General features: G+C 47.7%; 2 protein-coding genes across 3 annotated transcripts in view; one reads left to right on the forward strand and one right to left on the reverse strand.

The window, feature by feature from the left end:
* Positions 1-12,521: 12,521 nt before the first annotated feature.
* On the forward strand, positions 12,522-53,265 carry Slc6a2 (solute carrier family 6 member 2). The gene is made up of 15 exons (XM_050144431.1): positions 12,522-12,655; positions 13,122-13,437; positions 22,549-22,680; positions 24,687-24,924; positions 33,812-33,950; positions 40,600-40,734; positions 41,811-41,914; positions 43,049-43,173; positions 44,720-44,832; positions 45,972-46,100; positions 46,526-46,625; positions 47,568-47,668; positions 48,096-48,263; positions 48,949-49,020; positions 49,550-53,265. Exons 2-15 carry the CDS (start codon positions 13,164-13,166, stop codon positions 49,571-49,573), a joined length of 1,854 nt encoding a protein of 617 aa, XP_050000388.1. The 5' UTR covers positions 12,522-12,655; positions 13,122-13,163; the 3' UTR covers positions 49,574-53,265.
* Positions 53,266-66,593: 13,328 nt separating this feature from the next.
* LOC126502580 (carboxylesterase 1C-like) overlaps positions 66,594-70,849 on the reverse strand; it is a 54,237-nt gene continuing 49,981 nt past the window's right edge. Inside the window, exons 12-15 of one of the 2 annotated variants that reach the window (XM_050143719.1) lie at positions 70,763-70,849; positions 68,924-69,055; positions 67,659-67,731; positions 66,594-67,377 (exon numbers count right to left, since the gene is read on the reverse strand). The exon at positions 70,763-70,849 is cut by the window's right edge and continues 61 nt beyond it. In XM_050143719.1, coding sequence (XP_049999676.1) covers positions 67,200-67,377; positions 67,659-67,731; positions 68,924-69,055; positions 70,763-70,849 — 470 coding nt within the window. In that variant the 3' untranslated portion in view covers positions 66,594-67,199. The remainder of the gene's footprint in view (positions 67,378-67,658; positions 67,732-68,923; positions 69,056-70,762) is intronic. The other variant, XM_050143720.1, reaches the window with a different exon arrangement.

A 70,849-nucleotide genomic window follows, 5' to 3' on the forward strand; every position in this document is an offset into this window, starting at 1 on the left:
TTTTAATTGATTTTATTGAGCTCTACATTTTTCTCTGCTCCCTTCCCTTTCTCTCCCCTCCCCTTCAACCCTCTTCAATGGTCCCCATGTTCCTAATTTACTCAGGAGATCTTGTCTTTTTCTACTTTCCAGGTAGATTAGCTCTATGTATGCCTCTCTTAGGGTCCTTATTGTTGTTTAGGTTCTCTAGGATTGTAAATTGTAGGCTGTTTTTTTTCTTTATGTCTAAAAGCCACTTAAGAGTGAGTACATATGATATTTGCCTTTCTGGGTCTGGGTTACCTCACTCAATATGATGTTTTCTAGATCAATCCATTTGTCTGCAAATGTCAAGACGTCATTATTTTTTTCTGCTGTGTAGTACTCCATTGTGTAAATGTACCACACTTTCCTTATCCAGTCTTCAGTCGAGGGGCATTTAGGTTGCTTCCATGTTCTGGCAAAGACAAACAATGCTGCTATGAACATAGTTAAGCACAAGCCCTTGTGGTAGGATGGAGCATCCTTTGAATATAACCCAAAAGTGGTGTTGCTGGGTCTTGAGGAAGGTTGTTTCCTAATTTTTTGAGAAATTGCCCTACTGACTTCTAAAGGTGCTGTACCAGTTTGCACTCCCACCAGCAATGCAGGAGTGTTCCCTTTATCCCACATCCTAAGAGAGGATTTTTTCCTGTGCTCGGCCTGAGGCCAGTTAGTCCTGTGGAGGACGGCATGTTACCAGAAGACTGTGGCCACTATGACTGGAACTTGCTTATATGTAGGCAGATAAGGAAGACCACAGGAACTGTGGGCTCTCAGGTGGTTTTCTCATTTTCCACTTTTTATTCCAGCACATTCAAGTTAAGCATCTCTATAAACAGCCCCACAGGCACACTCGGAGGGATGTCTCCTAACTGACTTTGAGTCCTGTCAAGCTGGCAACCTAGAGCAGTCATTACAGACGGGATAGAGCCGAGAGGAAACCTCTTGGATCTGGAGATGTTCTAGGTGGTTTTGGTCACGAGAGAGTGATACTTACAAGTCTTAGCTGTGGACCTCAAGACTCCAGAGCAGTAAAATTTTGCAGCAAGCCAGATACTTGGGGAACCATCACATTTTCCATTATAGGCTGTTCACTGAATTGCCTACATGTGTGTGGGGGGGGGAGTATACAGAGGCCAAGAGAGGGGAGGATGGCCAGCAAGTGAGAACGCTCAGTTCACAGATGTGTGGGCCTGTTCCTATCTGGGAGATTTCCGATACCAGCACCTGCCACTGCATAAACTGCTTCAGGAGAGTCGCCTTCAGGTAACAGACTTAGAGACAGAGCTGGGGTATTACATGTGGGGCCTGAGGAAAGAGCAACTCCCAGACAGCTCCTAGAACTGGTCTTGTCCAGGAGTGTGGATCAGGGGATGCTTGTGGCAGGAAGGAGGGGACAGAAGAGCCGATATCAGTGGCCCTTCTGATTGCTGTGGCCAGATATCAACAACAACTTAAGAGAGGATTTCTTTCCACACGTGCCTTGTGGACAGTTAGTCCTGTGGGGGAAGGCATGGTCTTCTGAGTCACCGGCAGGGGCTGGTCAGAGGTTGGCCCTTACACAGCTGTCACATGGCAAATGATGGCATGGGATGGAAGAAGCTTGCACTGGGGAGGTGAGATAACAGCAAATGGCCTTCCCCAGCCCTGAGAGCATCCCCATGGGTAGACACAAGTCACAGAAACATAAACTGGCAGCCACCAGGGGGAGGCTGTGAGGACCCTACCACAGCTTTGGGAAAAAGTTGAGGGGGGGGGGGGTGCCTGGCCGGGCCTCAGGTCCTCTGACATCCAGACCAGTTTCCCTTCCTGCTGCTACCAAGTGGACTCTCAGAAGCCGCCAGGAGGGGGTTCAGCCCATCATGGAAAAGTCAATTCCCTGGGGCTCTAACTTATAACTTTGTTTGCAGATAGGGAGCCTTTTCCGCCTCGCTCCTCATCCTGAGCCTTTCTGCCTGTAACAATCACATTATTTAATTTAGACGAGTGAAGTTACCTTAGATCAATTATACTTATTTTTCCTGTGTAATTTCCAAAGCTTAATATCTACATTCAGGCCCAGCCTGGGGGACAGCTTGTCTAGCAGAGTCCTAAACGATTTCAGCCTTTAATTCAATTGTACTTCTACCATGGCCTGAGCAGCGAGCATAATTCTTTTATCCCTAAGATGTCTCATTAGCAATAATCTAATAGCTCACATTAAAATATAGGTCACTGAGGTGGGCTGCTGACCAAAGACTTGTCATAACTTTGAAGGCCGGACAGCCGGACCGGGTCCCCCCAACACAGTCACATCCCAGCTTCGGGCTTAATGTTGAAACAACTGATTCAACAAAACAGTTTATTTTCTGGAGTTCAAGGTTGAGAAGTGACTTTGGCAGGGAAACGGGTTGATGCCTATGATTCTGGGTGGGATGAAGTAAAGGACAATATTTCTTGCCAAGATAACATAATAGGAAAGTTCTTTGGCCTCAGCTATTGGCTGGAACCTCATTCCAGTCGCGACAGGAGCATACATGATGACCGGGGCCACAACTGTTGTGTTCCCTGGCCTCAGTTTGCATACTCATAAAAGGGAATGGTGGTGTGGGGTCAGGTGTCACGCTACCTAGATGCTGGTATTCCGTGTTCCGCTTGTCCTGGAGTGCTCTTGGCCCAATCAATTCACGTTCCTTAATCACATCCATTTGTTTAAAAAAGGGAAATTCACATATCAACTTGGCAAAATCTCAAGAACATTTGCAGGAGGATTCATGCGGAGTGATAGCCTTTACATAAACTTACAACCACGTGAAGTGATGCTTTCTATTGTTTAGACAGGCCAAAGGGATCCCTGCCACCAGAGGTCAAGGTAGAGGTTACCTTTGGGCAGAAGGGAGGGGATGCTGATTGGAAGTGTTCACAGGGTAACTTTTGTAAGGACTGTTTGTTTCTTTTTAATATCCCTCGTGTAGTTAGATGGGTATATTTATTAGTAAAAAAGTTAATTTACAAGTAGTTCAGTTTCCTTTGAGTGTAAAGTCACACACACACACACATATATAATATAGAATTTTAAGGTTACCCACGTATTTTAGGAATATATATATGCATATGTATAGCTAATGATATATGCGAAGTATATTATGTACATCCATGTATGATATATGCTGCACAAATATAGATACATTGCTTGTACTTAATATATGGTAAACCTGCGCAAACATTTATAGGCAGTAGTCTCAGTGCCAGGCCACAGAGGACCCACCTGCAGCAGCTGTGTCCTGGGAGGCTACCTATCCATTTCCAAAGACAGCCCTAGGGTCATACCCTAAGACCCCAGGTCCTTCACACCTTCTTCTCCCTGCTTTTCCCATAGAAATGTGTGTTCTAATATGATGGTGGGGCTGAGGGTTAGAACGGATGCTAACCCCCTCGCCCCTCCGAGGCTGTGGGACTTGCTAGATTCCTCCTAGGGAAGTGTGCACTTTGGATGATCTCTCAGTACAGCCAAAGATGGCCTATGAAGAGACACTCTGCTTCCCTGAGAAATCGGCCTGATCTGGACCCTCCTTCACCTGCCGCCGTCAAGACTCTACTTGAACCCATAGAGTCTTCTTCAGGGTTTCTGCTCTTCACAGCTAGACCACCTGGTGCAATGAGTGGCTGATGAGTATCACATGGGGATAGGGCTGGGATGCAGCGGGATGGAGATCTCATTTCAAGGGTTAGGGGACAAAAATCTGAAGTCTTCGAGCTATGACTCTCCTGTGCCAACCTACTGTGGATATACAGCCTGGGGGACAGTGAAGTATGTGTGGGTCTTTTCCTCAGCTCCCTGGGAGGAGCAGGATGCAGCAGAGGGAAATGGGGAGGAGAGGATGCCTTCTTGGCTAGTGAGGGATACCCAGGGAGGAAGAGAAGCAGAGAAAAATGATAGTATTTAGGGTGGGTTCTAACGACAGAGGCAGAGGTGGGCCTAAGGGTCTGGGAAGATCTTGAGAATCTGGAAAAAGGAAGAGAGATAGACTAGACTAGGCTGACAGGTAGATGTTACTGGAGTTCAGAAATGTGTCAGCCTCAAGGTTACTAGCTAAAAGGATGTGTAGGCTGAGGAGAATAGAGACTTGGACAGGGAGGGCCTTGGAGGAGGATAGGGAACAAACAGCATGTTGCTGGACCCCTAGGATGGGACAGTGGTAAAGAGTATAGACCCTGGGCTCAAGTCCCACTCAGTCCCACTCCAACCCTGCAACTCAAGACAAGGCATTGGTCACTTTCAGCCCCACTATTTAATGTGTGAAATGGATTTAATACCAATAGTGAACTTTACGTGAAGCAGACTTAGTACAGTGCCTAGAATCACTTTGTCCAGTGAATAAAGAACCACCACACGGCTTTCTAGTACCCATTGTGTGCTTAGCATTCGCTAAGCATTTAAGCCTCATGGCTACTCAGTGAGCTAGATTCCGTTATACACTTGTTTCAGAAGTGAGAAACTGAGTCAGTCAGCAGTCCCAGATGGCACAGCTGGAAAGTTGGGGCCTGGGATTAATTATTATGTTCCTAATAGGAAGGTTGAGAGCTCCTGTGCTGGCTTGTTATGTCAAGAAAGGCAAGAGGTCGGGGCTTCTTGTGTTTACCATAACCACGCCACAACCTTGTAGATTCCTGGCCTCAGCTGCAGGCTCGCTCAATCCCATAGTCTAGAACATAGCCCAGGAGTCTGCTAGAATGGCAAGTAGCCGAGAAGTGCAAACAGGCAGGCATGGAGAGCCTTGAAACCATAAATCCTCCTGGTATCACAGAGCCTAAAACTCCCATGGTAGGTGCCATCATACCCTGTTTCCAGGAGGGAAAATCGAGATTTGGAAACCGAAGGTCACCCAACAAGCAAGCAGTGATATGAGATTTTGAAGTCAGTTTTTAGCTCTAACTCCAAAAGAGTCATGACTGTAACAACAGCCCACAGTTTCTATCTCATCCTGGTCATGATGGTTGAAGTGACATAGGCCTAACTTTAAAATTTCTGGGGAAAAAAAATCTTTGCTCCAATAGATTTAGAGGAAGTATTGATATATATGGCTGTTGTTTTAAGTGCTTTGTTTTTATTTGCTCATTAATCCTCTCAACAGTTCCATGAGGTAAATCACCATAATTGTTGCCGCTGCCGCCACCACCAACCCCACCATCACCACCACCACAACCATCACCACCATCACTACCACCATCACCACCACCACCATCAACAGCAACAGTGGTGGCGGCGGCAGCGTCCTACAGACTTTAAAGATGAGGAAACTGAGATATGGGCAAAGAAAGGAACTCAGCCACTGGGATAGTATTAAAACTGAGGCCACACCATTCCTAGGCACCCCCATTCAGTTTCTCCCGCAAAGAGAGATGGTGGACCTGTCCTCTATTTTTAGATGAGCCATTCAAACACTCTGGCAAGGTCCAAACTGACTTCAGATTCAGTGCCATCACTGTTGACCTGCAATGACTCCCCCTGCCCCCAAGGCACTTCTAATGAAGAAGGATGAAGGATTTTTTTTCTCTGGATAGGAATATAAAGTAATGCTTATTAAGTCAGCAAGGGATTTCATGCTTACAGACAGATAAATAGATCAATATAACAGAAAAGAAAGTTTGGAAGAAGCCCAACTATAGATGGAAACTGTTTAAGATAGAGAAGAATTCTTTGCTAATCAAAGCAAAGAAGTAACTACTTGATGGTTTTTTTTATAAAAAACAAACAAACAAATAAACAACAACAACAACAAAACGAAGTGGAATTCTTACCACACACAAATGAACTCCTACAGAGTGTGTGAAAGACATAACCATGGAGGACCCAAACTGTTAAACTTTAAAATATAGTGAGGAAAAATGTCAGCAAGGGAAGAACTTCTCAAATTACACAAAGACCACATAAACAGTAAGAAAAGACGGATGCATTTAATTATAGTAAAACCAATACTCGCTATCAGATCATGAGTGGAGCAGGAGTCTTACACAATCAAATAGAGATGCTTGCATATAACACCACAGATGAGCAGTCAGCGTGCTTCACGAACTCCTGTGCATTAAGAACAGACAAGCCAAAGGACAGTTGGGTAAATGTGCCATCATTCCCCAGAAGAAAATGAAATGCAAAGGACCCACAGGCATGGGAGAAGGCATGCGGTAGATTGAACAGTCAGAGACGCGAACACTAACCACGATAAAGTACTGTCTCACACTCTGAAGAGTGAACAGCCCACATGGCAGCAAGGTGGCTGAGGCTCTGACGATGAGGAGGGAGGAACTGAGGCAGAGAGAGGGAGATGCAGGTTGCTCCATCACCTGGAAAAAACAGTGTGTCATTACGTCATACAGGCAAGCGTAACCTAGAAAGCAACAATGCATTTCCAAGAACGCTCCCTGGAGAAATTCTTGTAAATGTGAATGAGAGACATTTCAATGCATTGATGTGGATTGTTTGAAATTGGCGCGCACACACACACTCCTCCCAACACCCCCCATGTATACACAAACCCTGGGAACAAGCCTAAATTCCAAATTCGTTCTTTTACACTGAATGAATAATTAAATTGTGGTCATCTATTTAACAGATTAAGTATATACAGCAATGAAAATTAGGAAACTATGAAAAATGCCATCATTCTGGATAAATCTAAAAATGTATTATTATGAACTATAATGAAACCAAACAATGCATATATTGGAAATAAATTCCTAGGTGGTAATACCATGAAGAAAAAGGCAGAGACAGTTTTTTCTACATTCAGGACAGTGGTTGCTATGTGTGCTAGGGAAACATGGGCTTGAGGGACATGGGCTGGGGGACATGGGCTTGGAGGACATGGGCCTGTGGGACGTGGGCTTGCATTTGCTACTTAATTGGGAGGACTGGATGCAGTCTTGCATATTCATATAATAATTATTATAAACTGTCAACTAGTCACAACATTTTTGTGCTTTTTCACACCCGACGAGTTTCACACTCAATCAAGAGCGGTGCACGTATGCTGTTTCCGAGAAGCGAGTCCACGACACTGCAGACGGCTATCTATGGAATACCTTTCTGCTTCAACTTGCGTGATGATTTCTGAGCTTCCATTTGCTTTGATGGTCCCAGATGGATAAAGCTCCAGGACCAAGTTGACCATAACTCCTCTGCCCTGGACAGAATGAGGAGCCAGGTATGGGCCCTCTGTCTTCTAACCCTCATGGCCATGGTAAGGCCATCCAAGGATGTGAATGGACAGGCATAGAAGGAAACCTGTTTCTTCCAGGACATTGCGCTGTGTGCTCTGGATATACCTTTTCCATTCTCTTTCCTGGCTCTTCTCTTGCCCTATGTGTTGTTTTTCTTCTTCTCATGGCCCATCTCATCTCATCAATGGCTGTGGCCACAGCTGTAGAGCCCAATCAAGCCCCCATACCTTTCTGCTCTACTTCCTGCCATTCTGGTTCTCCTCACTTATGGAACCTCTGTCCCTTACTGATGTAGGGGCTGTAGGCCTTCCCCAGATGAGTACAAGCAAGTTTCATTGGTTAGGGAAAAACTTTAGATGTTGTCCCAAATAAGACAGGAGCCATCGGAGGAAGAGAGTGCGGATAACGAGGCATGAACATATTGCCAGAATGTCTTCCCGGAAGTTCTAGAAGATTCAGGTCGCAGAGAACTGGGAGAAGCAGGGAGGTCACTTGGAGACTGTCACAGACATCCTGACAGGAGATGATATGACTTGGGACTGGGAAGTCACCTCCGAGGTGCAGAGATGTCACATGATCTAGAGTTCACAGGCGCTGTGCAGGGTTAGAGACGAGAGCAAGAAGAGCTAAGGCTGACTCCAAGCTCAGTGGTTCAGGAGCCTGAAAGAGGGAGCCCTTGTAACTTGAGCTGAGGGCAACTGTGGAGGAGCAGCTTATGTGTTAAGTCAGGGAGGCGGCATCAGGGCATCTGATTTGCTCATGACCAGTTCCACACTTCTGGTTTTCTAGGTAGAGCTGCATAGACTATAGTTGAACCCAGAGTGTTGGAACCCAGAGCAGAGGCCCAGGTGGAGGGTATAAATGTGGAGGTCAACAGGGGTCAGTTGCTCTCTGATGGCAATAACTATAGGGGGTCTGCTGAGCTTAGTAACCAACAGAGCAGACATCAAGGACTGAGACATAACTTTCTAGATAAGAAGTTTCAGAAACCTCAAGGGGTTTTTAGTGGGAAGTACCCTGGTGGAGATGGATTTCAGCTCCTGTGGGTTTTGTATTGAGGGGACATGTTATGCTATTTATATTTAGAACAGGACTTAGACCAATGACCAATAACCTTGGGCAGACCAGCTTCAGTGAAAGAGATTTAATATCCTAATGGGAGAAAGGAGAGAGGGGAGAGATGGGGGAGGAAGGGAAAGGGAAAGAAGTGTGTGGGGGGGGAGAGGTAGAGGCAAAGAAGCAGGAAGAGAGGGAGGGAGCAAGGAGAGAAAACAGACAGGTAGACTTCCCTTTCTCTTTTGCCTTAATTATCCCTATGGTGCCTTGGAGGTAAAGACTGCGAGAGAGCCCTCAGGACTCAGCTTCTTGGATTCTAGATACACTCCAGCCCAACCTCTGTTTGTCAAGGCCTGGTGTCTGCAGGGAGATGACCAAAGATGGACTAACAGCACCAGCTATCGCTTTGCTTCCCATGGCCTGTGTCACCAAGTGCCATGGTAAGTGGAAGTGACGCCTCCCCTGAGACCATGCTAGCTCTGATAATACTCCAGCCTCCTGCCCACCACTTGCCCTCAGGCCAACTGGTGGGGCAGGATGCAGAGAGCACGAGAGAAGCCACATGGCCCCAATGGCCCTTAGAACCATAAGCAGGGAGTCTGGGCCGGAGATGAGGGAGACGCCTTCTCCTTCAGGCCAGCTGTGTCCCCCAGATGTCTTGGAAGCCACAGGGGGAACTCTGAGAACTCGCCAATTAGCCTTCTGATAATGTCTGTGTAGTTAGGGGAATGCTTCTCCCCACCCTGGCGACAGACACTACCAGGGTCCTGCCCATCCTCCTCGTCATTCACTCTGTTCTCAGTGCAGACCCCGCCCCGATGCTCTCTGTTGCCAGGACCTGGGGCTCTGCTGAGACCCTTCTTTGGCAGCAGACACAGGCTTGTCTTAGGCTAGACAGGAAGCACTGGAGGAGTCAATACTTGGGAGCAGTTTTCATGGGTAAACCTCCTAGCTCTCTTCTTGCCGGGACAGCTCCAAGGCATGTACTGTGCCTCTGAAGTCCCAGCAGGATGACACCAGCAGTCCCTGCCTTGAGCTACTCTTTAACCCACCTTCTCCTGGTCTTACATCCTTTCCTGTCTTGCTTGCTCAATTCTCTAAAGCGTTCCCAGAAGTTCCCTCCCTCACTTATTCTGACCTTTGTTTCAAATTCGGCTTCTGGATGACTCCAACATAAATTAATCCCAAAGCAAGGAACAAGATAGTTCTCTTCTACTTCTGTTGGTATGAGTTTTTGCAGTGCTAGCTGGCTATGTAGTAGGTTATGTTAGATACTGTTCTCAGACTGGTTAGGGAAGTTACACAAATAACTAGACCAGACAAATGCTCAAAAGCCCTATAAAAAGGAGATCTGACTTTCGTGAACACTGCTTGTCAGGGAAAGTATTGATTGGGGTTGGTCTTAGAGGTTTTGGAGGCTGAACAGGAATTCCTCCAATAGACAAAAGGATGGAAAGAGCATATTAAAAATTCTGCGGGACATAAAACTATAATACTTGTTCTTGAGTATCACCTATGTTGCTAGAGAAGAAAATATATTTTGAAGATTTATTTTATTTTTACTGTTTGTATATGAGTGTTTTGCTTGCATGTATGTCTGAACATCATATACACACCCAGTATCTGTGGAGGCTGGAAGGCAGTTGCAGATAGTTGTGAACTGTCTTGTGGGTGCTGGGAACTGAATCTTGGTCCCCTCCAGGAGCTGCAAGTACTTATAACCACTGAGCAACCTCCCCTGGTCCAGCAAGCATGTCTTGAAAGAGGGAGAAAGGCTTAGGGAAAAAGAGGAGAGGATTAATGGCAGAAAGTATGGTTAAATGGACAAGTGGAATTTTGTTTGCACCACTGATGCTGTTTATCTTGGAGAGACAGGAGTATCTTTGGAAATTGTGAGTTATCTTTTTCCGATTGTCCAAGTATCAAATACTCACTGTAGAAAACTGGGCAGATAGATACCAAGTGGCGTAAAGGAGAAAATGAGATTAATTTAAATCTATGGCTCATTCAGTCATTCTGGTACGTCTCCATGGGATTTCAGGTGAGGTGTTGGGCTTGAGTTTCAGGAATTTATCTGGCAGCTGGGTATGATTATGTGATTAGAAAGACAGGGGCTTAAGGTGAGCAACAGGGAGTGATGAGAATCCCCTGGGCTTCAGGAGGATTGGCAGGGCTTCATTGTCAGGCAGAGAGGAGAGTATCAGGGCTTGATGACCAGCTTGATGGAGCAGAGGGGAGCATGACAGGCCAGCTAGAGGGATTCAGATGTCGTCATCCATCGTAAGTGAAGAGACCAGAAATGAGGACCGTGAGACCTGGGTTTCCCTTCCAGCTCTGATACCTCTGACATGTGGGACCTCAGACTGGTCTCTTGAACCTCGGAGTATGTGTGTTCTTTCTCACTGGCTTGTCACGGATGACCCTTTGATGACAGGGAACCTGTACTCTCCAGTTCTCATCCTGAAGCCTCAGGTCCACCCTTTGCCTAATCTCCTGCTTCCTGTCTTCAGTCCCCAAGGGATCAAAGTGAACCTACCACCCTCTGGGCAGCTCTTCTCTCCTCTCTGCATCCTCTCCACAGGATACCTGCATTGCTGGCCCTGTGTGTGAAAATTATCTGAACAGTCCCATGTATCGGCAGTACATTTACTCTCTCATTCACTCATGGTATGTGCCAGGCGGTGTTAGTGAGTTACAGGTGCCAGAGGTACGGGTAGGGCAGACGATGCCTCTGGTCTTCTGGAGCTCAACTGCCATTCAAAAAGAGATGAAATTAATTTTTTAGTTAGGTCAGTGATCTGGTGGACAATGGAGGGGGGGGCGAATTTTTAGATGCAAGAGTTTAAGAAGGAGTTTCTGCACTCAGACCTGAATAACTCAGATGGAAGCAAGAGCAATTGCAAAGACCCTGGGGTAGCTTTAAGCCTGGAATGTTGGAAGCATGGAAGGATAGGTGTGACTAAGCTTATCTAAATTTCTTCCTGTGTTGTTTAAGTGTCGTCCCTACATTCCTGCCTGCTGCCCTTACTGATTTGGCGTCACCAAATTCCTTCTCTCCAATGGCCACAGCCAGTCCCAGACGGCAGTAGACTCTTTACACATTGGACTGGGAACTCCTGGGTATCAGTGACTGTCTCCATGGCTCTCCTAGCTGGGTGTCTTTAGACGCAGGCAGAAGTTGGATAAATAACTCTGCGGTCCAAGTATTTCACGCTTAAACGCGACGGAAGATGCTGTTGAAATCGCAGCCCTGCTCTTTTCATCCATCCCCTTCCTTTGCTTTACCCACACCAGCCCATACCACACCAGTCTTCTCCCTCATCATATGTGTTTATTCATTGTGTTTCCTGTTTTCCTCTTGCTTCTGGGACTGAACAAACAGCTCTTTGAAGGTGTTGCCCACTTGTGGGAGACTAAAAAGGCTAACTTGGGCACTTAGGAGGAGGCATTTATAGGGATGAGTATCAGGGCTCAGCCTTACAGAATTGGGTCGTAGACTCCAAGGAGAACAGGGTCACAACCTCCAAAGCCTGTTAGCCTGCTGGTCACAAAGAGAGTCAAGAGTAAAATTCTGGGCCATGACCTTTCAACAAGCTGAGCTGGCCAAAAAAAAAAAAAAAAAAAAAAAAAAAAAAAAAAAAAAGAAAAAAACCAAAAAAAAAAAAAAAAAAGACAAAAAAAAAAAAAAAAAAAAAAAAAAAAAAAAAAAAACTGCCCAAGGGCCGCGCCCTGCCCAGCCTGTCAGCCACCGGTCGCAGCGCTCAGTTGGAGCACCGAGTTCCAATTTTGCTGGTAGAGAAAACTCTCACCAAGTAGATTAAGTGGTCTGAGTGAATGACAGCGCTGATGTCGCTAGGGTGGTGGCTGCTCTCCCTATTCTTTCCAGCCCCCCTTTGAAGACATAGATTCCACTTCTGGGAGTTTGTTGCCCTCTTCCTTTGCTCACAGGCCAGAGCCAGGTGTCTTTGGGAACCGCGTGCGCTACTCCTGCTGAAGAGAGACACGGAGAGTGTGAGCCAGGTTCTCACGAGTCCTCTAGAGTCCGGCTCCCGCCACCCCGGAGCCCGTGGGAGCTGCGCCCCCGCCTCTGCCAGTCCGGGCCACGCTGTCAGTCTGCATTAGTGCTAACAGGCTCCAGACCGAGCGGGCTGGGCGCGGGGCTAATGCAATAGGCGCGTTACCTGGGGCACAGTCTACATTACCAGGTCGGCCTCCTCCGGGCGCGGCCAGAGCCAGCCAGCCCGTGTCCTGCCGGCTGCCCCGCGCCCGCAGCGCTCCCGGGGCCCCGCCTGAGTGCCACGCGGCGGAGCTCAGCCTGGGCTGGCGCCTGCGATCCCCGTGCCGCCCACCACGTGAGTGCGCCCTGCGCGCGAGACCGGTAAGTGTGGGGCCGGCTCCGAAGCACCTCGCGAACGGCTGCACCCACTAGTGTCCCGAAGGCTCCCAGGGCTGTTGGGTTCCGCCTCCCCGAAGCAGGACGGGACCACGAGTAGACACCGGCCCTGCCTGCAGGGCCCGCAAGAAACTTGCCATTTAGGGATGTGGGGTCGGGTGGGGGGGGGGGCGGGTAGAGGCGGAGAATGACCCAGGTAGAGTCGACAGGGTCTTTAGCCCGACCCACAGGGCGGCCCGAGGAGGTTCCCACCTATGAGTTCTGTCCCAGTCGGACGCGCGTCACAACCTCTGTCTCCAAATTTTTCCAACACATGTGCTCCCTTTTCTAGAGGAAGCCGGAGTCCGATCAGCTCACGGATCCCGACGTTCTGGGTTCCCCTGGGTGGTCTCGGTTGGAGCAAAGAGACTGCAAGCCCTGGTGACCACTTTTTTCCCTTTTATACAAGCAGAACTTTGGTGTGCCTCCGAAGTCCCTCTCTACAGCCGCACCCATGCTTCTGGCGCGAATGAACCCGCAGGTGCAGCCAGAGCTCGGCGGGGCGGACCCGCTGCCTGAGCAGCCCCTACGGCCCTGCAAAACCGCGGATCTGCTGGTGGTGAAGGAGCGCAACGGCGTCCAGTGCCTCCTGGCGTCCCAGGACGGTGACGCGCAGCCCCGGGAGACTTGGGGCAAGAAGATCGATTTCCTACTGTCTGTGGTCGGCTTCGCAGTGGACCTGGCCAACGTGTGGCGCTTCCCCTATCTCTGCTACAAAAATGGTGGTGGTGAGCGCAGGGTTGACTGAGGCTTTGGAGTTGGGAGGCTGCTTGCTCTTGTAGCAGAGGGAGGGGAGCAGGGATACCCATGGAGAAGAGACGCACGAACAAATTTAGTGTTTGGGAAAGAACTCTTTAGGGCGCCAGAAAATAGGATCAGAATACTTTCCATTAGGGGAATTGATTAGGCAGGATCTTGGAGAGTGGTAGGCACAGAGGCTCAAGGATAGATTCGGGGCACCTGGTCGGGTGAGGAACACGAGTCAAAGCTGGCCCCCGCAGGTAAAGGGGTATAGATCTTGAAAGGAATCCCCAAGAGTTTGGGATGTTCCAGCCAGACACAAGATGGCAATACCTGTAGCACTCTTAGCTTTGGGGCTCGAACACTAGGCCGGGTAAAATTAGAGCCCTTGGATCTCCGGAGGGCGACAGAGGTAAGTGCACATAGCTTTTGTGAACTTAGGCCACTAGATGCCAATGACTGAGCTGGGCCTTGAGACAGGAGGCCTGGGAGCCTGGAGTGTCCTCTTCAGTTTTACAGGCTCTGACTACATTATGGAGTGGGCTACAGGTGAACCTGGAGAAGACACTCAGCAGCCGAGCTCTTTTGCCCTCTTTTTGATGAGCTGTCATTTTCCCATCAGCCCTGGAATGAGAGCACAGAGGTCACATACAGTCCCGTGGAAGCAGCCTTGAGCTCCTTCCTGAAGGGCTTGGAGCCTAAGATGCCCAAGCCACCCTGGTCCCCATCATCTTTACTGAGATGGAAGTTCAGGAGTGCCCTGCACAGAACCCAGGGACTCTAGCTTCTAGAAGAAGACATTGGGCCATCCCTGGTACTACAAGATAAGGCCACACCTTGCCTTGTAGGAGTTCCGACTTGGAATTTAAGGGAAGTCAGTTGGAGGCAGGCTGACAATTTACAGGGTTTGGGAGGAGTGTGTGACTCCCAGAGTCCAAGATGCACAACTTTGTGTTTCTGTGTGCTCTCTGGACACTTGCTTTGGGATAAGAAATACCCAGTATTTGTAAAAAAAAAAAAAAAAAAAAAAAAAAAAAAAGGGTGTGGTCACCAAAACGAGCACGTGGCTCTGAGTTGATCCTGTTGCATATAGAAGCATCAACTCTCACTGAGAAAGCGAATCAAAGCTAGAACCAATTTGGAGAGCAGCCCCGTGTTCCCTTCCTGACATGGGTCTGTCATCATTAGATACTCCAGATAAGGAAGCTGGGACAAAAGTCCCAAATGTCAGGAGATGCTTCCTGGTCCCTGGTGGCCCTTGCTACTCTTCTGGCTCAGTACTCTGATCCATAGTTGCTGGGCAGAGAGGGAAAGCTAAGGAAGAGAAATACAACCTGAAGGTGAAACTTTTCCACACTTCGTGGCTGACGACCTACCAGGGACTCTCAGCAGATTTGAGCATTTGAGCATTCTGGCCCTTTGGGGGCCAATGGTAGCAACAACATAAAAAGGTAGATTTTCTATATTTGTAGCAAAGAGAGAGATGACGAATAAATGACAAATTGGAAGCCCTTAGGACAGTTGCATGTCCTTAGTGACTGTCTGAGATGGCCTGTCCCTAGACACCAGATGCCCTGTCATTAATCAACGATATTTCTCTGGATTAGCTCAGTGTAAGGCATAATGCTAGTCCCTGCAGGGGTCACCCGGATGTGTAAGTCACCACTCTGCCTGCTGGGAGCATTGATTTCCAGAAGTCGTCATTGACATGCTGTGATCCATCCTTTCTATTGCTATATGCCATTGAAACTAAATGGCAACACAGATGGCCAGCTTGCCACATGTGCCGAATAGATAAATATTCCAGGGCTCTTGCTGACGCTGTGTCCACATGGCCACTGCCATGTTGCAGGGAGGGAGTGAGAGCGAGAGCAAGAGAGAGAGAGAGAGCATGCACCTGCTGTGCTGCTGTGTGCTGGATTCCTGGGACAAAGTATAGCAAATTTATCAGATACAAAGTTTTCATTGAAACTGACTAAATTTTCCTTTCTCCGGTATCCTGGTTCTGGAGTGGCCAAGCCTGAGTTGTTCTATAATTTGTCTTTTGTGGCCCTGTTTCCAAAGTGGACTGGAGAAAGCTGAGGGAACAGGCTTAGTTCAGAATCTCCAATAAGGTTCAAATCCTAGGAATGTGGTTGAAGGTTCCTACACACTTGTAATTGAACAAATATATTAATAAAATAACTCCAGCTCTCAGAGACTCATTGCCAGTTTCACAAACCATGGCAGAAACATGGCAGGAACTAACACAGTGATGTGTTAGAGATGATGATGATGGTGTGTGTGTGTGTGTGTGTGTGTGTGTGGTGCAGCCTAGACATTAGGAGTCTTGGCTGTGAAGTTATAGACTCCAGTTTCTAACACATATGACTTTGGGCAACTCTCTAGGCCTTTGTTTCCTTACCTGTCCAATAATGTTGCTCAGCTAAGAGGAGGGCCAAGGACCAAATGCCCCCGTGCGTGTGGAGAGTTAGCACGGCATAGGCCTTAGTGTGCCTGCTACTCTATCGTTATCGCTAGGATCCTATAGGAAAGGGATGGGAGAATGACTGGTGCTGTAGAGGTTTCAGGAGGAGCTGTTGAGCAGTGACTCAGGGCAAGTGAGTTCTGCTTGGAACTCAGCTTCGCTGGCCAGGGAGGGCTTAGCAAAACAGTATTTTAGCATCTACCTGGGACAGGCTTCGCAGAAGAGGAACTTAGGCTGGCTGGAGGGCAAGCCAGGAGAGATAAGGGTAAGATGCAGTTGAGGCTGGGCTGCGGAAGCCCTTGCTAGACTGACTGAGCGGGAAGAGCTACACCAGTGAATTTCCACGGCTGGTGATGAGGTTGGCAATTGGTCTGGGGATGGTATAGCCCTTCATCTGGGAGAACAGCCGTCTGATTTTTAGTATGCCAATCTCTGTTCCAGGGGATGCTCAGCTGCCCCTGCAGGTCTTAATCTCCCCTGAGACCTTATACTGTTTTTTTTTTTGCGAGTCCATTCTCCTTCAGTAATTCTGAATTCAGCTCCAGAAAAGTCGAGGAGACGGGTATTTCTTGAATCCCAGAAGAAGCCAAAGACCCGAGTTTGAATTCCAACCCTGCCACTCACTGTAACCTCAAGCATCAAAATTACTGCTATAAAGTGATCCAGTCTTAGATGATCCCCACAGTTCCCTGCTCCCCCAATAACCCTGACTACAGCTGGACACAAGCCAGGCTTCATCACCCTGCCCTTTAGCAGCCTGGCCCTGGGTCTTTGTGTTCTTCAGGGCCAGTGTTAACATAGAACTCTCCAAGTCTGAGTGTTTATCCTGGCCCAGACGGGAGAATGTTTTGAACTGATGAAAGTGCCAATAGTTTATGCCCTTGGCTAATATTTTATGAATGAATTACTGTCAAAATCAGCCTGCCTGAACACCTTCCTGAAGACCAGCTGCTGGGATGACAGGCTGTAAGTTCCAGAGGGTTCCCTTGGAACCCGAGACTGGGTCTGTGCTGGCCTCTGGGAAGGAACAAATACGTAGGTAACTGAGTACTTCTTCCTGGAGGTGGTGCCTTGTGGATTGCCTTCTGTGTATGACGCTCTGCATTGGATCCTGTGGCGACTGTGGATTTTTAAGTTTGAGCATACCTAGCTCTGAATCAGAGCCTGATATATGCTAGAGAAGTGGCGTTGGACAAGCCATATGGTGTCTCTAACCCTCAGTTTTCTTGTGCAGAAAATAAAGGGTTTAATTTTTAGCCCTTTCTATAGGGCCAGATAACATCAGACAATATAAAGTACCTGGGATAATGTCACATACTATGGGCTGAGTAGAAATGCTACCATTTTGATGTGTTTGATGATGCTGGTTATGTGATGAACATAGGTGTAAGATGAGTTCCTGATTCTGAAACAAGCAGACTTTATTCTGGAAAAAAATTCATGGAGGAGATAAGGCCAAAGAGAGCTCCTTAAGCCTGGGTCCATAGCATAGCACCTTTAGGAGACAAAAGTTGAGCTTTGCCCGTGTCCAGACAGTCTATAGTGTGCCACTCTGGATGCGTGAGATGCTAGGATTCTGAGTTCCCGGTATATTTCCCTCACCACCCAAGTGCCTGGGATCCGCAACAACACTTTTAAGGGTAGCGCTTATATAGACATCAGGAGTTTCTCAGCTTGATACTTTCATGTCTAGCTAGGACACAGCAACATCCACATATGGACCTTGTTTGGCTGACATTTATTATTTAGTTCAGATGTACAAGGAGCTAAGCAGCATGGTGCTCGAGCTATGGAGTAAGTACCATAGCTATTGGCACCCTGTCTCCCAACTGAAGGTACTGCTCTGGGCTGGTTATCAGCTAGTGGCCCAGTACTGTGAGCTAGCCAGAAGGAGCTGAAGGGCTGTTCCCAAGCAAGAGGGGCCTAATGGAGAAAAATGGCATATCTTGCCCTGCAGTCTCAAGTCCTATTGCCTACATGAGGATTAAATTCTAGGACCAGTGGAGAAGGCCCAGGGCTTCCATTAGTGGCATCCACCATCTGAGTCACCGCAGAGACCTGTTTCTCAAACAGAAACTCATTGGTTAATACCAACCCCTAGTGCAGAAATGTGTGGAAGAAAATTCCTGTCTCTAGGGAGTTGTAGTCCGCTGTAGATATTCTAAAAGTTCATGATATACTATATTTCAAATGCGGAAGGTGAGGTCGTACTCAGTTCTTTGTGAGTCACAGTTCTTGTAGCGACATCACTCTGAGCATCCCAAACACTTTCAGGTTTATTTCTCTTGAAGAGACTAGAACGGGGGAGATGGGAACCAGATTCCACAAGGACAAGTCAAGTTCGGGCGTGACAGTGCAAGGAGAGGGGCTGCAGAAGGAGACGTAGCCCCCAAACTCCCTTTCCCAAATTCTACTTCCGCCGACCTCTGAGAGGGGAAGACCCATTCTGCCAGAGTCACCAGTCTTGTCAGAAGCTGTCCCTGGGTATCAAGGCTCAGGCGAAAGGTCTTCTTAAGCCAAAATGAAAGTGAGTGAGGGACTGTCCCTCCGCCCAGCCACGCCCCAGATACCTGGCTCTGGGTTTTCCTAGGCAAATGACCCCAAAGGACCTGTTAAACAACGTGCAAGGCCTTGTTGCTTGTAGGGGCCCGGGAACAGAACTCAGACACAGGACAGAAGAACCCACCGGTATATGCCAGGGGCCCCTTATGTGGCCGATGGAGCGGAGGATGAAGAGAGCTCAAGGCCTTGGCCAGCAGAGTTCAGTCTAGGAGCTCTAAGAGCTGAGAATTCCAAACTGGAGTTTTTCACAGAACTATTGCAGAGGTTTCTTGTCGAAGAAGAAAGGAGGTGTGTTTTAATTAACGGTGTGGCTAGAGTTGTTATTTTGAACTATGTCTACAAGAGGACTGCGGCCCAGTTCTGTAAGAGTTTGGGTAGCTTGTTGAAGTTAGATATCACCCCCTGGGATGTTACAGGGGCCAAGGCTGGCTATTTTAGGTATTGATCTAGGTATTGCTGGGAGCCTCAGGCAGTGAAAGCCCATAGCTGAGCTGCAGGCCCAGGAAGCTGCTCCGTGCATTTTCACCCCTTGAACACAGCAGAGTTGGGCCAGAATGCTGAAGGAAGCCCATCCTCGGGAGACTGGTCTAGATTTCTGGCTGTAGGATCCAGTGACCACACCCCTCCACCTCATTCTAGTCCCTCAGCCTTGGGCCATCATATTCCTCTAGGTGCCCCTCTATCCTACCCCTAGTCACCTTTCCTCAGACCCCCCCTCCCCTTCCCATGTGGGTGTCTAGTGATCTTAGTGGCTGCTGGCTTCTCCTCCTGATGACCCAGCATTTACATGGAAAATTCCAGACCCTCCTGTGCCAACAGAGCTCCTCTATAATGGTGGGCTATCTGGCAGTTTACACTGGCCCTGAGAGACAAATGCTTCTTCATTTTTACTAAATCTATCCAAAGACCTTTGGCTAGAGTCTCTTTCTCAAGGGATACTTCTCCTTGCAAGGTGATGTGAACATGTGTGTGTGTTTGTGTGCACACACACACAAAGGTCTACTCCTAGCATTGCATAAATATGTATGGGTGTGTGTTGGTGAGAAGTCATATGTTTTGGGGGGGGACTTCCTAGAAGTTGAGCCCTCAGGGAGGTACATACAACTATGGTTTTTCCAGGTCTCTTTGCATGAGCCCTGCACTTTTACAACAAGGGCATTCCAGCGCTGTGACAGGATTTTGGATTTTCAAGGACTGTGTGAAGCTTGCAGCAATGCATGGGCACACGAGAGACATAGGGACACAAGGACAGACAGTGATGGCCTTTGCAGAACTGTGCATTCATAAGCAGCTTTAAACTCCACGATGCTGCCACAGGGCTGCTTATGGAATGATGTCCTTGGCCCACCACAGCTACCTTGACCTCTTCCTAACTCTTCAGCCACACTGCCATCTTTCTTTTTCTAACAGAGTTCACGCCAGTGTGCTACTTAATGTCCTCTTTTAGCAGAGACGGTGGACCATTGGGTGTTTCCCATTTTTCATTTATACTCTTCATATAACCATTAAGGCTTTTTAAATTAAAATATAATTGCATCATACACACCTCTTTCTCACCCCACACACTTCCCATGCCCCCTGGGTCAGCATTCTCGAGTCTGCTGGCATTTGCAGTCCATGAAACTTCTGAGTCACTCACTGTGGAGAGCTGGGGCTCGTGCAGACCCATGGATGTCTGTGCTTCCTTACTCTGTTGTGACCGTCCATCAGCAGCAGGGGAGATGGGCTTCACACTAAGTGAGTTGCTGGGTTGGAGGTACCATATGGAAGTTCAGAGTTAAAGCACTGCCTAAAATAGACCTGTGATGGGTTGGCTGGGTCCTTTACCTTGGCCAGGTAGAAGAGAACACGGACTCTCTGATGGCGAATCTTAGAACTAACATCCAAGCACTGACACCTGGCTCTTCCCTTCCCCCTCTCCACTTTGGGTGCTAACTTCAGTCTTCAGGTATACTCAACTGTTTAGGAACTAACCTCCTACTCCAATCCTAGCTCCAGGGTGCCCCTGGGATGTCGCAAGTGACAGCGGAGTGGGACCCAGGCACACTAAGCTTTGAACCTAGGTTGTAAATGTTCACTAGCATGGACAAGCAACTTGATTTTTCTAAGCCTCAGTGTCCTTGCCTGTAAAGCAGGAGTAGTGTTGATTATCTCTGGGGTGGTTCTAAATGAATATTGTGTCCAGCCTGTGTGGCCTGGCACACACGGGGACCCCATTAAAAGACACATGTTATTTTTACTAACCCATGGCCTCCCCCACATCAGCACCATTCTTATCAACACTACCCCGTGTCAGCTCTGTGAGCAAATGCCAGAAGGGCCCTTCTTGTGAAAGATGAGGTCAGGCAGGAGTTCAGTGGAAGAAAGAAGATCTCGACACTGCGCATTTCAAGGGATTCCATCCCGGAGCAGACTTTGGAATACTGGAATAGCTTGGCGTGTCCCAGATCCGCAAACACTCCCCCTTCCCATGCCTTATTCAGATTCATACCCCTTATTTGCCCTAGAACATTTTAGAATCTTCAGGGTATGTTGGCAACAAGCCTAGAACTCAGAAGCCAGGCACAACCGGACCCAAATTCTATATCTTACCAGATACATAAGCCTGGGCAGCTCACTTGATTTGGCTCTAAGTCCCAGTCCCCTCCTCTGGAGAGAAGTCATAGCACTTGTTTCTCCCAGAGGGTTCTGGGTAGCATCTGCACTGGGATACTGAGTGCTTGCATGATGTGCGTGATGCAGATATGCAGCAGTTGTTGCTATTCTCCACCCTGGACCTGGCTCTTGCGGCAAACGACCCAGATCTTGTAACAACAGGACCAGTACTTAGTGCTTTATCCTTAAAAGCCCTAGGCTTTCCACGTGGGAGGCAGACACTGAGTCGCGGGGTGAGCTTGACCGTGGCTACCATGTACCTGCTTCTGCTCCAGCTCTTTTGTAGTGAAGAGCTTTGGCTTGCACCCTTAAAATGGAGCTAGCAATGATCTTAGCTCGGTAGAAAGTCCATAACGCTATAATGAGGTTGCATGGAAAGCACCCGTCCCACACTAGGAGCTTGGCCAGAGTGAGCTGCTGAGCTCTGTGTTAAAATCATCAGTACTGTCGTCATCTTTATGCACCCCCAACTTGGCTCATTTTCCTGGTGTGGATGGGTCAGAGATTGCCACGGTTAGAGCATCTTGGTCAGACATCTGGGGGGAGTTTGGTTTTGCACTGACAGTGTCGGGAAAGGAGAGACTGTTTTGGTTTAATCTTGCTGACATGTCATACATACATACATACATGCATGCATGCATACGTACATGCCCTGTGGCCTAGGACCTCCTTCAGGGTCTACTCTGCCTCAGTGGATGGGCTTCTTATGGCCTCTTTGTAGCAGCTTTTCCTTTAGCAGCCTACAGCAGGATGAGCCCCATGGACAGGAAGGAAGTCTAAGGAGAATCCTTCTGTCTCTTATCAGCAGTGCCATCAGGAAGCTCGGACTTCTCCCTCTGCCTAGCAATGTCCCCCAGGGGTCACAGTAACCCTGGTGACATCATTTTCTCATGGGTTGCTGTGGCACTCAAGGGGAATACAATAAAATCAGGTTTGGGGAAGCCCGGTGAGACCGCCAACGATATCAGTCATGCCATCTCTCCTTGCCTGGTCTCATTCATTTTGCTTGTGGAAGGAAAGGCTGGCCTCACCAGGGAGGGTCCAGAGTGTGGCTTCATGAAGGGAAAGGTTCTGCGAGTTTGGTAGAGGCTGTGTCTTGAGCAGCTTCGTGGCAGGCGCCATGCACCGAGGGCTCTGAGAAGCTGTGGAAACACAGTTCTTCAGCTTCGGTTCACTTGGCTTTTATTTGTGCGACTGCAGACTGCATTTCTGTGGTTATGAACACTATGACTGTCTTGCCTGCTGATGTACGCATTTCAAGTATTCTTTGTAAATCTATCGACAGAAGACATCCCCAGGAAAGCGCCAGGTGAAGCAGGTGAACAAGATCCTTATGGGCTATTGCAGAGGCTTGACTGTAGCCCTTTAAGGGGCAGCTGTCCTGCAGGTCTAATCCTGTGTTCATGGTTTTCAGGTGCCTTCCTGATCCCATACACGCTGTTCCTCATCATAGCTGGGATGCCGTTGTTTTACATGGAGCTGGCTCTGGGGCAGTACAACCGGGAAGGGGCAGCCACGGTGTGGAAGATCTGTCCTTTCTTCAAAGGTAGGAGTGATCTGAGGGAAGCCAAATATTTTCTCCAAAGTCTTACTTGGTGTCTTCTGAAGAATCTGCTCCCAAGGTGAGACTTCATGTCTCACATGGGGCTCACGGGCATGGACAAAGTCAAGATTGTCTGCTATTCCAATTTACACAAAGAAACTAGGTTACATCAAGTGTAGCCTTAAACTTGGACTCCAGGCTGTGCCCCACTAGTTGAGTGAAGGACTAGAGAGTATTTTTATAGATGGGAAATATGAGGATAGCAGGGATCTCAGCACACAGACCTCTGCTCTCATTTCTTGCTCACGTGGCAGGCATGAAAAGTTGAACACAGATGCCATCAAGCTCCATCAGAAAGCTGCCTTGGAAAGTTAATACAACAGCCATGGCAGCTGTAAGATGAACTTGTACTTCAATTTAGAACAGGTGTGTGGGAAGTAACCATGACAACTGCCATTCTCCATCCCCTAGACCTGAGAGAAGGGTGTGGAGGAAGTCTAGTATTTCTCAAACACTTAGAAAGATGGTGACAGTGAGGACAAATGTGTCTTCCTAAGTGGCAAGAGTCTCTCCTGCACCTTGTATATGCTCAGTTCACGGTAAGGACAGGCTGACATAAAAGTCTTACGAGATATGCGGATTAGCATATTCCCTGTTTAGTCACCTGAAATCCAACTCAAAATGGCTTTATTTTTGTATTCTTTTTTATGTTTTTACAAATTTTGACTAATTTATAAAGTTAGCATACAAAGTGATGGGCTTCATTATGGAATTTTCATATATATGAATGTGAGTCAAATCAAACCAGCGAATGCTTCCTCTGGGTTCTTTAAAGAAGCTATGCGTGTATAAGGGATATATATCTACACACACACACACACACACACACACATCATCCCCCTTTCTCTCCCCCCCCCCATTAGACTTTGATTTATTGGCTTATGTTAAAATCTAGGGTCTGGTCAGGTGCAACTTGATCCTGGTGCTCAAACAATACTGTCTGGAATCTTTTTTCTCTTGCATTAGCATCATTCCTAACTCTATCTTATCAATTGCTAACAAAGATTGCCATTAACTGCTACAAGGTTAAATTATGCCAGCTTTAACAGTTGGAAACAACAAACACGAGCAGACAAGAAGCCCTTATGTACTCATGATGTCACTAAGGACCCAGAGGACTTGAGTCACACGACTGCCTGCTGACCAATCAGTATAGCTACCGGGAAGCTACGGCCAGGCCTGTATCATGAGGCCTTGGCTATATCAAAGAAGCTGGGATTACGCTCTATCAAATCTCACCACTAAGAATTACTGAGGATCAGAGGGTGTGGTGGCTCTCACACCTTTAACTCAAGCCCTTTGGAGGTAGAGGCAGGTGGATCTCTATGAGTTTGAGGCCAGCCTGGTCTGCAAAGTGAATTCCAAGACAGCAGGGGCTATTAAAGAGAGAAATCCTGTCTCCAGAAAAAAAAGAACAGCCACAGCTGTAACCCTCCGGAGCTTCCTAATCATTCTGTCAGCTTGCTGGTGTAGGACACAGTTGATTGGGGCTAAGACCCTGTGGGCAGGCACACTGTGCTGAGAACCAATCAGGGAGTGCTTGGCTGGAGCTTCACCAGGAAGCAGGTCCTGGGGAAGGATTAAGTATAAGGAGTTACCAGGGAAGGTGAGGTGGTCTTAGAAGCATCAGCTGGAGAAGGGAAGCTTAGTCTATCACTGGCCAGTTCCACGGCAGGTAGGGAGAGAGGTGTGAGATACAGCCTTGTGTTGTCCTGTTTGAGTGACAAGGGAGCTTCCATCCAACACCTGATGTAACATTAAGGCCCTGACACATCTATTTCTCTGATTAGTGGACCAAGAAAGCTACAGTGGCAAAAGATTATGGGTGAGGCTGTGATCCAGTAAAAGAAGGTGCAGGAGTGTGCAGTGGCTGGAGCCCACTTCCAGGAGTGAGGGAGGAGCTATGGGACCGGATGGACCAAAAGTCTGACCTCTTTGTCCCTACATAGGAGTAGGCTACGCTGTGATCCTCATTGCCCTCTATGTTGGCTTTTACTACAACGTCATCATTGCCTGGTCACTCTACTACCTCTTTGCGTCCTTCACCTTGAACCTGCCCTGGACCAACTGTGGCCATGCCTGGAACAGCCCCAACTGCACTGACCCGAAACTCCTTAATGCCTCGGTGCTGGGAGACCATACCAAATACTCCAAATACAAGTTCACGCCGGCTGCAGAGTTTTATGAGTAAGTCATGGGTGCCTCTCCTCACCTCTCCTCCAGGTCTGGGCAGGAGCTGAGCCAGGCACTCAGGAAAACCACAGACCAGCCAGGGGCATGGTAATCAACATTTGAAGGGTGCAGGCTTGATGCCAAGTTAAGAACAGAGGAGACAGGAGTATATAGGGCACCCAGTGGAGCCTCTACTATAGGACAGGAAAGAGGAGGCTGGGAGCCAGAGAGCCAGCATGCGGATAGGAAGCATGTAAAACGCACTTTGGGGAGAATAATTGCCCTTAAGAACTAAAGCTAAGCATGTGGGAGAATGGGAGCTTGTGGGAAGGACGGCTGCTCGGAGAACGTGGCTGTGGAAACCGACGATATCAGCCAAGAGAACACCCAGAAAGAAGTTAATTGGTAGATGATGGCTCCGTAGCTGGAATCTACATCTGTCTGGTCCTGAAGCTGTCCTTCCATATACCCCGTGCTGGGAGCTCCCACATGGAGGAAGCAAACCAGTTGTATGCAGCTTGGAGACAGTGTATTTACAGTGTGTATGTGCGTGTGTGTGTGTGTGTGTGTGTGTGTGTGCGCGCGTGCGTGTGTGGTATGGGCTGGTGGAGTGAACAGAACATTGTTAAAAATAAATACAACATTTCAGTTGGAGTAATTTCAGAAGTAGAAAAGTTGTAAAAAAAAAATAGTACATGGGGCCTTTCCACCCCAGCTTCTAATGTTGACATCTTGGGTAGCCGCTTTGGACTAAGGAAATCAGAAAATTAATGTTCACATTATTAGCTAGTCTACTGAAGACCTCATGTGAATTTCACACTCCTCCACTGATATGTTATAATATTTAGCTGTCACATTTGCTTAGTCCCCTCCAATATGGTTGAGTTCTTTGAGCTTTCCCTGGGTTTTTACGACCTTGACACTTCTAGAGAGTATTGGCCGTGCGTCTATGAAATATTTGTCAGGATGGATTTGTTTGTTGTTGCTCACATTCTGATTGAGAGTCTACACCTTCGTCAAGGGCACCAAAGAGGTACAGTGGCGCTTTTCTCAGTGAGCCTTGTCTGGAGAGCATGATGCCAATCTATCTTGTCACCTGTGATGTCAACCTTGAGTGTGGCAAAGGTGGAAGTTGCCAGCTCCTTCCTGGATCGAGATATTTTTTACTTTGGTAACTTTTGCCTTTCAAAGAGGCACTTTAAGGGTATGCAAGGATATTGTTCCTCATCCTTTACTCTACAGTGCCTATTATTAATTTTTGCAGGTAAGGATTTCTGTCGTAGCATTTAATTGTCCCTTGCTATTCATCATTCCTTCTAGAATAACCGAGTAGAGTTCTCCTGTCAATACCAGCTTTCCCCTTCATGTATTTAACCCAATTTACATACAAAGTCCGAATGGGATCCCAAATATTTATTTTATCTGTGGTTGACTCCTGAGCCATCACTATTCACTCTGTTGGCCTCTTGGTCTCGGCTCTGTTTTCCTAGGTCTTGGTGAAGGGCGTGGCTGCTTTGCTTGCAGTCACCTGATTTAAAGTGTTTGCATGTTTCTGTCCTCAGAGGACAGCCTCAAGTGATCCTTTCTACACAGGTGAGCCTCATTTGAGCGATGCCCTATATACACTAGTGGTTGAGCACAAAGTCCAGACCGCATCGCGGAACATGACGGATAAACCCCACTGCACTCCACCCTCAAGGCTCATGTGATCCATTGCCGAAGCTCCGCACTTAGCTAAATGGAAACACAGATGATATATTCTGAGGCTTTGGGGTCACTTGTGTAGATTTATCTCCCAGGTCATATACAAACCCCCCAACAGATGAGAAGGACAGATACCATCAAGCCCAGCTTGATGAGCCATGAGTTTTCTTGGGGTTATCTAGAGGGAAATGGGGTGAGGGGTTACCTACTGGAGCCGAAATGACTCAAAGACCTCCCCAGTATGAGCGACAGCTCACAAAAGTTGGGAGCCCAGAGCAGCTCAAGAGGTTGGACAGTGTCCTTTTCCAGCGTCTCTGGTCTAAAGCTTTTCCAGGCCTATCAGCTGGCTTCTGCTTCTTCCAAGCTGCTGAGCTGGTCTCAGAGTCTGAAGACTTTCTTCTGAGAGTCTTCTTGGCAGCTCTCAGAGTTTATTGCTTACTCTGGCATTGAGTAGCCTAGTTAATCTGGTCAGTTTTAAGGACTTCCGGCAACTATTCTGAGCTCTTTACCTTTCTGCTTTAACTGGGGAGCTTCCCATGAAGAGGGAACCTGGTTAGTACTATCTTTTCATTATGACCACTGGGATCTAAAATGTTGCTTGATCTATGAATGAGGAAATGAGAACGAATCAGCAAATGCTTCATCCCAGGTCCTCAGTTCCGGAGTAGCATTGGAAGGGAGCTTGTCCTCTGCATGGGCCAAGGATCAAGTTCTTAGTATGGTGAAGTCAAATCCTGGCTACACATTGCAATTACCTGGGGAGTTTTAAAAGTTACTGCTGCCAGGATTTTACCAGCCTAGATACAACCAGGGCACATGGACTTTGGTGATCTTCCCAGAGCTGTCACTGAAAGCTCCTGGATTAGGCACTACAGTTCCCTGTCCTGTGGGGGTCTCATGTCACAGAAAATCTAGGGTCTCCTTCATTCTTCTCTAGAGGAGCATGGGTTCAGACCCCAGAACTGTAGCAGAGTTTGTGGGTGAAAGTTCCGGGCGTTTCTTCACATTTTATGAGTGTGGTTTGGACAGGGAGAGACAGTGCAAGATGGGGGGGGATGGGGCGGTCCTGCTGATCAGGCTTCCCAGCATGCTCCTCTCACTGAGCAAACAGCATTGTCTTTCTTTAGCTCCTGGCGATCATTGTTCTTATAAATTAAAATAATAAATGAAAGCCCCTCATCTTGTCTCCCCCCCCCCCAGCCCATCTACTCCCGCTGAGATGCACAGCGGGAAGAAGAGGAGACCTTTGGTTGCAGAGCTAAGCTTCTTCCAAGCCCAGCAGAGGTAGGGTGTAGGGTGGAAGAACATTCTTGTCTAAGGTTACACAGGGGCTTGGAGAGAGCAGATGGTGGGGAGACTGTCGGAAACCTTCAGCTCATCTGTCCCCTGCTCCCACAAGCCCTCCTAGCTACCCTGAACTGTGTTCTGAGCGTTCTTTCATAACCGAATCCTACCGTATTCTCTCCATCTCTGGAGGTGAAAATGAGTTGCATTGTCAAACAGGATAATTAAGTCCGGCTTTAGGCCTGAGACAGAGCTGGGCTCCACTTTCTGCCCCCAGGACTCTGGTCTCATAGGTCTGGCTCAGGAGTGCAGGGGCCTTTGCTGGTAGATAGCTTCCCAGAGCACAATATTGCCATGGCTGTCTCTGGATTTTGTATAGTACATGTCCCTGTTATTGAGCATTGAGCTGCTTCTGCTTCTAAGACAGCTCAGCTCTGTCTGGAGAGCCAGCAAATGTGACTCCCAGTGCCAGCCCTGTGGAGGTTGGGTAATTCCTTCTTTTCCCCGGGGCACCCTGGCCAAGTCTGTTGCCATCTTGTACTCATTTAGGCTGACAGACTGAACATATCCTTCAAGGGAACAAAAGTGTTGCTCTTCCCAGGCTCTGGGCCCGAAGCCACATAAGTGTCACCGCGGACAGCCACTCAAGTTCTAGCTTTATCTGTAAAAGACACCTTCGGTGACTGTGTCAGGATAGAAAATTTCTACCCATGACACCGCTGGCAAGGAAGGGAATTCTCCCTCCTCGCTAATACTAAAAATCTTCATGCTTAAATGTCAAGAGAGGAATGGAGTCATTTTGGCCCACAGGCTTGGAAAACCTGGATGGTGCCCCCAGTGATGACTCACTTCCATTAAGCTGCCGGAAAAGGAATACAAACCCAAGTTGCTTGTGCCAACCCCATAGCTTAGGAATTTGGCCCTCAGCTCTCTTCTCTATGATCAGCTCTGGAGTCTGGTTCTTCAGATGCATCTGGGGACGCATGTTCCATGGGAACACTTCAGTTGTGTGACTAGACATTAGGGCATTTTCTCAAGCCTCAGACAAGCAGGGGTGATTCCCTACAGTGTGTGCGTGTGTGTGTGTGTGTGTGTGTGTGTGTGCGCGCGTGCGCGCGTGTGCATCTGTGTGCACACTAGTGCATATATATGTGTGATTTTTAAGTCAATTAGCCAAATGACAGTTGATACATTTGGCCCATAGCACTATAAAATGATGCAGCATTAAGTAGCAAGTGAAGCAATACTACTTATCCTCTTATACTTATTCTACTTCTTTTTGGTCATATTCAGCCATTCTTTCCGCTCCATCCTCCCGGCCCCTTTCCCCCTTTCTTCTCTTCCCTTCTCTCCTCTTTCCCTTCCACCTTTCATCATCTCTCTCTCTCTCTGGAAATAATAAAGACTATAAGTCACGGAACCACTTCTGGTCTGAGGATAGCAGGACTCAAACATTGGCCAGGCTGACAAATTGGGGTGGGAAATGTATTCTAGGATGCAGGAACAGAAGGTCCCAAGACCCTCCCCTAGGATCAGGGGAGCATCTCAAGATGTAATTGCCTGGAGCAAAAGGCAGGTGCCGCCGGCAAGGGAGGCATGAACTTGGCAGTGGTACTGAAAGCTCCCTGATACTGAACGGCTTCTACCTCCCGGAGCTAGACTTCACCACTTGACGTGCCTAACTTAGGGTAGGATGGTTCTTTCTGGGGAGTGGGGGTGGGGTAGTCACTGTCCTGTATGTTTGGCAGTGTCCTTGACCTCTGCTCGGTAGACACTAGCACCAGCCCTTCCCCTCCATGTATAGTATACGAGATCCAGACACAGGATGTAGTTGTTTGTGACGAGGTTAGACCCATGTACGCGTGTGTCATCTCCCAGGAGTAGAGAGTGGATTTAGGAGAGCCTGTGTGATGCAGAGAGACCAGGATTGAGGGAACTATGCATATTCAACAGTCTGGAGGGAGAGAATAAGGGGTCTGGTATGGGACAGGTTAGTGAGAACCAGAGTCAGGACTAGGAAGGGCCAGATACAGGGACTGTTGCAGGAGGGTATGAGACATGGTGAGTTGTATGAAGCCAAGACAGGTGACCCGGGGCAGCCAGAGACTGGCTAGTTGGGGGTAATGTCAGTCTTTGTGGGTCTCGGTCACTTACACAGCTTTCCTTCCTCTTTCACAAATGCTTGTGTCCTCATCTGCCACCTCTGCACCTGAATACCTGCTGCCAGCTCACCCTGCATTCCACTGGCTCCTAACAGTCTTGTTAGAAGAGCCTGGTCTGCTCACACCCTGTGGAGCCTTGGGAACACTCCTCAGCTTTCTTTGTAGCCTAGCCCCAGATGCAGGGACGGCTATGGCTGCTCTTTGTGGAACATTTCCTGGGCCCAAGTATGGCTCACATTCTACAGTTGAATCCTCATGAGAGCCATCTGCTAAAGAGGAAAAAAATCTCAGAGAAAGAGAGAGAGATTGAGAAAGAGAGAGAGGGGGGGGGAGAAAGAGAGAGAGAGAGAGAGAGAGAGAGAGAGAGAGAGAGAGAGAGAGAGAGAGAGAGAGAGAGAGAGATTGATTTACCAGAGCCTATTTGCATTGCTCCTATCCCGGGATGGAGCTTCACGAATGCTCTCATTACCAGCGCCTAACACACAGCCTAAATCAAAGCTACAGAGAACTTGGGGCTAGGCATGGGATCAGGTCAAACAAGATCAGGAGAGCCCGGACAACTTCTGTGCCACATTCTTCTACTTCCTTTCATGTTCTTGCAAATACTAGACACCTGGTACGAATGAAAGAATTACTGACTGAATGAACGCAGCACACAGCATTGTGTGGTTTTCTTACCTTCACAGGCCACTCACAGGTGTTAACTCCTCAGGGGCAGGCTGGTGGATCTCTGGACTGGGAGTAGACACTCTCATCGACACCCAATCGGATTTTTTGAGCTGGTCCAGTAAAGGTCGTTCAACTCCCCATTACTGTTACCTGTGTCTTCCTCCAAGCACCCAGGCTTCCAGGAGAGTTACAAGCCCACTTTCCCTTCCTCAAGTACGGAAAGCCAATTGTATTTTGCCAAGAGAGTAGACAGTTTCTGGAAGGTTCAATTGGCCTAGCAGAAGTCTGTCATTTGGATAGGCCTCTGACTCAGTAGGTTCAATCTCCGGCTGCCAATCAAAGGCATTATTGCCCAAGTACCAACTCCCAGAGGTTCTGACTTAATTGGTTAAGAGTGAATAGAGAGCAGCAATCTCTTTATGATATAAAACATCCTTTAAAAGATTTATTTTTGTCTGTTCTAGTGGCTCATGGGAGACCAAAGCAGGAAGGTTGCCATGGGTTCCAGGCCAGCCTGGGCTACATAGTGAAACAGAATATCTAACAGCCACAACAAAGAGAAAGGTTTATCTTGACCTTAGACAATTAATACTAATGTGTGAATTGAGAATCCTGTTCCCAAAGGGAAACGTGCTCAGAGATGGGGCTGCATGCACAGCTGGTGCTTCTGGCTGGTTCTGAATTATATTCAAATTAAAACCCGTATTTCATAATTCTCTTTAAGTGGAGGTGGAAGAAGAGAAAGAAAACTGGGGGGGGGAAAGAAGGATGAGAAAAGATTGGGGGGATGTAGAGGAGGAGGGGCAGGTAAGGCAGATATACATGTATACTTAAATATTAGATACATAGATAAACAGTTACAAATATTAGACAATTAACTGTCTTTCAATCAAAGATGTTTATGTTTTATCAGTGTGTCCTCTGGAATTAGTGTTTTATTCTAAGGAAGGATATAGCGTGTGGACCTGCTGCTGGCTCCTGTCACTTCAGTATTATTTATAACCAGCCTCTCTCTGAAACGGAACACAGATATTTGCAGAATGACACCCAGGGAAGTGAAGACCCTCTGTGGGGACACAGGAGGTTGCAGTACAAAGGATCTGGAGAGCTGGGACTTTACCCTAAGTTGAAGAAGGACTTAAGGAGAAGCAAAACCATGTTAGGGACTCACCTTTTTCTCCCTAGCTCTCCCTGGAGTGGTTCTGGGTTCTCATTTTCTGTTAAGGAGAAGCTAGACTGTTGGGTTTAGCTACAAGAGTTGAGGACGTTTGTCTGTTTTGAACCTAAGCTCCCAGGCCTGGGATGAGCCCTAATGATCCAGGAGTGATTTATCTGCCTCTCTTTCCCAGAAGACCTTTGTGCAGTGAACCTCTGTATCACACCATGAGAGATGTGTCTATTCTGAACAGGTACAGACAGAAGTTTGTGGCTTGCCATTATCTCTGCGGTGATACAGAACAACACATGTACGGAGACTGGGTTGTTAAAGTAATCTAAAGATGATCTAGAATATACAGAGGGACTGTGCAAGAAGTACTATGCAGCATCTGTAGCCATGGAGACGAACCTTTCACACCTTATGGCAATGGCAGACAATCAAACGAGCATTTTCGGTTGACTCCAATCATGAAGTTCTGTGAAACATGGAAAATTTTTATCTAAGGGCATTGAGCATTCCCAGATTTCAGTATCCATACAAGGTCGTGCAATCAATTCCCCAGGGACAGCTATGCAGCCAGCCTGGGTGTCTCAAGTAGACACTCTTCTGGCCAATGAGTCAGCCATGGGAACTACAAGGGTTAAATATTTATGACAAGGGTTACTGGTGACCCCTTCTGGAGGAAGAGACATTGGAGCAGACTATAGCAGCTTCCAGTCCACTATGGCCTTTGAGTATGGCACTCAGAGGCAGGTAGATGGGGGTCCATCCGGGGGGGGCCTCCTGCAGCTCCCTGACTACTCACAACATATGCCCCTCTTTTTTGTGATTTCACACATAAGGCTACTGCCCATGTTGGCTATAACTCCACCAAGGCCGGGACTGTATGTATGGAGCAGCTTCTCAAGTTTATCTAGGGCCCAGATGAGCTAATCTGTAGTCAACCTTTCAAGAGGAAATGCTTGACATAGGTGCGGTCAAAGGCCCCACTAAGGTACTCCCAGTCCTCTTTGCTTGACTTCCTAGGATGTGGAATTGTTGGTGAACCTCTGCACCGTGTGGGACACCCCAGTTCCTGGGACCTGATCTACCATTTTATCCATTTGTCTTAATTGACCATATCACTGAGTGGCTTTGGGTTCTAATTAGCAAGTAGTCATTTTGCTGACTGTTCTGCTTTTCATTCCCTCATTGTACATGGTATGTGAGGGTCTCGGTGGCCTGAGGATGCTTATTCTCTTTGTTTTCAATTGCTTAAAAATGCCCTTTATTGAAGAATAACCTAGCACAGACAAATGCATATCCCAGAGGGCCAGCTCAGTGACTGTCACAAACTGAATGTAGCCGTGTGACCAGCACACAGCCCAGCAAGCAGGGTCCCTAGAAGTGCCCATAGGTCCTTCCCTCGTAAGCAACCCTCACTTCCAACCAGAGTGACTTTTAACCATCTAGATTAATTTTCCATGTTTCACAGAACTTCATATGATTGGAGTCAGACAGAAAATGCTCGTTTGATTGTCTGCCATTGCCATAAGGTGTGAAAGGTTCGTCTCCATGGCTACAGATGCTGCATAGTATTCCACGCTCTGTCCATTCCACCAATGGCGGACTTTTGGTTGTTTTGTGTGTATGAACACTAATTCTACTAATGGTGGTTTTTTATGACTTAGGGGTTGCTGTGTGTGAACACTGTTCTTTCTTTTATCGAGAACTGCTAGTTTAGAAAGGGAACTCTGGAAAACAGGGGCCTTCCCTAATCCCGGGGCCAGTAAGTGGCACTTCAGCAGGCCATCCTGGGTGCAGGCCATAGCTGCCCAGAACTGGCCCATGCAATAGCTCTAGAGTTTGGGGGAGTGGCGGTTCCTGTCGCCATCCCTAGGCACTTGGTCATCCTCCCTGACGCTGTCCTCTTTGCTGCTCACAGGCGCGGTGTCCTTCACCTGCATGAGAGCAGTGGGATCCATGACATCGGCCTGCCCCAGTGGCAGCTGCTGCTCTGTCTGATGGTCGTCATCATCGTCTTGTATTTCAGCCTCTGGAAGGGGGTGAAGACGTCGGGAAAGGTGAAGTCTCTCTCTGCTTCTTTAGCTGGGAGGTTGGCCTTGGAAATATACATGTCTGGTTTTGTGTTCTCCGAGCTGCAACCATGTGGTTGGTGCAAATAGGGGGATCTAGGACCACAAGTTAGGGCGTACCCTCAGCCCTGCCACTATGTGGACAAATCTGCTACCTAAACCTGACTCTGCCAAGCGGCAAGGTAAAGGGGTGTAAGTAGATCAGACCTCCTCGGATTTTCCCTTGGAAGCTTCCATAAGACTGGGGGCTTGGAGCATCACCTAAAGTCTGAGACCAAGGCTAAAGATCTTGGACCTTGAATTCTCATCTAAATCTGTATATAAGCATCGCATCCCACTCAGGAAATTGAGAAATTGCTTTATTATAAAATCGATAAACCCATGTTAAATTTTTTTGGAGAAAAATGTTTTGAAAGGTAATTCGATGTGTATTATGGTTCTAACTGTAGTCGGGCACCCCCAAGTGTCTAGATACTTTGGAGATGAATACAGTTAGCTAGACAGCGAGGACAGCATTCTGAACTTGCATGATGCTGCCTCCTGTGGTCAGCTCTAAGGGATGGAGTGTATTTAGGGAATGGCTCCAGTTGATCCTCAGCTTGGGGAGTAACTTGAAGATAACAACCCTACTGGGACTCCATGTGGTCTAGAACTTGGCTATAATTAAAGACAACAAAGTTGGGAGGTGTCCTTTCTAGTGTTTTATTTATGTAGGGCATTGGAACAAGCCACACCAAAATACAGTGAGCTAAAATAGTAAATATTTTGTCATTTCTCACAGTTCTAGGAGTTGACCAGCTCAGGTAGATGGTTCTTCTTCTCTGTGTAATATTACCTGGGCCATATCTGGAGACCTGACTGGAACATCCTAGTGGCTGGGTCTGGCTAGGAGCTGGAGTCAGAGCTGTCTGTCAGGTCAGAGGGTTCGGGATCATTTCCATGTAGATTTTTTATGTTTCCTGGACATCTCGCATTATGACAACTGACTTTGCAGACCTGCTCCAAGCAGGAGAGACCCCATGCACAGTAGCTCCTCCGGTCTCTGCTTGCATCCTGCTTGCTCTTTGTCCCAGTGACAAAACCAGTCTAGGATCACTATCATCCTGATGCGTGGCACATAGTAGGTCTCTGGTAAATGCTTAGAAATAGGTTGAAGGATGGGTGGGTAAGTTTTGGGGACTTTATTAAGCTTGACTTATTGAGCCTTTATGGGCACCTACTCTGTGCTATCCTAGATGCCAGGAGTAGCAGCACACAGATAGAAGACAGATTATTTCCTTAGTGGCTTTATCAGTTTGTGGTCCTGATGGGCTTGGGGTCAGCAGAGGTGTCCAGCAATTTCAGTCTCTAGCCAAAGGTATCTGTGTTCAGCCTCCTTCAAATAAACACCTCTCATCAATAACTACATTTAGATTATTATTAATTTTATCTTAGAATAATTTCATATTAGGTAGTCCAGTTGTATCTTGATAAAAATGTAAGCTGTAGTTTTTTTTTAAACTGTTATTAAGCCAGCTTATCAGGTAGCTCTATTTGACAGACAGATGTAGCCGCGTGTATGTTTACCTGTACTTTGACGAGGCAGGTAGTGGGTTTCCTACCAGGTGCCATGGTCAAAAAGTCTAAGATGCCACCTTTGTGGACAACGGATGCTTTTCTCAGCCAGGAAAGTCTGCAAAGCCATGGGGAAGGTGATATTTTTGCTGCACCTATAAGGATAGGCATGGGTGGAAGTGAGAAGGAAGGAGACATTTCTCACCAGAAGAAACGGTGTAAGGAAAGTCACCAAGGTGTGGAAGCCCTAGACAAGCCCTGCTTGGGGTTCTCTGTGTGCACTTGGTACCAGGAATTGGCCTCACAGCCCATTCAGACAGCTGCAGAAGATGGCTGTGGGGCCATTAGTATTCTAACATGGCAACCCAAGCTGATTCCTCACAGTCATAAGCTGCCAGGAAGGAGACAGAGGAAGGAATGGCTGAGCATGCTCAGTTCCTTTGGCCAAATGCACTTTCTGAGGTGAGGAGGAATGTTTCCCCAGGAAAGCACCCTATATGTGGAAACCTGAAGAGGGGTGTGAGAGGCTCTGCAGCGTCAGCTGAAGCCAGGGCCCATTTGCCTACGTCCCCCGGAGTGCAGAAGTTGGAGTACACAGAGGCCCCAGGTGGTCTTCCGCGGAGGACATTTCTGGACTTGGCCTCACTCTGGACATTCCAGTGACTGTGGCTTTAATTGTCTTTGTAAACTAACTGACCAAGAGCATTGCTTATGTCTTTCCAGAGCAGCACACTAGCTTTTCTTAGTCCGCCCCGCCGCCTCCGAGGGGCCTGGGATGAGTCAAACGTGCAAGTGCCGAAGGCTTGGAAAGAAACCAACTGCTTGGCTCTTGGGAGAGTAGGAGCCTAGTCCGAACCAGGGGAAGGGGACACCCCAGACCACACACTCAGTGACAGCTGTGTCGGCCCAGAAAGCACCTCAGAATAGAAGGAAGTCAGAGGGAGTCAGAAGCCGGGTTCACCTCCTCCTCTCCTGAGTTCCTGCCCAATCTGTTTGCACACTGCACTGAGTTTGAGACACTTCAGAGGCCTCCCTCTCTTCCAGGGGCATGAGATGGCAGAGATGTCCAGGGCCAGCCAGTCATTACCCACCTCACTGCTGGCCTTTGGGTTGATTGGATGGTGGGAATATACAGACTGTGTCCTAAATTCTAGCAAGAGGTGGTGGAATTGGAAAGAGAGAGAAAGCCTGAAAGATTTAGGGGTTGAGTTTTAGAATATTTAATAGATGAAAAGCTTTTTTTGTTTGCATTTTCATTTAGAGTCAAGTCCTACTTCTAGGCCTCTTCCCACTACTAAGTCAATAGACAGGCGGGTCTGGCTTACCTTCATGTCTTTACTAAGTTATGAATTGAGTGACACAGGACATATGATCCAGGCTTACACCAAACTATGTGTAGCGTGCTGTTTACTTAAGCAACATTAGTGTTATGCCATATCCTATACCTTCTTCTGTATTGAAGATTATCTTCATTGTTAGGAAAATGACCTTGGAACTCAAGTCAAAGACCACAAATCCTAAGTCTGGAAAAGTTAATGAAATTTCACAGAGATACAGTGTGGATATTTACTTTATTATTTCATTCTTATTTGTGAGCACATGTGTGTGGAGTGCACATATGTATTTGGGTGTGTGTGTCTATGTGCAGGCCAGAGGGAAGACTACAGATTGTCATTCCTGTGCACTGTTTGTTGTTGTTGTTGTTGTTACTATGTATTTATTTAAGAGATGGGTTTCTCACTTACCTGCAATTGTCAAGTAGGCTAGGCTAGCTGGCCACAAACTGTAGGGAGTTTCCTCCCAGCAGTGTGGGTCCAGGGACATGCTGAGGTACCATTATTGAAAGTATGCAAGCCTTGCTATGTGTCCAGACATCAGGCCAAGAAGTTCTTGTTCAAGGTGAGGTCCATGGGCTATTAGCATTAATGTCACCCAGAAACTCATCAAAAATGGGAGCTCCTGTCCCACCCACACCAAATTAGCATCTCTTTAGGAAGGACCAGAAATCTTGAGCTTTACTATGGTGCCTCTCTGGGTACTCTTAGACCTGCAGTTGGAGAAGCTCTGTGGGTGTTATTCTCTCCAACACTGAGAATATAAATAACCACCCCACAGGAAGGAAGCTCTGCCATCTGAGGGTCTTCCTTTTATGAGCCACGGTTGTCTTTATTTTTATGATCAGCCATTGGTTTGGAATTTGTTACTGTGGAACTTCCTAAATTATCCACAGACACATTTAAGGGGTAAGAATTTATGTGTAAGCGTGGACAAGGTGGAACATGCCTTTAACCCCAGCATTCAGGGAACAGAGTTTGAAGTCAACCTGATCGATTACAGCAGGTTAGCCAGGGCTACCTAGTGAGACTCTGCCTCAAAACAAACAAAACAAAAAGCAAAAATAGTAGTAGCAGCAGCAGCAACAACAACAACAACAAAAACCCCAAACCAAAAGCTACGCTTTCAGTGACAGAACAAAGAAAAAAGCGTTGCTCATTTTGTTCTTTATCTCATGTTTAAAATGAGGTCTGGGATGGAGATGATAGAGTTCAAAGGGCTCTTCCTTTTTAGGGGTGTGAGGGAGCTGTCCTCCAGCTTTTGAAAAAGGTTCCAGATGGCTGAAAATGCATTCGCCTCCAAAAACTTTAACTCTGAATGTAAGGTCAAGGGGAAAAAGCAGCTCTTCCTTAATGCTTGACGCCCTCATTGTGGGCTCCATCATACCTTGATGCCTTCTTTGGGTAAACCAAATCCATGTGGAGCCTCGCTCATGGCCAGTGCAGGACCACCTCCGCGCCCCATGGGAGACTTCTTGGAGTCAGAACATTGGGTGCTGTTTCCACAGGAGGAGTGTGGTCACACCCAGCCTGTAGGGTAGGACGACAGTGCAGCTGGGCCGCAGCTGTTGACAAGAGTCGTAGGAGACTGTTAGAATCAGGATGGATGACGACTCTTCTTTGTTCCAACTGCCAAGGGTTGAGATCCGTTTGTCCCAGCTGGACAGACTGAGTCATCCGAGACCAATGCGAGGCCACCCAGATGCAGTGGCTTTGTGTTCAAGGGCATGTTTCTCTCCCCGTTTGTTATCAAGTGTGCGCTCTGTATTTATGCATCCACAGCCTCTCAAGGAACACAGAAGCCAAAGCCCATATTTTAAGACATTTATAGAACTGGGGAGCAACTACCTGAATGGTATCAAACAGAGGAACCTTCTCTAGTTCCCTCTGGACCAACCAGATGTGCCCACCAGTGATGGGCCTACTCACTTTGTTTCCTTACCCATTTTTTCTCTCTTGCTTTCATTCTTTCTTTGACTGACTCTGTTGTTCACTAACCCTCTGGCTTGTAACTCACCTGCTCTTGAATCCATCCATCTCTCCACTCAACCATCTGTCCTTTCATTTAACCAAAAAAATAGCTCTATATCCAACCATTCATTCCTTTTTTCCCCCAGACAGGATTTCTCTGTAGCCCTGACTGTCCTGGAACTCGCTCTGTAGACCAGGCTGGCCTCGAACTCACAGAGATCCGCCTGCCTCTGCCTCCCGAGTGCTGGGATTAAAGGCATGCGCCACCACCGCCTGGCTCATTCCATCTTTTACCTCAATCTTTCATCCTTTCATCTATATGACAGTTCATTCATTCACCTACCAAATATTTTAAGAACCCAGACAGACCAGGAATAAGGAAATAAGGGAGATCAATTCCAGTTTCTTAACACAGGTGTGAAAAATGGGTGAGTTTGTCACAATCTTTGCTTTGAGCCCATGTCTTTCTAGGCTGACAAAGAACGTTACCCCCAGTCATGTCTTCAGTCTTCCGTGTTCTCTCTGGAGTCATGTATGGACCATTTAGGGGGCAGAGTGCTTGAACTGTAAGGGGAACCTACCTGGCCCTTAATCTATGTGTTCGTTCACGCTCCAGCAGTGTCTTCCTTGGCTCTGACTACCTAGCCCTGGCTCACTGTTCTGTTTTGGGCCCAACTCTTCTGCCTAGAAAATGCTACAGCCCACAGCCGCATCAAGAATGAAGACATTTAACCCTGGCTACACTTTAACATCAACTGAGAAAAAAATACTAGAGCCAAGGCTGTACCTTAGGTCATTTGAACCAGAACTGCAGTGTATAGCCAAGAGCACGAAGGATCAGAGAAGATGGCAAGCCTCCTAGTCACCTCTTTCTCTGTCCTTCCAAGCTAGGCAGGGATATCTGTTCTAATTCTAAAGGTAATCTCTTTCTTTTGTGTTTCGGCAAAGAGAGTTTGTCTTGTTCTCTATCTGCTCCTACTGAGATGGAGATTTTTTTTCTGTTTTCTGTCCAGTGATATATACCACACACTTGAGAGAATGCACCTAAATATGGATAAAGAAAACAGAAGCTAGGTGTTTTGCACACATTACTCATCCCAGCGCTTGGTAGACTGAGACAGGAGGATCATGAGTTTGAGGGATCGTGGGCTACAAGTGAGCCAGTGTCACATAAAATCAAAGCTATATCTCCGTGGGATAGTGCTTGCTTGATGTATGAAAGGCTCTGGGCTCTATCCTCTATACTGAAGGAAATAAAAGCACATATATGAAAAAGAGAAAGTGTTAAAGAGGAAGGAGAGATAGCAAAGAAGGGGCAGGGAAGTGGAGAGAGAAATGAGGGAGAAAGGCTGGAAATTTTAAATAGCCTACCTATGAAGTTGAGAGCAACAACCAATCCCTGTAGTGTGATGGAAGCATGACCTCCAGGGGAAGGGTGAGTGTGCTCAGTTCTGTACGAAGTATATTAAAGAGGTCGGGAAAGGCAGTTTTTGGAAAAGGCATCAGGGGCTTTGAGAACCTAGCTCTTGCTCTCGATGATTGCCTTTTCTGTCTGAGTCCTATTTCCTAAGTGACTGGCTATGAGTTTTGAGCTTTTTCAGGGAGCCCTGCATCTGTTCATTGTTCTGTCCCCGGGGTCTGACCAAGGGACGGGCCCTGAGATGAAGATGGTGCCTCATACGCTAGAAGGAACCTGAGAAAGGGCATGTTTGGCCTCTGGGAAAAGACCCTGTTCACAGGCAGAGCAAGAGTCTCACAGCCGTTTGTCTGTTGTTCAGGTTGTGTGGATCACAGCTACCCTGCCTTACTTTGTGCTATTTGTGCTCCTGGTCCATGGTGTCACACTGCCTGGTGCCTCCAATGGCATCAATGCCTACCTGCACATAGACTTCTACCGCCTCAAAGAGGCCACGGTGAGTGCCCGGTGGTCACCTGGCATCGGGCTGGGTAGAGGGAGGCTTCTTACGGGCACATGGCGATGGGTGCAGTAACAGGATTAAGAAGGGGTACATTTCAATATGTTTCTTTCTTAGACGAGTGTCCAGCCTACCACTATGCTGTAGAGCAAAGACCAAGAAGCAACCTCTTTCTTGTGTAACTCTGAGAAAGAGGAACCTTGTGAAGCAGAACCGGCTTCCATGTGTTCTGCACTGGTCAAGCTACGCTCATTCACTCAGATATGTAGATACTGAGTCCTTAGTGTCATTTCAGTGAGTGGCTCTGCCTTCCCCCAGTGTAATGGAAAGTTGGGGAAATCCAGAAGAATACAAGGAGAGATGTGGCAGGCAGCATCACACTCAAGTACCTTAGTTTAGGTCCACTGGATATCACATACATACAAAGACATGTATGTATGGATATTATATGTATATACATACATATACACATGCATGTACATACATACAATATACACACATTTCATATAATATACATATGTATATATTATATAAAATAATATATGTATGTGTATATGTGTGTGTGTATGGCTAGCATGGATGCTGGAGAAGCGAGACTGACTAGGGTAAACCATGACACAGAGATTGGAAAAGGGCTCAAATCTTTAGTCCACCAGCTATATATACTTTTGTCACCAGGGAGAGGGCACTGGAAAGTAAACTCCCATTGTCTTCAAAGGCCCTCATTGGTTACCAATGTCTGCAGCTTGACGTGTAGGAGTAATCATATCTCCTCAAGATGTCATCTTCATAACTCCTGAGATGACCAGGACCCTTTGGTCTTGCCCTGATATCCTAGAATTTGTAGTTTATCAACTTTCTTGAAAATCTGGATGTTAAATGGCTTCACCGGGCTCCCCCAGGACGTGATTGCTTTGTTGCCCAAGGCCAAGAGATGCTAGGGAGATTCCCGCCTGTTGTTGTACAGCCCATGTCTGCTTCAGACCTCATTTGCTGGTCTGTGGCGCTCTCTGGGAGGCAGTGCCCTTCTTCGGAAGCAGAGATGGCAATGACTTTGTGTTCACTGGTTTCAGGTATGGATCGATGCCGCGACTCAGATATTTTTTTCCTTGGGGGCTGGATTTGGAGTCTTGATTGCATTTGCCAGTTACAATAAATTTGACAACAACTGTTACAGGTAAGCCCTTTTTTAGAGCTCGCCAATGCTTTGAATCCCGGGGTTGGTCCTTAGAGGAATGGAGAGAGGGCTTTATCTAGACAGGAAACCACCTGTCCTCTGTGGAGCATCCTGGCCATCCTGGGAACCTCAAAGTGATCAGCCTATGTGGTCCGAGGAGCATATTTCACTAGACGACATCTCTTGGGAAAGTTGAGGCCAGCAGCTATGGGAGCCTATGGGGAGGATTGCTGGGACAGAGGAGCATGACACAGCTTTCAGGAAAATGGAGCTGCCTGACTCTGTCCGTTAGGTACTCTGTGAGGCAGGGGCAGAATGAACAGGCTGGTGAAGGCTGGCTGGGTCAGAGGTTAGATGTCAGGGCCGATGGGGCACAGAAGAGACCACTTCCAGTTTGGATCAGTGAGCACCCAATGCCACTTCCTGCAGGACCTCAGAGGTGAGACACATTTGGGATCACTTTCTCACCCCATTTAACAATCAAGGTAGAATCACTTTCTTTGAGTCAAGAAAGAACAGGATGGGTGTGCCACCAGGAGAGATTTTAGAGAGGTCAGGAAGTGGGATGGCCATCCCCTTAGTAGGGTGCTGCCATTAAGAGTCTGGAGGTGAATTTGAGGCAAGCTGGGGAGGACAGTTGAGGTTACGATAGGCAGGTGTGGTACAGATGGCCTGTGTCCTAAGGAAGGGCGTGGACAAAGACAGAGAGGCTGTGTGTCAGAGGATCAGCGAGTGGCTTGTTTTATTGTTCCAAGAGTATATACTGGAAGTCATGATAAATAAGCCAAGAAGGAAGGGTGGATCATCTTAGCAACGTTCTGAAATGACGACACAAGGAGCTAGGAGACAGAGTAAGCCGCGGGGAGTTTACTTAAGGGGAGAGGAACTCTGAGCCCCAAGAGTCTACCCGTGCCTGTGGTTGGCTCTTGGCTTCCACACTGCTGGAGCAGGCACTAACCCAGCGGTCGTGAGGCACTGGGGTCCATGTGACATCAGGGCAGTGGAAAGAAGGGGTGGCCTTTGAGACTGGGTGTGACTGAAGATTCCACAGCTGGCCAGCGGTTCATGAGCAGAGTGGAGGTGGAGTCAGAGGGACCTGCACTGCCAATAGCAGCCTCTCTCTCTCTCTACCAGGGATGCCCTGCTGACCAGCACCATCAACTGTGTTACCAGTTTTATTTCCGGGTTTGCCATCTTCTCCATCCTTGGTTACATGGCCCATGAACATAAGGTCAAGATTGAGGATGTTGCCACTGAAGGTAGGTGGCCAGACCCCTTGTCTCCAGCTAAAGAAAAACGGACCGAGTTAAATCATAGTGCCTCTAAGGTTGGAGGCCCGTGAGGGCTGGCGGTGGAGGTTTTTGGATGTCCATCTGTTGGGCTTTCCCTTGAGGCTATCATGAGCATTCCTGGCAACTGTGGCCCCTAAGTATATAACAAAACTTTCCTCTAACAGCCTAAGAGGAGCACATTTTAAGCTGCCTCCTTTGTACCAGTCTCTGAGCTAATTAACTAATAACCAGAACCAAATCTGTTTCCTGAAGTCCTCATAGCGCTGGGTCTGCAGGAGGCAGCATGAGGTGCTCATACCGGGTGATTTATGCACAAAAGATCTTTAGTTAGCTTACCCCTCTGGAAGCCTAGAGCGTGGAGATCGGTTGTGCAGTAGGCTTCTAGTGCAGGTCATACATTGTTCATCTTATTATAGAGAAGACGAAGTAGAAATGCCTGTGTGTCAAAAGAGCCATGCTTGTAGGACAGCCTTGATTTATAACAACCCTCTCCATGAGATTCCCCAACTCTTAGGGAGTAAGACCTCCTGGAAAATGGGTTAGTCTCACTAACATCTAACTGTAGCTTCAAAGTTCTCAGCCTCTTCACAGTACTATATAGGGGAGCAAGCCTGAGCATGTATTTCAGTGGGGCAAACTATGTTCCAGACATTGCAGCGTACCCCCACTGAGCTCTCACAAAGCTGCAAGGCAAGGGTCAGAAGATCCTCTTTGAACATGAGTGATTTGGGATTTAAGTTCAGTATGGGCTACTGAGCAGCGGTATCAGCATTTGGCTCTTGTCAGCCTGACCCTGAATCTCTGGTCTTTTCTATGGCCTTCTGTGTTCTTCAGGCTGCAGGGAGGTTGAGACAAGGGAAGGGCAGCCTTGGATGGACTCTGAGGATCATGAGTTTCTGATAATCAGAGGAGAATCCCACAGAGTAGAAAGTGGGTTTCCCACACATGGTTCGTAGCTGTTCAGGCAAGCTTCTGCTCTCTCTGCTTGGTTGTTCCATGCACGGGCTGTGTTCATCTGCTTTGTATCACTATGGACAAAACACACAAGAGAACTGACTTATGCAGAGGATGGGGTTTGTTGACTTGCAGTTTTGGAGGTTTAGTGAGTGACAACTTGGCATTCTTGCTTTGGGGCCGGTGTTGGGCCCACATGATGGAACACCCTGAATGGCCAAGGTGCAAAAGGGATAGAGGGAAGAGGAGCTTGGGTCCCCACATCTCCTACAAAGGGGTCTTCTCAATAAATGGAAGACTACATTGTCTTGAAGTTCCCATGACTTGGAAATTGCACCAACTGGGAATCAAGGCTTCGCTTCAACACAGGGCCTCTTGGGGGACATTACAGATCTCAACAACAGCACAACAATGCTGTGGCTCCATCTCCTGTGCCCAGTTCCTGAGTCTGCTGCCCACACATGACTGACCAAGGGTCTGGAGGCTGCCTGGGGCTCCCCTGCCCTGTGCAGCCCCAACTGAACATCCATCACTGATCAGGCCCTAATATTTCTTACAGGAGCTGGCCTTGTGTTTGTCCTGTATCCAGAAGCCATCTCCACTCTGTCAGGATCCACGTTCTGGGCTGTCCTGTTCTTCTTGATGCTTCTGGCTCTGGGTCTGGACAGCTCAGTGAGTTCACCTCTCAGAACACCCTTCTCCACCACTGTAATCCATACCAGTCCTCAGCTTGTGGGGCTACTGCGGTCTGGGGTCTGTTTCCAAGGGTCCTGTTTTAGTCCGAACAATGAAGTGAGCCTTCCTTCAGAATGATAGCCTAGGTCAAAACCAGAAACCTACAGGAACTCCAGTTGTACTGGGCCTCAGACAAGCCAGCCTAACACTCTGCTTCTGTGGACGGGGAGCCAGAAGTCAGAAGGGACATGAATAGAATGTTCTGTGACCAGAGCTTTCCCATTCATTGTATTTTATTACTGACATCCAGCACAAACATTTCGGACCCTATTATTACTAGATTCCTGGGTTTTTTATTATTATTTAGTTTGTGCAAAATTAAGTTCCTGCCCTCTTTTTGTGTCTGCTTCCAGCCCTCATTCTCCCATGCCTAGGGGAGGGGCTGGCCAGGCCAGCAGATCTGGCTGTCTTTGGGTTTACTTGATGGGTCTGCCAGAGCAGTGTGGTGGAGAGTTCTGAGGCCGATTCCAGACCCCAGATTGAGGTTGATTAACAATGTCTGCCAAGAGCAGTGGAGAGGAGCAAGGGACATGTGTGATTATCGTCCGTCACGGCCGTGGCTCACGAGGCATAGACTCAGAGTCCGTACTTAAAGTGACCACGTTGCGTGGTGTTTGGAAAAGCGGTAAGGATGGGAGAGTGTAGAAGGGGAGTGGAGAAAACTATGTAGCTCAATAAAAACAATAATAAAAAAAGGCAGTAAGGAACCCTTGTCATATACTATGGTATGAAACTCCCATTCTGGAGAAGTTCAAGGTTCTGGAAACCTTGTTTCCTGAAGGTTCTATTTGCATGTAAATGGATCATCTGGGCAATATATCCATCCCTTGGTTCTCTATGTCTCATCAGTATCCACTCAGGCTGAGTGAGTCAGGGGCTAGGGACCCATTGTGGAAGCAGGCAAGAGTTAACTCATCCCATATAACTTGAGCGTGGTTGAGACTGGGGCAGAAAAGGGGGAAAGGAGTCTTGGGAGGAAGGCAGGGCCTGCCAGTTTCCGGAGAGCCTGATGTATCTGAGGCTGATCCCAACCTACAGCAAGCCTTTCACTCCTGCCCCCTCCTGGTTCTCCACAGATGGGAGGCATGGAAGCAGTCATCACAGGGCTGGCGGACGACTTCCAGGTCCTGAAGCGACACCGGAAACTCTTCACCTTTGGTGTCACCATAGGTACCTTCCTTCTGGCCATGTTTTGTATAACCAAGGTGAGTCTGGGTGTGGGACCATCTGGGTCTTCTTATGTCCTCAGCTTTGTTAACTGGGCTGGGCTGGGTGTGGGCTGAGCACAGGGGTTCTACTATCCTGAACCTCGTGTTCTAACACGGTTGCCTCCCGCTACATCTGGGGCTGATGGCTTCCAGGCACTTTTATTTACTACGGATTGACCTGGGGCCTGCAAAGGTCCCCTGGAAGCTTACCATGCTGTTTATCAGGCATGAGTCTTTAAGCCAGCAGCTCCGAGAGCCCTAAGTTAGAACGCAAACCCATTTAGTCACAGCCCTGACACCCGTGTTTGTAAATGGGCTCTGAGCACGTGGGAATGGGAACAGGTAGGATTTATGAGCTAGGAAGGACAGTCGGTGACTGTTAATAACAGGACTGGCTCAAGCCCTTTCTCTCTGTGCCCCAGGGAGGGATTTATGTCCTGACTCTGCTGGATACCTTCGCGGCAGGCACCTCCATTCTGTTTGCTGTGCTTATGGAAGCTATCGGAGTTTCCTGGTTTTATGGTAAGTGAGGATGTCCCAAACCTTTGTCCTCAGAGCTTCTGGAGTCTGTCTACCTGGAGAAGGAAAAGGGCTTTTCATGTCCAGGACAGACACCCAGATCTCCAGAAGAGAGCAGCTCATGTAATAGGTATTAAGTCTCTCCAGTCCTTAGCTCACTGGGGCTGCAAGGCCTGGGAGAGAATGGGGGCCAGCATCTGAAAGAGAACCAGTCGTGAGCTGCAGATCACTGCCACCACACCTGACAGTGCAGTTATCAGACTGAGCAAACAAAACAGGATGCCCAATTAGTTAACCTTGAACTTCAGATAAACGATGAACGCACATTTTTAGATCAGCATGACCCAAATACTGCATAGAATCTCCGGATACTGATTTTTTCATTATGGGTCTGAAATTCAAACTTAAATAGATTCCCTGTATTTTATTCCCTGAACTCTTCTGCAGCTGGACTGTGATATCAATTGTCAAATGTGTCACAATTGTTCACTTCCCCTTCTGTGACAGTAGTAGGTGAATCCTGTTCATATTCTTTCTGGAAGAGGTTGCAGTGTGAGCGTCCAATGGTCTCTTTCAGATTATGGTTGAGGGGTGTCATGTGTGTGCATGTATGGATAGACCCACTGTTTTCACAGGAAGGGGACAGAGCCAGCCTGGGGTCAAGGCACCTGGCTCCTCAGCCTGGGTCAAGTCCTCCTTCTCTGAGCTCTGGCTTCCCTCTTGTAAGATGATCAGAGTGGCACCTGAAAGGGAATTCTGTCCCAGAATTTGTCCTGTCTCATGTTTGCCATAAGCAAGGTGCCCACCAGGTCTCCTGCATTCCAAGGTGTCAGTCTCTTGTCACCTGCCCTACCCTCTGCCAGAACATCATGTAATGGCTTCAGGGGAGGCCCCGGTCCTACATCTGTGAACTCTCGGTGACAGGATTGCCCTCTGTGCCCACAGGTGTGGACAGGTTCAGCAATGACATCCAACAGATGATGGGCTTTAAGCCAGGCCTGTACTGGAGACTGTGTTGGAAGTTCGTCAGCCCCGCCTTCCTCCTGGTGGGTAGGGTGTGGCTGGAGTACCTATAGAAGGGTTGCTGAGTCCAGGTTGGGGGGTGGGGTGGGCATATTTATTTCCTAGGGGAGGAGGTTCTGGAATCTAGAAGCCGGGTCACGTGGGCAGGACTCCTTAGTAGGGGTGGGGGACAATCTGCCTTAGTGAGTCTTCAGACAGGAACAACCCCCCACATGCTGTTGTGCTGGCTCCAAAGTCACTTTTGTTTCTTCTTCTTTGTCTTCTTCCCCTATTGTCTTTGCCATCTTGAATCTTCGCTATCGCTCGCCTCTTGATTGCTTCTTTCCCATTCCTCCTATGTTCATCTCGTTTTGTTTCTATCCCTTCCACTCTCTTCTCTCTTCCCTCCTCTCTCTTTCCTCTGTTTCTCCCGCACCCATCTCTCCCCCCTGCCCCCATCCTTCCCTCCAGTTTGTTGTGGTGGTCAGTATCATCAACTTCAAGCCGCTTACCTATGATGACTACGTCTATCCTCCCTGGGCCAACTGGGTCGGGTGGGGCATCGCCCTCTCATCCATGATCCTGGTACCCGCCTATGTCATCTACAAGTTCTTCAGCATTCGGGGCTCCCTTTGGGAGGTGAGCTCTGGGATGGCTACTGTGGGATGAGGGGGGAGGTGGCGTGCTTGTTGGGGTGAGGGAGATAAGAGAATACTTAGGGTCGGCATACTCACCTCATTTACCGAGTGGTGATCCATCCTGAGCCTCAGTTTCCACATCTGTAACCTGAGAATAATACTGTGTACCTTGGAAGAGAAAGACACTTGGATGCTAAGTAAAGAATCTGGCCTATGGGAGGTGCTTTTTGCATGCTGCTGGCCAGTGCTATGGCTGTTTCAGCTGCTCCCAGGAGAAGGCAAAGCTCAGCCATGCCCATCCCCTTTTAATGTGTGCTATGTCCCCAGGTATCCCGTCTCTCCTTGTCTGAACCCACTGCCATTTTTCTAATTATAATAATATGGTGAGCCTAAACCAGGGCTTTCTGAAATGATTCATTTTCCTTTACACGTATGCATCGTATACACACACACACACACACACACACACACACACACACACACACACACGCGCGCATGCACGTAACAGAAATACCTTTTATCCTGAAGTTACATCATAACTTTTATTTTGCCTTATAAACTAGTGGTGGTAGTGTTTCCAAGAGTTCTTACTTTGTAAAGCGAAGACCTCACATCTGAGCTCTTTGGTCACATCTGAGATTGAGGTTCGGGCCACTGAGACCCACCCCTGTCCCCCTTCTTCACAGAGAGTGGCCTATGGCATCACGCCGGAGAATGAGCACCACCTGGTGGCCCAGAGAGACGTGAGGCAGTTCCAGGTAGATGACGAACTGACCTGGGGGGTGGCCGGGCAGGGCAGGGTGGGTTCTGGTTGTTCTCCGTGCAGTGCCCAAGCAGGATCACAGCTGGGAAGAGCTGGGTGTTTGGCCAGCTCCCGCCTAGGGGCTAAGGTGGTGGGTGCCCAGTCAGCCTGCTGCGGCTGCTGCTTCCTAGTCCTGGGATACCTGTGCTGGGATGTTCCTGTTCTAGACTACCTCTGAGTTGTCACATTAGCGTCACCAAACTAAGCTGAGCATTTTCTAATCTTGAAGGCACAGCTTCAGGGCATTAATTAAAGCTTCTGGCCCCATGGATGTGGGTGGTGCCTGCTGAGCCCCCTCTTTTGGGGGGGTTCATTTGCATACAGTCTCAGTACCAGCTAAGGATGATGTTCTGGGTTTGTGCTGGGAAGGAGGCTGTTTGTTTTGTCTTCTCTTTGCTTCTTGTTGCTCCAACCAGCTGGCCCCTGTCCCCCAAGTCCCCGCTGGCTGTCTTCAACCATATTGGTCCTGTTGTCTATCATTGCAGCTGCGGCACTGGCTGGCTATCTGAGCCTGACCCCGAGGAGGAGGAACCCATGGGTCAACATCCGGGTCAAGGGCATCTTCTTCACCCCCCCCCCCCCCCCCCCCCCCCCCCCCCCCCCCCCCGCCCCCCCCCCCCCCCCCCCCCCCCCCCCGTGTGGACGCCGCCGTGGGATTCCTCTCCGGGAAGAACCCTTCCCATCCCTCTTGTTTCCCCAGTTACCAATGATTTCGTGACTCCGGTTTTGTTCACCTTCTGTTCATCGGGCCTGGAGGCAGCGAGTGTGGAGAACTCTAGTTAGCCTCGAGGAGGAGGATGAGAGGAGGGATGGGGCATGGCTTCTGGAACTTTGGCTGGAGGGCAGTCGCAGTGTACGCCTGAACTGAGGTCCATGGCTCTGGCAGAACCCCTTCCTGAATTTGTTTATACTTCAGACCATAGAAGAAACCTTCGGTTCATCGAGACCAAGAGAAGATTGGCTTTTGGCTAGATACCAAAAGCCCAACCAAAACCTGATGGGGTTTGTGTGGGAGCCAAGGTTACCCCCCTCTTTCCACCTAGCACCACTCTGGTTTCTGAGCCTCTGTGCGGGAGCTGGGTTTATTTGGCACCTAAAATGTGACTGGTAGATGCCGCCGGGCTTTTCAGCAGAAACCCTCCGACTTCGTTACCTAGCTAATCTGAGGTTGGTTTGGGTATATTCCAGAATATTACTTTAGCTCCTGCTGTTTGGATCGTCCCAAACTGACATGACGGGAAGGATGTAGCCGGACAACCAATGAGGAAGTTCCACCAAGTGAGATACTCCAGAAAGGTGGTAGAGGCAGCTAGATGAATCACCCTTGACAAGGCCACACACTGGTCATGCTCTGTGTGACACATGGGTGATTCCAGGGGCTTTCCTGGGGATTGAGGCATAGCAGAGATCTCTGTCCTGTGGGGTCAGGTGGGTGCCTGAGGGCAGCCTGATAGGTGGCCATGGTTCTTTATGGTCCAAAGACACTTCCTAAGCCTCCTCCTGGCAACCCCGCAGACAGGAAGAGGTCCTGAGCAGGGGGATCTATTGGCTTTGAAAAAGACATGTTTCTTCATTGACTAGAGTTGACACCTTGTGGGGCACAATGGGACCCACCACATCACAGCACAGCTCCTCATGTTCTGGGAGGATATTCTAACTGGAAAGGAAAGGTTGGTGGGGGTCAGAAAATTTCTAGGTTCACTTAGTGCCCTCTGGTGGTTAGTTCTGGCTCATTGCGGGAAAGAATGGCTTGATAAATCCATGGCATTTCTTCGGGATTTGTGTTTATGGTTTGAGTCTCCTATGACCCTATTTGAAATTTAGAACCATAACTTGCCATTGTGATAGTATTATTCCGTGCTGCAGGTGTGTGTGATGAAAAGGAAAAATGAAGTCACTGAGCTCACTGGGGCCTTATAGGAGGCACACAGAAAAACTAACATGTCCCATTGGAGTATGCAAAAGGTCGGGTGAGGCCAGCGGGGGATGGGAAGATGTTTTACTCTGAAGACACAATATTCTGTGCTGAGTCAGGGTCCTTGAGTCATTCCTTAGAGGAAATCCAAGGACTTTTGATTCTTCCATGTTAGAAGGCCAGCTCAGCTCAAGGCTCAGCCCCAGTGGCAAATGTCTTGGAGCGCTGGGAAGGGGGAGGCTCTCCCATGCGCCTGAGTTATAGGTGCAAGTCAGAGCCCTGTGAGCAGATAATCTCAACGTCTCTTAGGAGTAGCAATTCCTTTCCACGGGTTACCTTTAAAGACATTTTATCATCATTTAAACAAAACACTTTCGCCCACACTGCCTTCCCCGCTGCCCCATGGGAAAGGAAGGCTGCTTCCTATCTCCCATCTCCCCATCACCCTGGTGAGAAAACAGGGTCTCTCTTACTCACAGTATCAACTCCCGAGGGACCAGGGCGGACCCTCTATTCCCATCCTGTCTTCACAGCCCAGTGCACCAGGAAACTCTCTGTGCATCCTACCCTGGGCTGTCCCCAAACACAGAGTACACAGAGTCCCTACTAAGGAGGGAAAAGGACAGAAGAATGTTACTCATCTTGCCCTCCTGGCTCCCTGAGAGCTATTGTCCTTTTCTTTGATGCCATTTGTCAGCCTTTGAACAGGGGCCCTGAGAAGCGAGTCCACCTTAGCTGTCACAAGTATGCACACCCAGAAAGCCGGGGTGCCCGAAGTCAGCCTTGGCCCGCCATCCTCTCATTGCCATCGGCGTGGTCCCTCCTCCTGCAGACATTGTCCCTGGGGTGAAGTTGAGATGTGGTGCTAGCTGAATGAACCCCAAACTAAAGCACAGGTGCTGCTCTGTGGCAAAGCTGGCTCGTGAGACTGGGACAAGGGGTTCTTGGTTCCAAGTCCAGGTGCTCTGAAGGGGGAGGTAGAGTGGAGCACCCCGAAAGTCCCTGGAGGTTCTCATGGAGGTGCTAGGAGGTCACCGCACCCACCTTTCCACTTAACAGATGGGGGTTGATGCTTTATCATAAGTAATGCTTGGTTTCTTTTTTGTGACTTTTTTTTTTTAAATAGTGGGGTTTACCCAGGACCAGTGTGCTCCTGAGTACTGTATATGACCCTTGACACTTTTGATATTTCATCGTATTTTTAGAGAATTATTTTCTGTGAGCTGTGAGATGTTTGTTTAAGAACATTAATGTTATTTAACCTCTTTCTGTCAGTCTTCACTCCAGAGTCAAGTAAGAAAGCACAGAAAAGGGGATACCAGCTCACCCCAGATACCCTGCTCGGCAAAGGACCCTACGCTGCCTTAATTTTTCAGAGGGTGCTCCTGCCCAGGCAGGAGGCAGTCCCCTGCGGGACAATCATCCAGTCTAGACTTTCTAGATCTGGCAATGTAAGACTGACATGCTCTTACCAAAGAAGTCATTTCTGCCCCATGAAGCTCACTACATACGTTCGTTCATTTCTTTTGAGAACAGCAGAGGGGAAATGGAAATGGTCAGAGTGGGTGTTTGGTGTGGCAGAGGCAGCATAGCATTTAGAGTTGATAACCAGGGGTCTGCAGCGAGTTTGCTGTGGCTTGAGAGAGGAGCTTGACGTCTTTGGGTCTCAGGAGGGGGGTTGTCTGAAGATTAGGAATAACAGAATTAGGACACATTCTATTAAAAGCGTAAACCACAATGAAGCACAAAAACACGCTTGTGCTGAAGTTACAATGGAGAGAGCGTGTCACGGCAGAAGCTTCCCAAAGTGACCCCATAATTGACCATCTATTGGGCTTAGAAACAGAGAATTCTGGCCTACAGAGCTTTGATATTTCTTTATGTCTGGTAGCTCCTCTTTCTAGGATATTTTTTTTTTCTGATAATGCCAGAAAGACTTGGTATCTGAAAAGAAGTCGAGTCCAGGCCTCTCAATCTGACACTTGGGTGGTATTGGGAAGGCAAAGGGCATCACTCTGCTCTGTGTTTTGCAACTCTGGGTACCCACAGCTCTGGCCAAAGGCAGCGCGGTTGGCCTTGGCTAGTGAATGTGAAGTCGTGGGGTCCCTGTCCTCTTCCCACTGTGTCTACTTCTGTGTAAATAGGATTGTCTCCATCGCTTCTTCTCCACGTCACGGACTGTTCAATATCAGGCACAATTCTGCTCCTGCTTTGGGTTTATTTTGAATGTTGTTCTCTTCATGGAAAAAGATAAGTGTACAGTATAATAAAGGACATTGCCTGTGCCGTGCTGTCTGTCTGGTTGTGGGGGTCTAAGTGCTGTTCCGTGTGTGTGTGTGTGGGGGAAGCCGTGAGTTATAAAGGGCAGGTGATGCCATCTTTGATGAGCCAACAACTAGTAAAGAAGAGATAGATTCTGGATGCAGGAGCCCAGCCTTCATCAGGATGCTCTGAGATTCTGGATGCAGGAGCCTTCATCAGGATGCTCTGAGAATCCATGGAAGAGACAGGAGCAGAGGGGGCTGAGTGTGTGATGTTAGTTCAAAGACCTCCTCTTCTCCTCTCCTCCCCTCCTCTCCTCTCCCCTCTCCTCTCCTCCCCCTCCCCTCTCCTCTCCTCCTCTCCTCCCTGTTTTAGTCCTTTCCTTCTATTTTATGGTCTGTTCTCTGGTACTTGGAATCAAGCTCAAGTCCCAGAGCGCACTGAGCACACGCTCCCCTGCTGAGTTACACCCCTGGCCAAGCACACATTTTTGCTTAAATGCAAAGTAGACACCATGGGACAACATGCCTGGTGTCTATATTTGGTTTTGTTTGTTATTCCTAGGCCTGGGTTTCTTCAAAGGAATCAGAAACCTCTGCTGGATTGAACTGGATGCACAATTTAGTGCAGATGTGGACTTTTCTGGGCAGAGGTTACAAGTCACATTCAGGCCCTTGGAGCCCATGTTGCCTTGTTTGGGAGAAGTTGTGAGCTCAATATGTTCCCCCATTTTTATTGAAAATAGATTTTTGTTACATAATATATCCTGATTATGGTTTCCCCTCCCTCTACTCTTTCAGTTCCTCCCCACCTCCCCTCCATCTGCACCAACCCCCGTAAGGTCTCTACAGAATAATAAAAAATGAAATAAAATATAATATAGAACAAAAACTAACACATTGGAATAGGACAAAACAGTCAAACGGAAGGAGAAGAGCCCAAGGGAAGGCCCAAGAAATGGGTATAGGGGCAGAGGCCCAATCATTTGCACACTCAGGAATCCCATAAAAACATTAACTTGTAAACTGTAATAAATACCCGAAGGACCTATAGGGTAAAAAAGAGAGGAAAAAATAAACAAACAAAATATAAAACTAAAATAAAAAGCAAAGCCCTGACATGCCATCATGAGATAAGGGGCCCTCAATGATGCTGTCGAGTTTGGTTTCTGTTGGCCATCTACTTCTGGGTACGCAGCTTACCCTTAAGAATATCCCCAGTGAAACACCCTTGGAGGAACCTGAATTTTCATTTGCAAATGATTATCAAATGGAGATTGCATCTGGTTTAGGAATGGGGGCATGTGTCCACTTTTTCCCGCTCTAGGACCCCACTGGTGCAGACCCATGCAGGCCCAGTGCATGCTACCTTAGTCTCTGTGAATTCATAGGCTTTGATCGTGTTGATTTAGAAGGCCTTGTTTTCTAGGTATCTCTGGCTCATACACTCTTTTTCTGCCTCCTCTTCAGTGGGGTCCCCTGAACCCTGAGAAGAGGAATTGGTCAGAGACATCCCCTTCAGGGTCAAATGTGTCAATGTCTCTCCCTCTCTGCACAATGTCTGGCTGGGGGTGGGGGGGTCTCTGTGTTTGTTCCCAGTGCTGCAGGAGAAAGCTTTCCTGCAGATGGCTGAGCAAGGCAATTACCTATGAGTATGCAGAATGTCATTAGGAGCCATTTTATTGCTACATTTTATATCTATATTTATGTATCTATGTCTCTGTATGTATATATATGCATGCTTGCATCTATCTATCATCTATCTATCTATCTATCTATCTATCTATCTATCTATCTATCTATCTAGCATCTACTTAGAATAGAAATATTTAGTTTTATCGTGGCTTCTTGAACTATCTAGTCACAGATCCTTGGTAACCCATGCATTGTCAGGTATGGGTTCCATCTCATGGAGTGTCTTACTAGTTTGCCTTCAGTCCAGCTGGATATTGGGTAGTTACTCCCACAGTGGTGGAGTGCTACCACGGCACTAGTGTATCTTACAGGCAGGACACCATTGTAGACTAAAGGCTTTATGGCTGGCTTGGTGTTTATGTTACTTCTTTGGTAGTGTGTTTAGTACCTTCCTGCACAGAAGCCAGTAGGGGTAAAGGCTCTATGTGGGGATCCATTTGACTTCGTGTTCCATGAGTTGTGCAGTGATGTCTTCAGCAATGGGTCCTTGCCATCAGTCTGTAGAGAGCAACCTATAATCTCAGCAATAGCCTCAATTATGCTGGGGTTCCCACGGGACCCATTCGGTCAACATCTCAATTAGATGTAACTTAATCCTAGTGCTAGGAGCTTCATTTCGTGACAAGTATGACCAGTTGGGGCTCTGTCTTCCCAGTTCTGGTTCTGAGCCACCTCACTAAGGATGTTTTTTTTTTTTTTCCTAGTTCAATCCACTGGCCTGTGAATTTCTTAATTTCAGTTTTTCCCTTTTTGACTGAGTGATATTCCATTGTGTAAATGTTCCACATTTTTCTTTATCCATTCATCTGTTGAAGGACATCTAGTTTCCCACTATCTGGCTGTCAGGAACAGAGCAGAGGTGAATATGGCTGAGCAAGCATCTCTGTGGTAGAAAGAAGTGCCCTTTGCGTATATGCCCAGGAGTGGCACAGCTGGACCTTGAGGTAGATCAATCCCTGTATTCTCGAGGAACTGCAATATTTATTTCCATAGTGGCTATTCAAGTTTGCGCTCCCACCAGCAATGGATGAGTGTTTCCTTAACTTCTCGTCTTCGCAAGCATGAGCTTTCGCTTGTCCTAGTCATTCCTGTGAACTCAAATGGATCTCAAACTAGTTTTGATTTGCACTTCCCTGATGACTAAGGATATTGAACATTTATTTGTCTCTCAGTCGTTTGAGTTTCCTCTTTTGAGAAGTCTCTGTTTAGATCTGTACCTCATTTTTAAATTGGGCTGTTTTCTTGATAGTTTTTTTGAGTCCTTTATTTATTTGGATATCAGCCCTCTATCAGATGTGCAGTTGGCAAAAATCTCACATTTTGTAGACTGCCACTTTGTCCAAATGACAGTGTCCTTTGCCGTACGGAAACTTCTCGGTCTCATGAAATCCCATTTACTAATTGTTAATGTTGGTGCCCGTACTAATGATGTTCTGTTCAGAAAGTCTTTTCCTGTGCCAGTGAGTTCAAGGTGATTCCCTATTGTCTTTTCTATCAGGCAACATGTTTGTTCTTAATGCAAACCATCCAGTAGCTGATCTAGAGGATTTGGTGTCAAATGAAGGTTTAGTCAGGACGTACCCTCCCCATTCTGTGAAGGCTGATAGGGAATGAGCACTAGGCCCCGGGAGCTGAGTGGAGTTTAGTAGTAGGAAGACAAGATGATTGCTTGCAAGGTTAGCATCTTCGTGACCCAACTACCCCTCAACAGCACCACTATCTGGGGAACAAGCCTTTGGAGAGCATTTCATACCAAATATTCCTTCCCTGGATGCTTAACATTCATGACCATATCATAATTCAAAAATATTTTCAGTCCATCTCCAAGAGTTACCGTTGCCTTAACAATTCTAGCACTTCTCCAAAGCTCGAGTCTGGGTTGTTGAGATGTCTTACGAAGTTATGGATGCCTGGCGCCAAGCCTGATGTCTGGAGTCAATTCCCAGAATTGAATGGGAATTGGGAACTATATTGGAGGAGGGAACTAACTCTTGAAAGCTGTTATCTAGCCTTCTCACCGGTACACACACACACACAGTGTAAAAGAAAAAAAATGTCCAAAATCTCCACTGACACTCAAAGCAACTTCTAGCTGATCACTAAGAAAGAAGTATATTACATAGTCCCAGCATAAAATAGTGGGGCAGGGCAAACATTTCCATCCCCAGGAGCAGCCTAGGGCCCACAACGCAAGACCAAACCCAGCAGAGAAAACATTAAATCCTCCATTCAGTACCTGGCAATGCTGTCAGGAAGTGGGTTTCAGAGACCCTGGGCATCCCAGTCCCAGTGACGTCACCAGCTGGTACTTGCATGGCCTCTCTCCTGGGCTGGCTCTGCTGGGTGCCTTTGGTTTTCTCAGGCAATTACTCCATATGGTTGGCAACTGTACTTCCCGGGGGTCTCCACTTCATTGTTGGCCTCATTGCCACAACTTCACTTCTAGCCCTCTCAGAGGGATTCTGAGCTTATACAATGCTTGGCTTCTTAGTCCTTTTGTTGAAATTTTAGTGGAATCTCCCAGGAAGTCTTGACTTTTAAAGAATGCAAGTCTGTAAGACCAGTCTCATATGGACAATGCCAAAGTGTGCTAATATTTCATGTAGCTGCAGCATTCCCTGGACATAGTGCAGATGTCCTCCAAGTGTCTGCATGGCCGAATGTGAGAAACTGTTTCCCAAGTAGCTCTGTGTAAGCGTGAAACCCTCAGACTCTTTTCACAAGGCAAGCAAAGTTAATTTTCCCCCCATCTTATTCTGGAATAGGGTATCACTATGCAGCCCAGGCTGGGTGTGGCTTTTCTTCTTCTCTCTCCTCCTCTCTGCCTTCTCATTTTTCCTCATCTTTGTTTTGAGATGGCCTCATCCCGGGCTCGCTTTGAACTCAAAGACTCACATACTTCCTATCCCAGTCCTCCAAATGCTGGGATTACAGGTACGTGTTGCTCCTCCCCAAAGCAGTCTTTCCAATGAGCTTTTACCTTTACACGCTTGAACATATGATGGGTAGGTATCTATCTATCTATTTCTTGAGACTCCCCAATGATATCTCTCTCCTCCCCTTTCCCTAAGCTTTCCCTCATTCTTCTCCTCCTTAGTTTCCCCTTTGCTTATTAAGGATTTTGAGATGCTCTGGTATATAGCTCAGGGTGGCTTAGAACTTGCAAGACAAGACTCAGACTTTCAATCACTGAGTTTGCAGGAACGAACTACCAAGCTTAACTGTGGTCTCTCTTTCTGGGCACTAAGATATTTAGAAACCACATTTCCCTTGGCCTAAGTTTTGACAAGTCTCTTCTCTGGGGACCCTGTAAGCTTTTCAAATCCTCCCGCTCTGCTTTTGACTCCCTATTCACACTAAAAATCTGGCTAAAGGCAGCCAGTAATACACATGATAGCTGTGTTGTCTGAAAATTAATTAGATTGTCACCTTTAAATTCAGGCTTCCACAAATTCTCGGGGCATGGAACAAATGTTGGTGATGCCATCGTCCAAATGCAGCCTGAGTGGATTCTAGTTCGGTTCCTGAGAGACTCTCATTTCTATCTGAATCGTACTCATAGCATCAGTCCTGTTTCTGGTCTCAGCTCTCCATATCAGCTTTCCACAGCTATGACAGAATACCTGAGTAACAAATTAAAGAAGGAAGGTTTATTCTGCCTCATGGCTGCAGACAATGGCTGCTGTTTTGAGGCCAGCGGAAAGGCGGCTGTATCCTCATAGTAAAGAAATGATGGAGGGAACCTGCTTGCCTCATGGTGGCCGCCAAGCATGCAGAGGTGAGAAGGATCAAAGAACACGATAAATCAGGCATGCATGCCTTCAGTGAATCACTTCTTTAGACTGTCTCCTGTCTCCTGCACCATTCAGCTACGAATGTAACAACGGAATAATCCTCTCGCGAGGTTAGCGCTCTTAGGATCCAATCACCTTTCCATAGCACCAAAACCTGGGGACCAAGCCTTCAACAAGCCAGCTTTTTTTCTGGGGGCATTTCAGACCCAAGTCAGTCCCTGGATCTCCACCCTGTTCCATCATGCCATAGCAGGAAATCTGGTTGCTGTGGAGCTGTGGGTCTGTCTAGTCTCTGGTAGACCTTGATCTGACTCCCCAGCTCATTTCAAAGGCACCCCAGCTGGATTGTTGGGTTTCACCTGACTATAACATGGTCTGTTCTTATGTCCTTTAAGTTCTCTTTTGAATGGTGCCTTTGCTTGGGTAACCAAATCCTAGGTTTTCTGAATCCACAGGCCTGTGACTACCTAGGTGTTGGGGGAGGGGCCGCTTTTTGTCCTGGCTGCCCAGAACTGAAATAACCACATAGAAATTGTATTAACTAAATCACTGCTTGGCCCATTAGCTTTAAATTCTTAATAGCTAACTCTTACATATTAATTTAACCTGTTTCCATTATTCTGTGTATCACCACATGGCAGTGGCTTACCAGGTAAAATTCCCAGCGTCTGCCTCTGGCGGCTCCATGGCATCTCTCTCTGACTCCGCCTTCTTCCTCCCAGCATTCAGTCCATTTTTCCCCACCTACCTAAGTTCTGCCCTATCAACGGGCCAAGACAGTTTCTTTCTTTATTAATGGTAATCACAGCACATAGAGGGGACTCCCACACCACCTGGGCATGAGGTTAAGCTTCAAGGTATACCTGGGCCTTGCCTCCCTCTTGGACCCTGCTATCTCACAAGGTCTCCACTACCAGCCCGCTAGCCTTGCTGGTAAGGGAGATACTTTCTGTGCCAGCGCTGATGTCCACTGCTACCAAAAGCGATGGAGAAAAGAAGCCTGTACCTAGAGACTACTCAAGCAGCCAGCTGGGATCTAGAGAGCTATTATCAGCTGCCGGCTTTGTCAGCTTCCGCCTGGGAAAGCGTGGGCTGGGCGAGAGCATCAGGACATGAGGGTAAGTAAAGGCTGGGCTGCAGGAAATGCAATAAGGCCACCCCTGCCCCCCGAAAAGGTACCAGTGATGCTTTGGCCTGGAAATACCAGGAGCACAGATATATGGAGTCTTCCGCAGAAGGCAGCTAGCTGCTCAGTGAAGAGCATCCTTTGCATGCCTGCATCACCAGGCTGCACAAACTGCATCAGTCCTGTGCCAGCTTCCTGGATGATGGACCACAAACTGTATTCTGTAAAGCTTTTCCCACCCCAAGTTGCTTTTGGTCATGGTATTTTATCACAGCAATGGAAAATCAACTAACACACTGGCCATGGTCAACTCAGCAACAACTTAGCTGCCTGGTGCCCACTCTGCATTTTGTTCCTAGGACCCCACTGGATTTCTTATATCGTATCACGCCCACTTTTTCTTGTAATTGATACTGAATTTCAGTCCATCTCTACAGCCACTCAATCGTCCCTTGTCCCTGAGGAGGACACCTCAGGTGTGCTCTTTCAGAGTCTGCAGCTTTGGCCTATCAAGTGAGCTGCAGAGTTAGATCAAGACGTACTGGGGACCCAACAAGAGACCTACAGCTTCACAAGTACAATTATAGAGCCAGCTCCTTATGCTTTGGAACTGGAGGGGGAGCATGACACAAGGATGCCAGTTTATTTTACAGTTAAGAGAAGGAGCTTAGGTCTAGTCAGTGGGTCCCAGGAGGACAAGTCGGGAGCACCTGCTTTCTCTAATCTACCCCAATTACATGTTCTGTGGGTCTTTATTCAGATGCATATTCTGTCTGGGTTCATTGCCAGGAAGCAATGTCTGTCTCTCTGTCTCTGTCTGTCTGTCTGCCTGTCTCTCTCTCTCTCTCTCTCTCTCTCTCTCTCTCCACACACACACACATACACACACACGCATGTACATAGTTGTATATAGCATGCACACATACATATTAGAGCAGAAAGTGACTGTATAATAGAAATGTAGCGATTATTTCTCAACAAAAGGGATTCCCTCAATCTCTTGTAACAATCTGTTGTAACATAAGCTCTTGTAACAATGTCTTCTAACAGGCAGTGGATCAGAGTGATCAATGCCACCCTGACAGGATCCTGAAAAGCTTAGGAGATGAGCCTCTAGGCACATCTGTGAGGGATTACCGATGACTCACCTGTTTTGCAATAGACCAGATTTGACGGCGTCTTATTTGCATACAATGCATTGTGGTCACATTCTCCCTCATGATCTTCTCTTCTCCCTCTCCCACAAGGGTTGATGTCCTACTTCTTCCCAGTTGATTGCCCCTCTACCATCACGCACAGGTGGTCACAGCCACAGTGTGTTCCTGATGACGGCAACTGTGCCCCGTGCAGCAGAGACAGCATTCTCTAGTGCCCTTTCCTGACCTCCGGGGTTTATCATCTTTCCACTCCTACAGTATTTCCTGGGCCCCAGGTTGGTGAAATGACGGTCCACCTAAGGCTTTGTGCTCAGAATTACTTTACTCTCAGTTCTTTGGTACTGAGCCTACGCTTTGCATAGATGGGTAATGAGGGACCCTTTGGAAAGCATCAGGGACTTAAGGACTGCAGAAAAAGACCCTTAAATTTACTCTACCTTTTGGGATCAGTTACTCTAAGTAATTGTGAGGGGACTCGGGGCTCAGGTCTTGCATGTCTTGACAGGGCTTGTAGACATACCTGGGGTGCACTTACAGAGGCCCCTCTGACCTGTTGAGTGAGTATATCAGCTAAGCAAAGCATTTCTGTTCTTTCTAGCTCCCTCCCTCCCTGGCAATGAAGAGAGCTGGTTAAAATTATACAGCCACTAGGTGGCACCAAAACACACTCCCAAGCTAAGTAGCAGCTGAAGGAAGTCTAGAGCCTGAAGTCTCCCCCCACCCCCACACCTGATTCTTCTGATTTTGAGTGTAGAAAAGCAGTTATTATCTTACCTAGACACAACAGATCAATTGTTTCCACACTACTATGTCTCAGGTGAAACCACTCGTTCATTTATTCACTGATGAACTTCCCAGTTTGTATAGGCACAGACTAGTACGGTGTTTCTCAATCTGTGGGTTGTTACCCTTCTGGGGGTTGAACAGCCTTTCACAGGGGTCACCTAAGGTCATCAGAAAACACAGATGCTTACAATTCACAACAGTAGCAAAATTACGGCTATGAAGTATCAATGAAATAACCGTACGGTTAGGGGTCCCCACAGCATGAGGAACCGTATTAAGCAGTCCCAGCATTAGGAAGGTTGAGAACCACTGGTCTAGGGAATCCAATGGATAAATAAACCTCGCCTTGAGATCCTCAACTTGAGAGGGCACCAGATGGCTCGCTGGCAAGGACGCACTATTGAGTACTTGCAACACACCCATTTACATCCCTCTAGTGCTTCCTATGGCCTGACTATGACTGTAGAAGCTGAAGGAGGTGAGAAAACATCTTAACACTCTCCCTGGTATGCCAGCACAGGCCCAAACCCATGACAGGTAAGTGGCAGGGAGCGCTGGCCCCAGGCTATATAGTCCGGAGTCCTTCCCAGGAAGCAAGTGCTGCTGTCTGTCAACTGGCCACCAGAGGGCAGCAAAGAGCTGTCAGCGGAACCGGCGCCTTGGAAATGGACCTGTGAGCAGGGCCACAAGGCAAGATTGCTTTGCTCTCAAGGACAAGTTATGTATGCTTGGACGCTTCTAGGCTCATATTCAAAGTCTGTCCTTGGGGCCCCTCTGTGGTTGTGACACCTCTGTGGTCACAGAGCTGTGATTTTAGAAAGCAGCTGTTTTAATACTTTGTGACTGCTGTCTTAAAATGTATAATTTTAAAATTTATAATGATAATATTAAAATCCTTCTACCAATAATGATAATCATGTTTCAGCTTTATGTCTTGCATGTGGCTGGTCCTCACCAGTAAACTTTCCTTGGGCCTTGTGCTGCCTTTCACGGGAAGTAAGCAGCCACTCATTTCTCAGCTTTGGAGAAATAGGTGTTGGAGTGTCTGTGTCCCACCTGGAAGCCACGCAGGAAATGAAGCAGCTGTGAGCATGTGGTGGGCAGGCAGCAGAGTGTGATCAGAGCAGGGATGTCATGCCCACGTGCTGTGAGTGTGACTAGGCCGCGTGGTTATAGAATCCAGCGAGGGAGAGGGGACTCTGTGTGTCTTCATTGGCTTTGGCAATGACTTTGGCTCAATGCCTTACGATGATGGCTCAGTGGCCTCCTCGCTTTAGTACAACGGACACTGTTGGTTCTCTGCCCAAACTCCTGCTCTCTGTTCCTACACACGGGGATGCTTCCCTTCCAAGCGCCTGGGATGAGCATCTGCAGTGTCTCATGGGATCGGGCACAGGCCTGGAAAGGGCTGTAAGTGGGGGAGAGAGGTTGGTGTAGAGATACCCCCTTCTGAGCTCTCCTGGAGGAACAGCACAGGGTCTGTCCTATGCGTCCTCCTGTTGGTCCCCGGTGGAAATGGTTCAGTTTCCACTAAGCAGCCTCTTTCCATAGTTGCAGGAGCTGGTTCCCATCATGGTCTCTTTCCCTCCCAGTGCTTTTGTAACTACCCCCCCCCCCCCCCCCCCCCCCCCCCCCCCCCCCCCCCCCCCCCCCCCCGCCACACACACACACCCAGTATGACTGCTCTCAGGGTTTACTCTTGGTAATGCTAAGCTGGGCCTGTGAGATTCTATCAGCTGTTGTAAATAGTAGATCCTCTTGGTGAACTGACCCACTGATAGCTATAAACCTCTCTTCCTTTGTACCTCTCTGACTCACAGACTATTAATACAACCACCCAATTTTGCCTTTTGAGCATCTGCATTGTGTAGTGTATCTCTCTCCTACATTAAATGTAAATATAAACATATAAGTGTGTGTGTGTTTACATTGATGCTGCACAGGGTTTTCTTATATACACTGTTGAGGTTCAGGGCAGATCTCTCACTCAGATCTAGCAAGGCCTGAAAAGCAAGGGTTAGGACTTTTGTGGTGGGGGTGGGGCCAGGGCGAGCTTACAAGGCTGAGCTCTCTCTCTCTGGCACCGAGGGAGGAAGTAATCAGGCTTTCTAATCAGCTTCTCTAGATAAGGGGCTGGGTGGAAGGCGACAGGTGAGGCCCCTGAGAGGCTATCTAATACCAAATGGTAAGTCCTAAATATTAATACATGCATACATGTTGCCTTAGTCAGGGTTATGATTACTGTGATGAAACTCCATGACCAAAAGCAAGTTGGGGAGGAATGGGTTTGTTTTGCTTGTGATTTAACAGCACGGTTCATCATCAAAGGAAGTCAGGACAGGAATTCAGACAGGGTTAAAACCTGGAGCCAGGAGCTGAAGTTGAAGGTGGCTGTGGAGGAATGCTGCTACTGGTTTGCTTCTCATGGCTTGTTCAGCTGTAGAATTTCTTATAGACACTAGCCCAGGGGTGGTACCACCCACAACGGGCTGGATCCTCCTTTATCAATAGCTAATTAAGAAAATGTGTTACAGGCCTGCCCATAGCCTGGTCATTTTATTTTATTTTTATTAATTTGTTTTCATTTATTTTACATGCCGACCAGTTTCCCCTTTCTCCTCTCTTCCTGTTCCCTCTCCCTTCCTCTGGTCTATCCCCCCCCCCATCAACTCCTCCTCCCATGGGAGTCAACAAAGCATCTCCTATCACATTGAGGTAGGACCAAGCTCCTCCCGCTGCATCAAGGCTGGGTGAGGCATCCTTGTATGGGGAAAGGTTCCAAAAAGCCAGCTCAGGTGCCAGGGACAGGTCCTGATCCTACTGCTAGGGGCCCTACAAACAGATCAAGCTACACAACTTTTACCCATATTCAGAGGGCCTTGTTTGGTCCCATGCAAGTTCTCTAGCTGTTGGCTCAGAGTCTGTGAGCTCCCATGAGCTCAGGTCAGCTATCTCTGTGGGTTTCCCATCATGATCTTGACCCCCTTGCTCATATAATCCCTCCTCACTCTAATCAGCTGGACTCCTGGAGTTGGCCCAGGGCTTGACTATGGATCTCTGTTATTGGATGAAGGTCCTCTGTTGACAATTAGGGTAGTCACCAATCTGATTACAGAAGAAGGCCAGTTCAGGCTCCCTCTCCACTATGCTAGCAGTCTTAGTTGGGGTTATCCTTGTGAATTCCTGGGAGTTCCCATAGCACCAGGTGTCTCTCTTATCAAGATATCTCTTTAATCAATCTCCCTCTCCTTCCATCTCCAACTCGACCAATCAGATCCCTCATGTTCCCATTCTCCCATCCCCCTCTGACCCCCACCCCAAGTTTACCCAGGAGTGTAGTGGGTATTCATTATGCCCATGACCTTTTGCTATCTGGCCCAATGTCTTCTTGTTTGCCTACATGACTGCTTATAAGGAAGGAGGGCAGTAGTCACTCTTTCTTGTGGGGTGAAGACTGAAGCAGGCAGCGTTAAGTAGTGTGTGATCAGGCCCCAGATTTCCAAGAATGCTGCAACTGGGTTTAACATATCCTGTATTCGTGAGCATATTTCCCCTTTTATATCTTAATAATTCCTTGATACCCCTTAAACAGATGCCTGTGGTTTTTTTTCTTAACAAGTTGTGCCCACTATGGGGCATGAACCCATGATCCTGAGATTAAGAGTCTCATGTTCTATCCACTGAGCTAGCCAGAAAGAGGTGGTGCACATCTTTAATTCCGGCACTCAAGAGGTAAAGCAAGTAGATCTCTGAGTTCAAGACCAGCCTGTTCTACAGAGCAACTTCTAGGACAGCCAGGACTACACAGAGAAACCCTGTCTCATAAAATAAAATAAAATAAACCTCATTATTGTGAGATAAGGCATATGCATTGATAAGAGAAATCCATGTGCATCTATTTAAGGGTTGCTTAATATTTAATAGACAGAGTTGGAGTGTTGCTCTCTACAAGATGGTTGAAGGATTCTCTTCTTTAAGGGAGAAGTGTCTGTCCTCCCCTTGACTTCTGGGTAATCATTGACCCTGCAACCTCAGCTCTCCCATACAGGAAGTCATGGTTTGGGTGGTAATACAGGTTTCGGCGCTGTTAGGATAGAGTGGGGCTCCTTGGAGCACATATGTCCCAGCGAATCCAGAAATCTCTTCTCAGAGTTTTCTTGAGGCCATTTTTGGAATTATACTTTAGGGAACTACTGCAGTGGTCTGCATGTGGATCAGATGTCCTTCCAGATACAGAAAGGTTCAGAATGGTTTAAAAGAGATAGCCAAAAGGGCTATGCTCAGGAAGGGACTGAGGAACTATGACAGAGTCAGGGGACAGATGCAAAGGTGCCACAGTCAACACAGCATCTATCTTCTTCTCCTTAGGCAGGAAGCTAACTCTGGTAGGGACTTACCAAAGGTCCCTAAAATGTACATAAAAAAACTACAGGGGGCTTTCTCAAGACACTAACAAAAGTTATAAAGGGAACAGTGGTGGTCAACTGGTCACTCAGGACAGGCCAGCTCAGGGTCTTCCAAGAATAGAGCATGAAGAACAGTAGATGGTTGTGGTCTCTGGCTGTATCAGGGATTTCCTCGCTAGGGCACCACGGGCTGAGAGCCGTAGCCCTCACCCTAGTGAACTTTAAGTCCCTGTACATATGTTTCTGTCTTATATGTTTACAAACTGAATTCTGGAAAAACGGGTTTTCAAGAAGAAAAAAAAAAACATCTCCTTCATGGAAGTGTCCATCCTGGAAGAAGCAAGAGAGAAGGGGAGAGTGGGCAGAAGGGAGATGTAAGTGCCTTGCCTGCTGGGATTGGGGCAATTGCGGCTCAGCTCACAATTTTCCTAAAAGAGTTTATTTCTGTTTCTTTGTTTGTTGTAATTAAAATCTTGACTACACGATCTACTCTTGTAGTGTGCATCTTGTCTGAATTAATCTCTTTGGGGAACATGAGAACAGAGAGAGCTGCTGAGGTCAAGACTAGAGAACACTGAGACCGTCCCATCACACATATGTATCATCATTCTGTCCATGTTCATTGTTGGATATGTCCAAAGTCCCCATTAGCATCTCAAAGCATGCTGGGATTCAGCACATATACAGGCCAAGCTATTCCCACAGGAGTGGTTTCCCCTGCTGGTGGTGACCTCTCCATCTCTCTGAGGAGGATGGGCTCATCAGTAGTTCAAGACTCAGACACTGATTTGATCCCTGCCCCCCCCCAAAAAAAAAAAACACCATTTCACTTATTTTACAAATTGAAAGCAAACATTTCTTTCCCCTGGTTTCTACCCATCCCGGACACACAGCTCTCCAGCCTCGGTGATGAGGAAACTCTGAATTACAAACACTTGCTGTGGAACAGCTTTGCCCTGGCTGCTAAAAGCTTCCAGGGCTCCACCGCTTCCTCCTCATTTCTCCGTGTCTCCTTTGGATGGCTCCTCCACCTTCATAGCTCGGAGCTCAGTCCAGAAAGCCACTTCCTTGTCTTTCAGCTTCTGGGCTTGCTGAATGGTGTCTCCAATCTGCAGGTACCCTTCCTTCTGGTCGTACTCTGGCCAGTGTGGCAATCCCTCCCCATTGGGGTTCCTGAGAACAGAGTCAAACAGAGGTCCTTAAAGCTGCTGTGTGGTCCTCACATTTCTCTGAGGGTTCTGGGAATTTCTTGGCCAATCACTTCTGAGAGGTCATATATAAGACACTTTCCATCTTGTGGGGCAACCTGTCCATTCTTATGGAGTTCTCCCTGTCGGACACTATGGCTGCTGTTTTGGTCACTCAGACTTTAGAAACTACCCCTTCCCAATTGGAGTCTTCCCAGCACCCCACATCGCCCACCAAGCCTGCTCCATCTTTTTCATCAGCCTCACCCTTTTCGAGCAAAATTGCCCCAAAGCTTCATCATCGTCTTGCTGAGGTTGATCTCTTCCTCCGAGGCACCCTCTGAGGGGAAGAAGACAAGAGTCCTTTCTTGACCATGGTGAAGTTCATGGGCAGTGGTAGCATATGCTGGGAGTGTTTAGAGATACAGTCTGCACTCTTGCCTGCTGACTCGGAATCCGCGTTTGCAGAACAGTTGGACTGAGTGTTCTATTTAAGTCTGGAAATCTGAGTCTGGGACTCACAATGGGTGTGTAGTCTGTTCACAAGCTGGCTACCTTTATTTCTCATGGTCACCTGTTCTTCCCTCCCTACTTAAGGCACAGGATGTTCTTGCGGTCTCATAGATTTCAAAATATACCTGAACTATTAGTGTTCTAAAGTGACACCTAAGTAGGACATACTCAGAGAGGCCAGTGTCCTCTGAATAGCTGTGATGTGAGTCATGGGTCACTTACACACACTGGACACCCATGTGCTGAAGATATCTGTGAGAAGTTTTCTTTAAATACTATTATTAAAAATTCTAAACTTTTGGTATTTTGATATATAGGCAGAGATAAGAAAAGATACATAGTAGACCCTACCCAAGCTTAACAACAGCATTAAGTCCCTCTTCTCTCACACTCTATAGGCTCCTGTGATTAGGAAATAAAAGAGCGGCATTCTTGCCATGTAGATGACCCTCCACTTGGCCTACTGATACCACGGGTTAGGCTCATGAGCGCGACCACTTTGCCTAGGAGTATAGCTTCCTGTGTGCCTGTTAGAGGAGTAGAAATAGTGGGGATTGCTTGCGATCACTACATCTTTGCTGTGGTTTGTATGTAAAATGTCCTTGTTGGGTTTGCGTGTTAGAACACTAGGCCCCCAAATGGTGGCACTGTTTGGGAAGGCTGTGGAGCTTTTAGGGGGTAGCTCACTAGGGGTGAACATTGAGATTTATAGCCTGGCTCCACTCACTCCCTACTACCCCTCTGCTTCTTAAGTCCTATGTCATGTGACCAGCTAATGCTATGCCCCAGCCACCATGCTTTCCTCACCATGGTGAACTGTGGCCCTTTAAAACAGTGAGTGGGAACAATCCCGTTCTCCTGAAGTTGCTTCGGTCAGGTATTTTGCCACGGAAATGTATAAAGAAACTAACAATCCTATTAGGAAATGGGGATTTGAAGAAGAGACACTTAAGGCCACCAAACTAGGCCTAGAGCCCAAAGCTCCTATCTTGAAGTTCAAGCCAACAAAGAGGTGTTACCTTTCAGAAATGGTGCCCCCCAAACAGAGTACACTTCATCACCGTGGTCTGCTATCACCGTCTTGGGTCTCATGTCAGACACGAAACTTGGACGATACTTAAATTCATACATGTAGGTGGGGGCTCCAGCATCTGAGAAGACATGGATTCGTGTACAGTACATGTTACCAGACTCACGCAGATGATATAAACTCCTCTGCCTGTGCAGGAAGACCCCCAGATTCACAGCTGGAGGAAAACAGAACCTTAGGGGATCCTAGGGACTTGTTTGGGGCTGCTGGGGGAGAGTAACTGGGATTCGAACAAGTTTTCACTGTGAGGGAGTGAGCACAATTGAGGCAGTGTGTGTGTGTGTGTGTGTGTGTGTGTGTATGCACTTCAGTGATGACACCCCGTGCTCCTTCATCCTGAGCAGACCTGCACCTAGTAGGCATCTTCTGTCAGCCTGATTTTGAGCACCCCCAGTGTTTTTCTTGATCATCCAGAAAAGGGGGATGCAAACCCACTCTGCCTGAATATGAGGACATTTGAATGCAAGACCGTGAAGACAGCGAAGACTCTTTCTTCTAGGCTTCATGAATCCTTGAAACTTGGGATTCTTATTTGAGTCATGCTTGGTTGGGAGTGTTAAGGCCTTTGGGCATGAAGGGAAAGTGAGCTTGCCTTTCCCCTTTGCCTTCTTCTCTCACCCCCAAAGACATCATGTCTTAGCCCCATGGCAACATTGCTCCTGCTCAGTGGATCATTGTGTCAGCTAATTACTTCTACCTATGTGAGCAAGGTCTTTCCAAGGGAGACTGAAATATGAGTTGGTACACTAACGGGAAAGGTCTATTCTCAGTATGGACAGGTGTCATCAGACCTGCTCAACACTGCAGAGAAGAAAGCAGAGAGAAGGTGACATCCTCTCTCCTGGAGCTTCTCTTGTCCCTGAAATCCTGCCCAGAACTCCAGGATGTTCTCATTTGGATGGTCAGACTTACATCTGGGGTTCCCAAAAGGCTCTGAACTTCTGAACTAGACCCAAAAGCACACCATTGGTTTCGGTGGTCCCGAGGCTTTCCACCTTGTGGTGGTCACTTTGCCAGAACCCCAGAGTCTCTGTTCTGTTTTGGCCCCAGACTTCTTGGCCTTCATAATCCCACAAGTCTATTCCCCCAGTAGACCCCCCCCTCTCATCTATCTATCTGTCTTATCAGTTATCTATCTCCTTATTCAGTCTCTTGTCAGGCTTTGCCAAGCTCTCTGTGTTTGATTTAATCTCTGTATATAGCAGCATAGCTCCAGATGCGGAGCCCCGAGAAGATTCTGCTGTGCCTCATACACACCCTTGTTGACAGGCAGGTCAGCTCCAGCACCTTTGCATGGGCTCTGTCTATGGCTATGGATTACCTTGACCATGTGTGCAACAGGTCAAAGTGGCAAGGAGCTAACTCATTGAATAGCTTTCCACTGATGGCAAGGGTATTACAGTGGATATGAGTAGCTCCTTTTGCTACTTAGATGAGATAACCCTGAGGTGCGTCCTCCACATGATTCTAAGAGCCCAGTTCCATCTATCCACAGGAGACACAGACTTGGCAGTGGATCATTGACTGGCCTCCTTCAAGTATCATATCCTTACCTCCTTAGGAGTGTTTACTGAGATTAACCCCCAAATGGCGACTTGCATTTGTGTCCTGTTCTAGAGACTCATGTGAAAGAGCACAATGTTGACCACGCCCCACATCACCTCTGGGCCATATGGACTGAGTCTCTGAGTCCTGACCCTCAGCAGTTTCCACATCTGACTGTATTGGGGAGTCGGTGTCCCTCTCTTGTACGGCCCCTGGGACTCACCTCTATGATAGCGGGCCACAATCACGGATGGTACAGCAAATAACACATCTCCCATCATATCTAAAAAGAGGTTTTTATTTTCGTCGG

This window comes from Alexandromys fortis, unplaced genomic scaffold, assembly GCF_014885135.2.
Source record: "Alexandromys fortis isolate MF-2015 unplaced genomic scaffold, M_Fortis_MF-2015_v1.1 scaffold_1, whole genome shotgun sequence".
Taxonomy (NCBI): domain Eukaryota; kingdom Metazoa; phylum Chordata; class Mammalia; order Rodentia; family Cricetidae; genus Alexandromys; species Alexandromys fortis.

What these genes read in the sequence shown, in the direction of transcription:
- Slc6a2 (XM_050144431.1), top strand. Translation starts at nt 13,164, where the DNA reads ATGCTTCTGGCGCGAATGAACCCGCAGGTGCAGCCAGAGCTCGGCGGG. An exon ending in CCGGCTGCAGAGTTTTATGA is followed by an intron (nt 24,925 to 33,811) that starts GTAAGTCATGGG and finishes TGCTGCTCACAG; the next exon opens with GCGCGGTGTCCTTCACCTGC. An exon ending in TCAGCCCCGCCTTCCTCCTG is followed by an intron (nt 47,669 to 48,095) that starts GTGGGTAGGGTG and finishes CCTTCCCTCCAG; the next exon opens with TTTGTTGTGGTGGTCAGTAT.